The sequence below is a fragment of the Gracilinanus agilis genome, chromosome 4, assembly GCF_016433145.1.
Source record: "Gracilinanus agilis isolate LMUSP501 chromosome 4, AgileGrace, whole genome shotgun sequence".
Taxonomy (NCBI): domain Eukaryota; kingdom Metazoa; phylum Chordata; class Mammalia; order Didelphimorphia; family Didelphidae; genus Gracilinanus; species Gracilinanus agilis.
Window position 1 is genome coordinate 75,010,714 of NC_058133.1, and position 69,330 is coordinate 75,080,043.

At 40.5% G+C, this 69,330-nt stretch overlaps 2 protein-coding genes across 2 annotated transcripts; one reads left to right on the forward strand and one right to left on the reverse strand.

Annotated features, from left to right (window-relative positions):
- Positions 1–10,919: 10,919 nt before the first annotated feature.
- FAM163A (family with sequence similarity 163 member A) lies at positions 10,920–18,706 on the forward strand. The gene is made up of 2 exons (XM_044672427.1): positions 10,920–11,012; positions 18,308–18,706. The coding sequence occupies exons 1-2, from the start codon at positions 10,920–10,922 to the stop codon at positions 18,704–18,706; spliced, it is 492 nt and encodes a 163-aa protein (XP_044528362.1).
- A 4,035-nt stretch (positions 18,707–22,741) lies between these two features.
- On the reverse strand, positions 22,742–60,546 carry LOC123247063 (ADAMTS-like protein 2). Its single transcript, XM_044675857.1, has 18 exons — positions 60,433–60,546; positions 51,882–52,024; positions 46,443–46,518; positions 44,832–44,934; positions 43,413–43,558; positions 40,618–40,741; positions 39,223–39,303; positions 38,582–38,757; positions 35,926–36,352; positions 34,641–35,079; positions 33,304–33,410; positions 32,787–32,916; positions 31,901–32,114; positions 31,271–31,426; positions 30,653–30,823; positions 24,844–25,020; positions 22,962–23,106; positions 22,742–22,860 (listed from the first exon to the last, which is right to left on the reverse strand). Exons 1-18 carry the CDS (start codon positions 60,544–60,546, stop codon positions 22,742–22,744), a joined length of 3,048 nt encoding a protein of 1,015 aa, XP_044531792.1.
- Positions 60,547–69,330: the final 8,784 nt, after the last annotated feature.

The window sequence follows — 69,330 nt, forward strand, 5'->3', positions numbered from 1 at the left end:
CTGGGTTCAAATCTGGATTCAGACACTTCCTAGCTGGGTGACACTGGACAAGTCACTTAACACCCATTGCCAAGCCCTTATCACTCTTCTGTCTTAGAACAGATACTCAGTATTGATTACAAGACAGAAGGTAAGGGTTTAAGAAAAAAGAATGGAATGATAGGGGGAAGGCAGAGAATTATGGAAAATTGGGAAAGGTGACTAAAAAAAGATGGAATTTTAGCTGGGACTTCATGGGGAAGTCAAGAGGCAGAGATGAGGAAGGACAGGATTTTAAGCATAGGGAACAGCCAGAGAAAAATGCCTGGAGCCAAGAGAGAAAGCATACTTTGCTTATGGAAAGTAAGGAGGCCGGGGTCACTGGGTTGCAGAGTACATTGTTGGGGGATGAAAGAGAAAAAAAGTAAAAATGCTGGAAAGGAGGGGCCGGTTATGAAGAATTTTGAAAGAAAAATGGAGAATTTCATATTTGATCCTGGAGGTGAAAGGGAACCACTGAGGTTTATTAAGTAGAGGAATGTGTCTCAGTTTCTCTATCTGTAAAGTGGGAATAATAATTCCTGAAGTACAGTGGCAGCTAGTGGCTCAGTGTAGAGAGAGTCAGGGCTGGAGATGCAAGGTCCTAGGTTCAAATTTGGCCTCAGATACATCCTAGCTATGTGACCCTGGGCAAGTCACTTAACCTCCATTGCCTAGCCCTTACCATTCTTCTACCTTGGAAGGCAAGGTTTTTTTTTAAAACTAATTTTATTTTTAAAATATTTTTCCATGGTTACATGATTCATATTCTCTCCCACCTCTCTTCCCTCCCCACTCCCAGAGGTTACAAGTAATTTCACTGGGTTATGCATATATTATCACTCAAATCCCATTTCCATATTATTCATTTTTGTAATAGAGTAATATTTTAAAACCAAAGCCCTAAATCATATAGCCACATAAATGAGATAAATCATATGTTTTCTTCTGAATTTCTTCTCCCACAGTTCTTTCTCTAGATATTGATAGCATTCCTTCTCACAAGTCCCTCAGAATTGTCCTAGATCATCACACTGCTTTTAGTAGCAAAGATTAATACATTTGATCGTCCCACAATGTTTCAGTTACTGTGTACAACATTCTCCTGGCTCCGCTCATTCACTCTGCATCAGTTCATGGAGATCCTTCCAGTTCTTATAGAAATCCAGCAATTCACCCTTCCTTAAAGCACAATAATATTTCATCATCATCATATACCACAACTTGTTCGGCCATTCCCCCAATCAAGGGACATCCCCTCATTTTCCAATTTTTAAGGCAAAGTTTTAAAAATAATTCCTTAAGTACGTATCATCTTGCAGGTTCATGCTTGAGGTTCTTGTGAAGTAATATGTGAAAAGTGCTTTAAGAATGATCAGAATTTGACTCAAGAGTCTGAATCCAGTAATCTTTCCACTGCACTGTAGTATGTAGGAACAGGACCAGAACACTGTTTCAGACTTCTGTCTGCTTCGACATTCCATGATTTATGCCTTAGTGTCAATAAACTTCTCAACTTCCATCGTGGGCTCATAAAGTTAAAGCTGAAAATGAAAGGGACCTTAGAAGTCACTGGATGTTACTCATTTTACAATTGAAGCCCATATATTAGAGGAAAGGGACTAGTGTTAGGGGGATCTGGAAAAACTTCTTCTAGAAGGTGGGATTTTAGCTTGGACTTGAAGGAAGCCTGAGAAGCTAGGAGTTGAAGATCAGGGAAGAGAGACAGTCCCGGGCTTCCATGATAACTCTGAAGTCAAAGGACCCAAGTTAAAAATCTCATCTCCAATGTGATCTGTGTAACTTTGGAGATGTCACTCAGCTTTCCCTGGGCCTCAGTTTCCTTAGCTGTAAAATGAGGAAGTTGGATTATATGCCTTTGGACCACATAGGCTCTAGAGCTATGTACCTATGAGACATTTTTGCAGCATTGATACAGCCTATATCCTCAAGCTCCTATGCAGGGCAGGAGAAGAAAGGAGATCAAAGAAGATGTCTCTGACGTCCTCCTAGTAATCTTGTGTTCCTCTTGTAGCCCAGTTGATCTATCAGTCAGGCAGTAGACCAGTCAGGGCAGAATGCTTGGTGATGCTTTGGCAAATCTGTAATTGTATCATGGGAGTATTCCCCCCACCACCACCACCATTGATGTTCATCATAACCCTGCCAGGCCTTCCCAACCTGAACAATTCTTCTCTGTCTTTCCATGAGTCCTCAAGAGTCCCATCCAACACAATAGATGCTTTCTTTTTTTTTTTAATAAACCAGAAATACCAACTTAGCAATGGGTCATCTGTCCATCTGTTATCTCTCATAGACATAACATAAACAACTTCCTTCCTTTTACAATCCTATAGTTCTTTAACAATTTCTTTGTGACCTCCTCATTCACAAATCATCCGGGATGTGCTACAGACTACTTGGGCTCATCATACATCTTTCTACTGCTGCATACATTGCTTATGAATTTGAATCTTCTGCAATGTTGGTGTTCCATAATTCATAGCCACAAGACATCTTTGGAAGAATACTCATGTTAAAGACATAGGTTTATGCAGTAGGGAGTAGGTAAGGGAGTCATCAAAAAAACTAAAACAATGAAAATATTGAAAATGTAATGTCTCAGATGTGACGGAACTTAATCTCTGCCTCCTATTCCATTCTGGGCTCAACTCATTATCCCTTAGCAATAGATGACAGCCAATAAAACTGTTGCTTTCCAGCTTGATTGATAGTTTGACTAGGCAGCGGCATCGACAAGAAAGAGGAAGAGAGGGGCAGCTGGGTAGCTCAGTGGATTGAGAGCCAGGCCTAGAGACAGGAGGTCTTAGGTTCAAATCTGGCCTCAGACACTTCCCAGCTGTGTGACCCTGGGCAAGTCACTTGACCCCCATTGCCTACCCTTACCACTCTTCCACCTATAAGTCAATACACAGAAGTTAAGGGTTTAAAATTAAAAAAAAAAAAAAAAGAAAGAGGAAGAGGGACTGGTGTTCTATGTTTTTATATTTCTATTTCCTATTAATATACTGTTAGTACAAAATCCTAGATGGTATAGTGGAGAGACTTCTGGATCTGCTGGAAAGAAAGGTTGGAAGCTGTTTTATAGAGACTGGAATGCCAAGCTTAAGCAGCTTATATTTTGTCTTAGACATACTAGGGAACCATTGAAAATTGTGAGGCATAGAAGTGATACACTCAGACCTATGCATCAGGAAGACTCTTTTTATATCTAATCAAAGGCTAAATTGGAGAGGGGAAATTATGGAGTAAAGCAGGCTAAGACAGTCATCTCTGGGACAAGTGGTGGGGTTTGGGCAATATAACTGGAGAAAAGCCAAGAGTCCGAGATACTGTAGAGGTATAATTCAGAGAAAGGCACAAGTCAAAAATGGTAAGATTTCAAACCAGGGTGATTGGGAGAAAGGTGGTGCTATCGACAGAAATGGGGAAATTTTAGGAGAGGAAGGACTAATTTTAGAAGAAGGCACTGAACTCTGTTAGGGACATGCTGAATTTGAAACGCTAGTGGATATCTACAGGGATATGTCTAACTGATAACAGGAACTATAAAATTGGAGTTTGGAAAAATAATTAAAGCCAGATATAAGATGTGTGAGTCATCTGTTCATAGGTGATAATTGAAGCTATGAATGAGATTGTCAAGGGAAAGAGTATAAAGAGAGAAGAAAAAAGGGCAGTGGAGCTCTGGAAAACACTCACATATAGGGAATGAGAAATAGATAATGAACCAAAGAAAAATGAATTCAAACACTAAAAAGAGAAGCATAGAAAGATGACTCTGCCCAGGGGACGCCCTTGCTGCCAGAGCTAAGAATGTTTTTATTGTCGCTCACTATTTAATGGGGGAATTCAACAAAGAGAAGGATTAATATTAGAGACATTTTAAGGAAGCTTACATGAGACTAAAAAATGACTGGATATCGTGGTCTTAACAAAAGACTGCATATGGATTTTCAAGTCTGGGTGACTGGAATGGTGATGTTCCACTCACAAAAATAATCTACTCCAGAGGGAAATGTTTGTTTGTTGGTTGGTTTGGTTTTTTGGGGGAGGGGATGAATTATATTCTAAATATGTTTATTCTATATATTTAGAATGTGCATAGCTGTTTGTGTATTGTCACTCCCATTAGAGTAGTGGTTCCTTGAGGGCAAGAATCATGGTTTTTTGCCTTTCTATCCCCAGCATTTAGCTGATTGCCTTGTGCATAGTGAGTACTTAATAAATGTTTATTGATGGACTGAGTTTAGGATGACGAGTCAAGTAGAAATGTCTAATTGAGAGTTGGAAATGTAGGACTAGACCTTCAGTGTCCAAAAAGCAATTCATAGGGGTCAGAATCATTTTCCACAAGAGGCTAAAGATATAGGTATGCATGGTGGGAGAGGAAAGTTGGTGAGGTAATATTTGCATAGGGGTGATGGTTGAAGCTGTGAGTGTAGACATGATCCTCCCAGCAGCAAAGAAAAAGACAGAGAAGGTGAAGCAGTAACAATTCATGATTATGTTGCATTTCCCTCACAATAACCCTCATAATAGCCCTATGAGACAATAATGCTTATTGATTGATTGATCTCTCAATTTCCATTGTCACCAAACTGGTCGGAGCCTTTGTCATCTCATACCTGGATATCTGGGATAGCCTCCTAATTGGACTCCCTACTCTCCTCTCCTCCTGTATCCAATCCAACCTGGGATTGCCACTCTTTAATGAAAAGGGTCCTGGATTTGGAATCAGGAAGACTGCTGAGTTCAATCCAAATCCTTTCCCCTGTACCATGGATATTTGCAAAGGTTTAGCAAATATTTTCTTCATAACAACCCTATAAGGTATACGATGTATGTATTATGAAAATCTGTTTTACAAATGAAGAAACTGAGGTTCAGAAAGATAAAGTGATGATACACACAGTCCTGCCAGAATAACAGTATCACAGGGAATGATGGTAGATCACTTGGAGTCACAGTAGGAAATCTGCCCAAGCCCAGCCTAATGAATATAATATTAATATAAATTTATGATTAAGTATTTATTAAGTATTTACTGTGCTAAGTGATAGGATCACCAACATTTTTTTAAAACCCTTATCTTTTGTCTTGGAATCAAGACCCATTCCAATGCAGAAGAGCAGTAAGGGTTAAGCACTGGGGCTAAGCAACTTGCCCATCCTCACACAGGAAGTGTCTCAGCTTAAATTTGAACCCAGGACCTTTCACCTCCAAACCTGGTTTTCTATCCACTGAGCCACCTCGTTATCCCCACAATTTTCTTTTTTTAAAAAGAGATAGTCTCTGCCCACAAGGGGCTTACATTTAAATAGGGGGAGAGAGCACATATTGGGGAATAGTGACCAGGGAAGGGAATTTGGTCTTAGGAGAAGTGGGAAATTGGGTGTAGGAAGGTAAAATGACTTAGGGTGAAAGTACTCCAGAGATGAATGGATTAACTTCCCCAGGGCCTGGGAGCCCTAAGGTGTACCGAAGGTAATACAACAGTAAGAGGATTGAAATGCAGAGGATCAAAGCGCTGCCCATCTCATCCTCCCTTCCCCAGCCCCCACTCCTTAGTAAAGCATCTTCTACTTGGAATGTGCTTTGTTGGCAAGCCTGAAAATGTTGATATTGAGTTATAACCTAAAACTGCCTTCTAAGCAACTTCTAGCACTTGTGGTTCACCCTCTTCACCAGTCTGGCTTAGATTCAACTAATAACAGAACAGTATATAACTCCATAGGACTCTTAACCTCCTCTGAGTTATCCCACTCCCTGGCCCCAGAAACTGCTGACTGGATTGGAATGGCCCCACATGCAGAGACTTTCCCCCCCTCTCAAGCCATGGTAGCAGAGAGCTCCCTCCTCAAGGCATGATTTTCTGCATTCTTCATACTCATTGTTTTTTTACAAAGCAATAACATTTCATTATTCAGATACCAAAATTTGTTCAACCAAATGAATAGCATAGACAAGGAAAACTGGAAGACTTCAGAACATGAAGGTATCAGCGTGCTAGGGTAGGAAGCTGAAACTTCAGGTTGTATTCGGGACTAGTACTAAGCCTAAATTATAGGCAACATTGGAAAAGGCAGAAAGAAATGAAAAGATATTCTGAAGCTAAGGCAGACTTCTAAGGAATAGAAGAAGGAATGTTCACTTGGCATATTCAAGGGACAGGGAGAATAGTTTGGTTGAGATCCTGTACTGATATGAGAGGAATAAAAATATTTGCACTAATTTTCTTACAGTTTGTTTCTGTTTCTGATTTTTCTTGTGAAGAAAGCTCTTCATAAACTGAAAAGTACTATATAAAAACAAAAACCAAAAAAATAAACAAAAAAATTTGTTCAACCATTCTCTAATCGATTGGCCCCTACATCGATTGTTTCCAGTTATTTGCTACCAGAGAAAGTACTACTATGTATATTTTGTTGTACGTGGGACCCATCTTTCCGATTGGAACTTCCATAGGATATGTGTCTAGCACTGAACCATCTAGGTTTACATCACAGATACCTTAATCACTTTTATTTAAGCATAGGAAGCATTTAACCTTATTAAATTTTATTTCTTCTATATTATCATATAGAATAACTATATATCCTATATAACACATATTATATATTATTATAAATATTAAATTTATTGAATGTTGCTTCCCTATGAGTAATGGTTAGGGAAAGGAAGTTGGGATATGAGTTTGGGGACCCGAACCTCCTAGCGTTAACTATGAAGGATTTCTAACAAGTTACAGGGGGCATCGGATCCTACAGATGGCAGCAGCAAGTGAACTTGGCTGGGGAGTTCATACACATCTCAGATGTGGGATATAAGGCATGCTGATAACAAGTGTGATGACCAATAAGCACAAGCACATCCCTTACCTGGGAAGTCTAGACAGAGTATGGAAACAGGATGATGAGTTGGGAGAGTAGACCTGGAGTCAAGACCTGGGAAGCCAGCCGAGATCATGCCATGCCAGCAAAGGCATGCAAAAGCCAATAAGTACAATCTGAGTTAGCTAAGACAAAAAAAAAAAAAATAAAAAACAACCTTAGGAAAAGAAGATAGCCAAAAGAGCAAAAAGTAGAGACATAGTGCTCATCCGTGTGGGTGCTAGAGTCACCGATCCCAGAAGCCTTAGAGAGCCGTGAAGCTGACACGTCCATTGAAGACTCTTTGAAAGGGATAAAATAGATAAACATTCCTACACATACACATGTATAGATTATACATAATATAGATTATATACGTGTGTGTTTGTACATGCATAATCACATATGTTCATATATGTGTGTATAATGTATATATTGGTATATTGAACACATCTAGATGGCTCAGTGGATAGAGTCCTGCTTTTAGAGTCAGGAGAAAGACCTGAAGTCACATCCTACCTCAGGCAAACTCTTAACTATGTGATTCTGACCAAGACCCTTAAGAGATATTAAGTGGAAAGTGGGTACAAGAAGAAGAGAGCCCACTCGGAAGTATCGTTAGGATGAAATGTTTTTAAAGTGTTTTACAAGCCTTAAAGTATTACACAAAGGCTAGTAATTATTCTGATTACCCCCCTCAAACCTCTCAGAACCTTCTCTCCGTTCCTTACACATAACACTCCTTTCCTGTGACTTTGTTGACCATGTCTCATGCCTGCAGAGTCCTCCATCCTCACCTTTGCCTCATCCCTCTTTTCTTTTAGAAAGAACAAAAGCACTGCTTTCTATAGGAAGCATTTCTTGATTCCTACCCTCTACAACGCCTCCAAACGCTAGTGCCCTCTCTCTCCCCACACTACCTTGTACAAAGTGTCTCAGTAGTCTTAGTGTATTTTTAAGCTTATTCAGGCTTAAGTTTTATCAAAGCCTGTAAGCTTATTAGGACTTTAATAAGCTTAAAAGTACACTAAGACTTTTAGGACACCCGGTACTGAACTATTTTGCCTTTATTGTCTTTATTTTTATTCTTCATATACTCATGGCGCATCCCACTCAGCTCCCTTGTTATAGTCTCTCCTTGAGAGCAGAGATTGTTTCATGCTTTCTATTTGCATTGCTTCCACCTGATACATAATATTAGGTACTTGCTCACTTATATAGATTTGTTTGCACATTGTTTCCCCCTTAGATTTTGGGAGGAAGGTTGTCTTTTTTTTTCTATTTCCTTTTTTTTTTTAATTACATCTAGAAACAATTGTTGGAAATTGTTTTCTGACATTTTGCAATCCAAATTCTCTCTCCCTCTCCAAAATGGTAAATAATCTGATATAGGTTATACCAATGCTGTCATATACTACATATTTCCATAGTCCCCATATCATGAAAGAACCCCCATTAGACTGTAATCTCTTTGAGGGCAAGGACTGTCTTTTGCCTCTTTCTGTATCCCCAACACTTAGCACAGTGCCTGGCACACAGTAAGCACTTAATAAATGTTTATTGATTGACCTCATACTTTGGATTTGCATCCCTAGCATCTAATACACACTATTAAGTAATTACTCACTTTTTATATGTTTTTGTTTACATATTGTCTCTCCCATTAGACTGTAAGCTCTTTGAGGGCAAGGACTGCCTTTTGCCTCTTTCTGTATCCCCAACACTTAGCATAGTGCCTGGCACACAGTAGGAATTTAATAAATGTTTACTGGTTTATGCTTACTAAGCGTCGATTGATTGATTCACCTGAGAATTCTCCAGCTTCATAAGGGAATGCAATCCATCTTCTGCATAGCACTGCACCACCTTCAGCCCAGGGGGAACACAGTTCTTGTTGATTCTTGTTTCCAAACTTGCTACTTCCTGAAGCATTAGGTCTGTGACACTCAGGGTTAAAAGTCTCCTTGATCACCTGTAGGGAGTTCTTCTTTTGGGGAAGAATTAGGTGAGTTTACATCTAGAATAAGACATAGTATGACCAGAATAGTTTGAGGCAGAACCACCAGAGGAAGGAAAGAATACTGGATTTGAGTCAGAAATTTTGGGTTTTAACTTACTTAGGTAACTAAGGAAAGTTTTGCTCATCTGAAAAATGGGCAGGTGGGAGGTGGGGAGTGAATGCACTAGGTCAGTGATGGGCAAACTATTCCCTGAGGGCCAGATCCAGGTAGTTTTCCCATAACTGCCTTAAGCAATTCCCTAATTACTATATCTGGATGTGGGGGCGCAGTGATTAGGGAATTGCTTAAAGCATTGATGGGCAAACTAGGCCTGGATCTGGCCCTCGGGGAATAGTTTGCCCATCACTGCACTAGGTAATCTTTAAGCTTTCTTCTGTATTTAAATCCTGTGATCCTCAGACATAAACACTGGCAACCTGTCCAAAATAGGAGACTAGAAATGGAGCCTCCAAAAGAATTGGAGAGGTGCTTCTCCTCTTCCTTCTCTTCCCCACACCTCACCCTCTCCTGCCCTTAGGTCCTGAAGTCAAGGCTGACCATAAACTCTAGTACCAATCAGTTCTGTCTTGGTCTTTGAACATGGTAGATTTTCCATTCTTTAGAGGCAACAAAATGGCACAGTGCTTGAAGTCAGGAACACTCAAGTTCAAATCCAGCTTCAGACACTTATTAGTTTATATCCAATTAGATGGTATAATAGATAGAGTGCTAAACATGGAATTAAGAAGACCTGAATTCAAATCCAGATTAAGAAATTTACTAGCTGTGTAATCCTGGATGAGACATATAATTTCTGTCTAGCTTCAGTTTCTGCATCTGTAAAAAGGGGATAATAATAATAATAATGCCTATCTCCCAAGGTTGTTGTGAGAATCAAATGAGATAATATTTAAAAGTCCTGCATGTGGTAGGCACTTTAAGATGCTCATGCCATTCCCCAATTGAAGGACATCCCCTCATTTTCCAATTTTTTGCCACCACAAAGAGCACAACTATAAATATTTTTGTACAAGTCTTTTTCCTTATTATGTCTTTGGGGTATAACCCCAGCAGTGGTGTGGCTGGCTGAACAAATTGTGGTATCTGTTGGTGATGGAATACTATTATGCTAAAAGGAATAATGAACAGGAGGAATTCCATGTGAACTGGAATGACCTCCAGGAATTGATGCAGAATGAAAGGAGCAGAACCAGGAAAACATTGTACACAGAGACTGATACACTGTGGCACAATAGAATGTAGTGGACTTCTGTACTAGCAGCAATGCAATGACCCAGGACAATTCTGAGGGTCTTATGAGAAAGAACACTATCCACATTCAGAGGAAGAACCATAGGAGTAGAAACACAGAAGAAAAACAACTGCTTGAACACATGGGTCAAGGGGAACATGACTGGGGATGTAGACTCTAAGTGATCACCCTAGTGCAATTATCAATAATATGGAAATAAGTCTTGATCAATGATACATGTAAAACCCAGCAGAATTGTGTGTCAGCTACAGGGGGGTAAGGGGTGGAGGGGAAGAACATGAATCATGTAACCATGGAAAAATATTCTTAATTAATTAATTGAAATTTTTAAATTGAAAAAAAAAATAAGATGCTTATGCCATTCCCTTACTAGCTATGTAACCTTAAACAAGATACTTACCATCTATTTGCCTTGATTTCTTCAACTGTAAAATGAGGGTGATAGAGTACTTCACTGGGTTAATGTGAAGATAAAAGGAGATATTTGTGAAGCATCTGACACATAGTAGGTGCTCAATAAATGCTTATTTTACTATCTTCTTATCTGTGCCTTCTCTCCTGTGAGATCTCCCTGTAGCCCCACCTTGGCTTCTCTCCTATGCCCAGTAGAGCAGGGGCGCTAAACATCCATCCCAAAGACTTTCACAATAATGACTGCCTCCCATTTCCCCATGACTCAACCTTTCGATGGCCTTTGTGCTTGTGCTTTGCAGAGTTTGATGGAGAATCGTGCGGATGACAGCGGGAACAGTTGTCATCACTGGTGGAATTCTAGCAACTGTGATCTTGCTCTGCATCATTGCTGTCCTATGCTACTGTAGGCTCCAGGTCAGTAACTACCTGGGCCCCCATACTAGCTTTGTTCCTGCACAGCAAACCACTTTCCATGACCTTGGAAGCTGAGCTAAAAATCTTCTACTGGGTACCATTAGCTCTATTACCTTGAGATGTGGTTGGGGTGTTTTAGAAGCTGGAAGGTCATGGTTCTCAAACTCCTTTTTGCTCATGACATAGTATTTGTCTTTGCAAAAGGAATTATAGTACACTGAGCCTGGCACACTACACTCAAACACCACCTTTTTATGAAACACAGGATTACAGATTTAGAACCAGGAGGAATCTTAGAAGTTGTCAAGCCCATTTGCTTCATTTGATAGGTGAGATAACAGACCCAGAGAAATTAATTGACTTGCCCAGGGTCACATAGCAATAGGAGGAATTTAAACCCAGGTCTTCCTGAACCCAAGCCCAGTCTATCCACTATACCACACTGCCTCTCAACCACTGATGTCAGGACACAGATAATAAAATAATAATAATAGCAGCTTGCAAATTTTATATAGGATTTCCTATGTTCTAGGCACCTAGCTAAACATTTTACAAATATTTGATCCTCACAATGACCCTGGGAGGGAGGTTATTATTATGCTCATTTTACATTTGAGAAAACTGAGGCTAAATGACTTTGCCTGAGGTCACAAAGCTTTTAAATGTCTGAGGCATTTAATGTCTATCCAGGACACCACCTAGTTAGAGATGAGTGGTATCTTCTCCAATGGCAAGGGGAATCTTAGGTGCTCAGCAAAGAGAATGAGATTAACTTATGGTCTTTGCATTTCAAGAGTGGTGGGAAAAGCATCATTCCAACTACCTTGACCTTTGGATACTCTTTGAAAGATGCATCGGGAGATTCCTAGCAACATCCTTCTCTTCCAATATGAATTATCGGTCATTCCCGTCCACTTGCATGGGAAAGAGGGCTGGACTTCTGATCACACAACATGGGATCTGGTCCTAGCTCGGCTGCACTGACAGCTATGTAAATGTAGACAATCATTTCACTACTGAGCTGAAGACTCCTCTGTGGGCAACATGGGAATAATAATTCTTTATCTCCTTCATGGGTTCTCTTGAGGAATGTGCTTTGTAAGCTGAAAAGCACCATAAAAATGTGAACTATTTTAATGTTTTAAATGGAAGGAGTGGAGCTAGGAAGCTAACATACTGATCTTTCTACACTGGGGAATATGAGTCACCACAGAGAATGAGAGGCAGTGTGGTATGGTGGATCAGGCCCTACACATGAGGTCAGGAAGATCAAGGTTCAAAGCCACGCTCAGATAACTGTAAGTCCTTAAAGAAATCATTTAACTTCTCTGTACCTCAGCTTTAAAATCATCAAAATGAGGAAGGCTTGTAGCAAATTAACTATATTGACAAAAATGGAAAATGACAAATCCTAGAGGGGTAATGGGAAAATAAATACATTAATGGTTATTAATGGTAGAGCTATGAATACCATTCGCCTTCATTGCTGAAAACAATTTGAAACTATGCCAAAAAGCTATGAAATGGGGTCTATTCTGACCTAGTAATACTGCTACTAAGTCTGTACCCTAAAAAAAATTTTTAAATGATGAAATATGCTATCTGCTTCTAGATAGAGATGATGGACTCATGGTAAAGATTGAGACAATGCAGGAGTTGTTTTGCTTGACTATTCAGGTGTGTAAGAGATATTTTCTTTTTCATGCTTCCTCAATGGAGTGAAGAGGAAGAGGGAATGGTATATAGATCTCTGGAAAAAAATAAATTTAATTAAACACACACACACGCACACACACACAAGAAGAGACACATTATTGCACAACTGGTAATAGTATGACTAGATCCAGTCATTCTGGAAAGCAACATTGAACTATTCCCCCCCCCCAAAGCTCCTATACAGAAATATGCCATTAAGCATATATCTAGAAGGGACTGAAGATGGAAAGAAATAACCTTTGTATACACAAATATTTATGGCAACTCTTGTAGGAAAAATGAGGTGGCTTCTAAGCTGCTCTGTATCTATGAAACTATGAATCTGGTTTCTTACTATAAGCTCCTTAGAATGAAAAAACAGTAAGGGAGAGGCAATAAATATGAAACAAGGAAGTCTAGGGCAGTCTCTCTGGCTAAAATGTGATTTTGTTCCTTGAAAGAATTATTACCTTTACCACTTAGAGAAACGATCTCATTCCTCACTCATTTTCTTTTTTCCTCTTCCAACTTTATTTTTTATTATTTATTTTTAATATTCTTTTCTTTTTAGATTATAAATTCCAGATTCTCACCCTGCCTCATCCAATGAGAAGGCAAACAATATGATATCAATTGTATATGTGAAATCATGCAAAACATATTTCCAGATTAGCCATATCTAAAAAAAGGGGGAGAAAAGGTAGCAATAAAATTATATTTAAATTTGTACTCACTGTTTATCAGTTCTCTCTCTGGAAGTGGATAGCATTTTTTCATCATGAGTCCTTTGGAACTGTTTTGTATCGTTGTATTAATTAAAATAGCTAAGTCTTTCACAGTTGATCATTGTTACAACATTGCCATTACTGTGCACAATGATCTCTGGTTTCTTCTTACTTCACTTTGCATCAATTCATATAAGTCTTACCATGTTTGTTTGTTTTTCAAGCCAACCCCGCTCATCCTTTCTGATAGCCCATTTTTTAAAAATCCAAGCTTTTCCTTCCTCCCCTCCAAACATGCATACTTTCAACCATTAAACTTTAAGAGGGAAAAAAGAAGATAAAAAATACTCTGACTTTGACTTACAATTATATGGGAAGAATCTGACTCTTTTGGACATCAAATACTTTTTACCATCTTGTTAATCAGGGAGAAGCAAACTGTACATTTATGGATCACTAGGTATAGAAAAACTCTATCGTGAATACCTTCAGAGACCTGACAATGCTACATGATCACTGAAGCCCCCAATTTTTCTTTTCCTTGACTGGGTTGGTTTTGAGTAGAGACTATCACACCACTGTTCTTGGTGATTCTGAACTGTTGACTAGTTAATGTGTTTCCTAAAGCATTAGGTCTAGCCACTTGGACCAAGCATCCTCTGTTTGGCCAAGGAATTTGCTCATGGAAAAAAAAGGAAGAAGGTTAGGGGTCCTACCTTATAGCCTCTGCAAAAATGGCTGTGTATATATCAAGGATAGCAATGTCAGTGAAGGTTTTCATGTCACTGTTTCTGAGAATGCAACATTGATCAACAAATGCAACTGTTCTAAAATCCCAATTTGGTTTGAATCATCCCAACACCCTTTCTCTCCCGACACACATACATACACACCAAATATTTTTTTTTGTTTTCCTTTCACTTTCTCCAAAATAAGGTCACAGAATCTTAGTTGGAAAAGGGTTGGGGTGGTCATCTAGTCCAACTCCTACCTGAAACATGACACTAAGCTTTCCCACCACCAACCCAAAAGAAGAAATCTGTGGCAGTTTCTCACATTTGGTATTTTTAGTGCTCTGTAAACTGACATATTTTATCTGAGTGCCTATTCCAGGCAAAGCACTGTGTTGGTGGTATAGAAAAGATTTCAAATGGATTCAGAAGGATATATTGACTGACTCCAGTAAATTGTAAAGCTGGTAAGAAATGAGGGACTTCTGGGTCCTGGGCAGATTACATGAAGGTACGTTCATCCTTATTGCCACACACCTTAATCCTTGACTGCTGCTTCCCTGGTATCTACAACTGGATCCCAACATGATGGTCATCTGGCTCTGGGGCAGTAATTGAATTGTTTGCTTTATAACCTAGTAGATCTCACATTTCCAGAAGAAATTATTTAATGCTGTAATCTCTTGCATCATGGCCTGCCCATAGTCATATAAGAGCACTTATAAGAATCTATTTCTCAATCTACTCTAAAAGGAAAATCTTTCTATACACATATTGAAGCAATAAGGGTCTTACATATATGGTAACTGTTTAATGAATCTTCATTGATCTGAACTGAAAATTGAATTCTTCCATCATTCATACTTTCCCCCTTAAATCTACAGTAAAATTTAAGTCTTCATAGGTACAAATGTACCAGGTATCACCCACCAGTCCATTAAGTATTGTACTTAATTTCTTTAGAGTAGACCATTACAATATGACATAACTTCTCCAGTCATTCTCCAACTGATGAGCATTCCCTCCTCGTCCAGTTCTTTGCTATTACAAAAAGAACTGCTATAAATATTTTTATACATAGAGATCCTTTTCCTTTTTCTTTGATCTTTTTGGAATATAGACCTGGTAGGAGAATTGTTGGATCAAAGGGTATGCAGTTTTATAGCAATTTGGGCATAGTTCCAGATTGTTTTCCAGAATGGTTGGACCAGTTCAATGCTCTACCAACATAATGTGCCTATTTTCCCTCATCCCTTCTAGCATTTGTCATTTCTGATAGGTGTGAGGTAATTCCTCAGTTGTTTTAATTTGCATTTCTCTAATTAATTGTGAGAGCATTTTTTCATATGCTATAGATAGCTTTGATTTAATTTCTTCTCAAAACTTCCTGTTAATGTTCCTTGGTCATTTATCAATTGAAGAATGGCTATTTTTAAGATTTTTTACTCATTTTCCTATATATTTGAGAAACAAAACCTTTATCAGAGACACTTCTTATACATTTTTTACTGTTACTTAATTGTCTGTGGTACCTTTTAGCAAAATGTAGTTTCCCCAAGGGCAGCTGGGTAGCTCAGTGGATTGAGAGTCAGGCCTAGAGATAGGAGGTCCTAGGTTCAAATCTGGCCTTAGATACTTCCCAACTGTGTGACCCTGGGCAAGTCACTTGACCCCCCCCCCATTGCCCACCCTTACCACTCTTCCACCAAGGAGCCAATACACAGAAGTTAAGGGTTTAAAAAAAAGTAGTTTCCCCAATTATTTCTTTCATTAGGTTTATTTTTGCTTTTGCTTTTGCTTTGTCTGAGAAAGTGATGGGCAACCTTTTGAGCTTGGTGTGTCAAAATTTGCCAAAAAATCGAGCATAACTCAGGTGGTGTGTCACTTCAAGAAAAAAAAACCATAATTTTGTGATATTTATAGTTTAAATAGCAAAAATGTATAATTGTAATATATAACTATTTAATAAACCTAAATAAGTAAGTTAATATAGGTAGAATTGTCATCTATAGTGCACAGAATGTCTACACTACACTACAGAAAATGTTTCATCCTCAGCATGCAGTCCCATACTTCTCTGTATGCAGCCCCATGCGGCTGTGTCATCGAAAATGGCTACACGTGTCAGTATTGACATGTGTCATAGGTTTGCCATCTTCGGTCTGAGATCTTGACTGCCACCCCTCTGTGCTTCACTTAGCTGAGGCATAAGCAACTGATCTAGCCCTTCATTTCAACTCTGTGTGTGTCTCTCTGTCCCAAGTATGTCTCTTATAGACAATATATTGTTGGGTACTGATTTCTAGTCCATTTTGCTATCTGCTTCCATTTTATGACTTGGCTCATCCCATTCATATTCACAGTTATGATCACTAACTGTGCATTTCCCTCCATCCCATGTTCTTCTATTTATCCTTCTCTCTTTTTATCCTGTCCCTCCTCAGAAGTCTGTGTTGCTTCCAACCACCGCCTTCCCTCATCCATCCTCCCTCCAACCACCGCCTTCCCTCATCCATCCTCCCTCTTACCATCTCCATCCCATTCTTTTATTCCCTTCCCCACTTATCTCCCTATTGGGTAAGAGAGATTTCTATACCCAGCTGAGAGTGTGTGTGAGTGTGTATGTGTGTGTGTGTTCTTCCTTCCTTGAACCACAGTGAGAATGAAGTTCAAACATTGCTCACTCCTTCATTTTCTCCTCCACTCTGAAAGCTCCTTCTTGCACATCTCCTTAATGGGAGAAAATTTGTCCCATTCTACTTCTCCTTTCCCCTTCTCCGACTGCCTCCTTCTTTCTCACTCCGCCATTCTTTTTTTGAAGATCATCCCAACCTAATCAACTCACACAATACCCTCTGTCTATGCAGACACACACACACAAACACCCTTAGAGAATATGAGCTCCTTGAAGACAGGGTCTGAGCTGTAACATATAGCTAATGAGTAACTTCAAAGAACAGTCATAAAAGATAAAGTTAAGGGGAAAAAACATGGGCTAGTCATATGGTAAAGGGGAGAGTAAGGCTATGAGTGGAGGCTATGAGCCTGAGGAAGGTGGCCAGAGAGTAGTGAGGACACTGAGGTTCCCTCACACCCCCACTCCCCCATATTTCTCAAGTGGACATCCATTTGTCCTCATGAGGTCAGGAGAAACAGAAGAAGGTGTTTAGCACTTTGGGTGGATCCCCTTTGAACATATGGAAGGATATAGACTAGAGACATAGACTGGACAGACATTCCTCCCATTGTCAGGAATATTGAGATTGATTAGTTCACGACTCTATTTGAGTATGTAAGTACCCCTAGGAATTTAGATGCTGAAATATATTTGTTCAATCTTTCATATCAGTGAGGCAAAGACAGTCATTTGAAAAAAGGCTAAGGATGAAGTGATGGAATCAGAACGAGGACAACATAGCCTTGGAAGAGGAAGAGGGGCACCCTCCTCTGTGCTGTTAGGAATTCTCAGAGAATCCTTTCTCACTCATTACTCCTTGCTGACTCTATGGTGTCTTCACTGCACGTGCATGGGTGTCAGTGCTAGACCATCACTAAGCCACAAAAAGGCAATTTGTTGTCAGCGTTCCTCCAGCCTTTCTCTCTCAGTGTCTTTTTCCTTTTTCCTCATCTCCACCAAATATCCAGCATCCTCACACTGCCCTTGGCTGCCTTCTCTAAACAATGTCCAATTCTCCCAGTTTTTCTGATTTCTTTTTTTGCTTCCACTCCTGATCAAAACTAACCTGACCCATATCCTACACTCCTTCAGAACTCTTCTCCATACTAGGGGAAAGCTAACCAGCTAGCTAGATCTGAAAAACTAATGCCTGCTAAAACTTTGATGATGATAATAGCTTGAAGTATTGCCTTTCTCAAATGATATTTTTGCATTTTCAAGAGGGGTCTTAAGGTTTCAAAGCGAGAGTGACCAATGGTAGACTTTATGGTCACATAACGGATTTTGGAAAAGATATATTGGAATTTGAGTACCCTTTGAACCACTCAAGTCACTTCCCATAAGTATGTTCTACCTGCACATGGAGCTAATATTGTAGTGGGTGAGAAATGTGATTCGTGTCCGTTGAGTGGACAAACATAACTTCATGCTCACTAACCTGAACTATCCTTTCTCCCTCCCGGTCAGTACTACTGCTGTAAGAAAGATGACTCTGATGACGACGAGGAAGAGGAAGAAGGACACGATCACTCTGCTCCAACAAGATTTTCCACCTGCAATTCCTGCAACTCCCAAGTCCTGGATGGACAGGGTGACCTGGCACCCCTCCCCAGTGAGCCCTCCGACCAGCATCGAGGTGCTCAGAGCCACTGCCCCAGTTGTGCCCCCTACAGCTCCCCCTTTTATATTCGGACAGCTGACATGGTCCCCAATGGTGGGGAGAGGCTCACCTATACTCCCACTTGCTACAAGGAGTTGGGGCCCCCACCCCTCAATATGTCATCGCTCCAGAGTTTCCCGGTGACCCGACCAGGCCTTGGACGTGAGGCCTTTACCAATCCAAGGGCTATTAGTACAGAAGTATAACCCTACCCACCCACTCCCCCTGCTGCCCCATTTGGAGCAAAGCAAGGCAGTGAGAAGCCCCTGCCCCTGTGGATGGTATATTTTCATAGGTTTTCTTGATACAGAATATAGGATTCTCTGGGATGTGTCAATGGGTAAGGTGAGAACCAATGTGATGCTGACACTGAGGCAACTGACCACTGAAAGGACATTGCAGCAGGAGGAGAGAGGGGGACAGGGAGACCCCTTCACCTGATGGGAAAAGTTTGCAACTCACCACAACTTTAATTACCATGCCACTTTTATCAACCGGTGGGCCTTCTTCACCAGGGCTGTGTGCAAAACAAATACACCCATGGTTATCCCAGCTCTCACTAAGACTTTGCAGAATCCAGAGTAAGGGTATATCCAGGTAAGCTGCACTAAAACCCCGGAGTCCTCAACAAGTCCTTGTTAGAAGACCAGAGCACACTCAGAAGATAGGGGCTAAGAAATTCTGGGGGCTTGGATCTGGCAGGGGAAAGAGGGGAAGATACTTTGTGGGAGAAACAAAGGTAAAATTCAATTTATAGTCTGATCATTTTGTAATCCTGGTATAGTAATCATTGTCAAGACTGAGTACTTCTAACACTTAGAGTTGAATAGGAAGCCCTGTGACTAGTTCCTTTATAGCAGACACATAGATGTCACACACAAATAAACTACCCCGTCACCCTTCCATGGGCTACAGGTGGCATTGACCTCATCGTGGGGGAGAAACTTACAGAGGGGATTGGATCATGCCAAACCATTTTTTTAATAAAAAAAAACCTGTGTTGATTTGGAGACCTAGTGATAGCAGAGCTTTATTTAAAAGCTGAATCATGTCCTAGAACATGAAGGATTTTTTTTTTTTTTGGTCACTGCACACAGAAGCCTTATAGCCTTGCTAACCTGGAGAATCAACATACCTTCCAACCTTGTTTTTTATGGTTGTGTCTTTTTTTGTGTGTCTCTGTGCCTCCGTCTCCCTATCTGCCAATTCACTGGGTCTGTGACTACCCATCAGGATGTGTGTCTGCTTGCCTTTTTCTGCCAATGTCTCTATATCTTTGTCTCCTTGTTTGCCAATGATCTCTGCTTGCCTCTGTCGAGGTCTCTGTCTGACTCTGTGTGTGACTGTCTGTATTAGTGTGTGTCTCTCTATCCTACACCCCTCTCATCTCTCTCTGTCTCTTTCTTTCTTCCATTCAGTTCTGTTCAGAACTTTAAAAGTTTAGCTTAAAAAATGAAACTTTGGCTGACTTTTCCTGCAGTGTCCATTTCTAAGAATGGATGAAGACTCGTGGCCCCCATATATGCACACCAGTCACTGAAAGGTCAAACAGAGTCTACCACATCTCCTTCAAGAGGTCATGATATGCCCAGAGATTTTCTTCAGTCTTAAATGTGCAACTTTCACGTTAGCATTTGAGTTGAGTAATTAAGGTAGATCAACCCACTGTGATAGCACAAGCAGAGGAATAAGCCATCGGTTATGCAATGCCGTCAACTTCTCACTGAGCTTTTGCCCACACGTGCCAGCAAGGAAGGTACTAGCAAAAGGCACCGTCCCACAGCAGCTCGTTCCAAGTAAGACCAGCACCGCATGTTGTGAAACAATCTAAGAACATGAATTCATTGAGCAAGTAGACTTCACTGCCTACTGCAATTCTAATCCTTTTTTCGACATCCCCATTTGTTACTTACTCAAGGTTCTTGCCTTGCCACTGGGCTTGTGTTTTGGGAACAGATGCCCCAGAGAAGTTTTGCCAATACCTTCAGGTTAAGGATGCCTGAAACTCCTATTATGTATTTAATTCAGTTCAATTCAACTCACACTTTTAAGGAATGTCCATTTCTTATGCTTCCAGCTGCATTATCTGTGGGCTTGAGTAGCTCTCTTCCCACCCAACCCATGCTCTATCACACCTGGAGGGCAGTGCTGTCAACTGAGTAATAAGAAGCATGGCAGAGGGTACCTGCCGTCTTCCTGCCATTGGATGCAAAAACTGAAGAGAAGGGCCTAGAAAGGAGGGAATCCCTTCTCTGTGGGAGACATTTATTTTGTCATTTTAAAAGGATATGGTTCTCCGCCCTGAAATTCCTCCTTGGCACCCAATATTTTCAGATGGACATTTCTTGTAAATTGTGTAGATTGACCCAATCAACTGACCCCTGGGGTTTGGAGGCAGAGATAGTAATATAAATCCAGTAAGATTCTTAAATCCTAAATGAAATGGAAATGGCCTAACTTTTCTGAGAATTATAAATATTAATGATATCGTAACTTGAAACATCTTTCTTTGGGAATCTCTACATTCAGTCTGGTCTTGTGAAGTGGGTGACTATCAGGCTTCATACAGCCCTTTATACCATCAGGATTCCTTGACCTCAGCAGCTGGGCCAAGGTGGGCTTAACAGCCTCTGACCAACTGGTACCAGTGCCTTGCTTATTCTGTAGTTCTGCCCTTCTGTCCCCCCATGCCATGGAGCCCTACTTTATTTCCTTCTTACCTTTGTGTGAAAAAACTCCCCATGTACCTAGAGTGACACTATATAAACCTATGATATTGCTTCCTGCATCTTTCCACCTTCAAAATTTACCTGGGCCCTTTTCTTGGTCATAAACCATTAAGTGCTCATTTGTTCCTCCTTTTAATCTAGGTGCCCCTAATCTAGGTTTAGGGAATCTAGGAGATTCTTAGGTCTCTTACATATATGTACACGCCCGCCCTCCCTGTCAGCAAACCTATGGTGCCCATGCTGGAGGGGGATGCTCCCCTCCCCCTTTCCACCAGACCTGAGGATATTTCTCACATCACCCGCCCTTCTGCCCATCTGCCCAATGGGAGTGCTTCCTCCCTCCCCTGTCTGGGGTAAAGGGGCAGCTCCCATCCAGTGTGAGGAGGCACTTTGGGCATTTGGTCTCTAAAAGGTTCACCATCACCATCCTAGAGCATCTCACCTTTGTCTTCACTCAGTTTGTTGGGAACTAAAAGTCCAAGATAATCATGACCAGGTGGGTTAGTTGTAGTAATAGAAAAAGAATTCCACTTAATGTCTAAGCAGTTTTGAGGATTTTTTACACTTTTCAAGTCACATCCTGAATGAGTAGAGGAGACTTGGGGACCACATGGGGCTTCAGTCCTATTCTCCTCCCTCACCTTGTTCCAGATGTCTCATCTCCATCAGTGACTTGGATGTGAATCCAGGTTGGACATCAGAAATAAAAGAAGAATTTGAAATACTAGCTAAGCTGGCCTGTGTCCTTAAGGGTTGATGGGAAGGCTGCTTTTCACTTGGGTTGAATTAGGATCTCCCTTCAGGCACTCAAGAGTCCTTCCACCAGTACCAAACCTCCCACTCTAATACATCAACTCAATGATCTGTACCCATCTGTTTCTTCCACCCCATTAACACACTCACAACCAAATGAAATCCATTGTTTAATTATGAAATGGGACCTTTAAAATGTGTAACTGAGCTTGTAACCAGAGGGTACAAAAGCTGTGGAATGGGGGCTAAGAGGAAAGAGGCAGATCTTTCCACTTGCCACTTAATATGTTTCTACCTCTGTGGTTCCAGGTCATAGTCACCACTCAAATTAGTGCCCAGGGAAATGGAACAATACAGTTTCCTTATTTCCAAGGTGTTGATGGAAAGGGAAGAGAACAAGGTCCTTGGAAAGGCTCTAGGAATAGATTAACAGAGACAGGTAGCCTATCAAGGAAGATGGCAGGAAAGGAAATGGATGCCTCCTCTAAGACCTTCCTAGTTAAGAAACTAGAGAGGAAGCAGGGTCTGTGAGGCAATACAGTATAGTAGTTAGGGTACCAGGCTCGAAGTCAAGGAAAGCTGGGTTCAAATGTCCTGGGCAAGTCATATGCCTCAGTTTCCTCATCTGTAAAATGAGGGGGTTGACATCAAAGGTTTCTTCCAGCTTTAAATCTATGCTCTATAATCCTGGAAAATGTGTCCTTCCTTTCACACCCACCACCTGGCAAGAAATGGTTTACTGCTTAGCCCTCTGGTAAATCAGGGAGCTTTACCACGGCAGGCTCCACAACAGGCTTTTCGATAGTACCAATGTGTGCACAGCTTCACCTTTAGCACCAGGGCACAGTTGGCTGTGGCTTTGTCCTCACAATCTTCACCTAGACAACAGAAATCAGGTCAGGATGACATTGTTCACCAGCCCCATCCCTACCACCTGCCTCATGCCCCAAGGCAGCAACCAGTCTCCCCATGCCCTTACCTGGCACCTCCGTAGGACATGGCTGTACCTGGCATGTCTGCTTGGCCTCAGGTTTGGATGTGGGATCACATCCCTGGCCCAACTCCTCTCCTTGGTAACATTTGACCTCTCGTAGCCTCAGTCCCACACCACAAGTCTTACTGCACTGTCCACAGCCCAAGAAGGACAGGGGAGGAAAGGGAAGAAACAATCGTTAAAGGAACAAAATCCTAATTAAGAGTTACATCAAAGGATCATATATTTAGAACTGGACTGGAGGCCTTTCAGAGTCTAATCCTCTCATTTTACAGATGAGAAAATTGAGGCATAAAGAGGTTAAGTGACTTGCTCAGGGTCACACAGCCAGTAAGTATCCAAGGTTGGATGGAACTCAAGTCTTCCTGACTACAAGTATTGTGTTCTATCTATTGTGTCACCTAGCTACCAATCAATCAAGTCACATTTATATGTGCCTATTATATGTCAGATACTGTGTCTGGTACCAGAAATGCAAATATAAAAGTAAGAGAATAACTTTTCATTTTAGCGCCTCAACTATTACAATTCTTTGTCCATTAGCTGAATATACAAAATCTCTCAATCCTGCATAGGGCACTAGTACTTTGGAAGAAACCATAATTTAGACAGAGCATGGTATAGTGGATACAACTGGATTGGAGTCAGGAAAATCTACATTCAAGTCCTGCCTCAGATCAGACACTCAGTAGCTTATGACACTTTGGGCAATTCCTTAAACTTTCTAGGTCTAATGTTTCCTCAGCTGTAAAAGAAGGGAGTTTGACATGACAACCTCTTAAATCTCTGGGTCCAGCTCTAAATCTATTTTCCTATGATTTCATTCCCTCTTCTTTTTCCATCAACTTAACACACCAAATCCATCTGCCCAAAGAGCCACTGAGACTCTGGGGGAATTATGATCAAGTGAACTCTGCCATTGTTCCTGGAGGGGGTAGGTCAACATGCTCCAATGTGATCCTCTCTCCAAGATCCTTGTAATTTTCCAGATCAAAATACCCTTCTCTAACTGCCATTGCCTCATCCATGTGCTACTTCCTCCTGCCTCAGAGACAAGAACTGTCTTGGTATTTACATTCTCAGCACCTAGCATAGTGCTTGGCACAAAGTAAATGCTTGATAAATGCCTTTTCATTTATTTATTTATTTGTCCTTGAGCATCATTGAATCTAAGATTCACCATCCTTTCAGGCTCCTGAACTCGTCCTAACATCCATCTTATTTCTCCCCCTTTCCAGAGAGAATAACTCCAAAACAAATCCCATCAGAAGAGAAATCTTGCCACATCCCCAAACCTACATAAGGTCAGCTTGTTCTCTCCATCATGTTCTGAAAAGGTGTTTGTTTGCACCACTCAGAACTCAGAGGTCCCTAATCCTCCCCTTGGGACTGGGAAAGAAGGGAAATTGGCCCAGCTTGGGTTCTATTCAGAAAAATAGTAGCAATAAGAAATGAGCTTCTAACTTACTCTATCCAGCAGCCAAACTCAGCACCACAGACCACAGAGCATGGTGGCAAATGCTCTTAAGATCATGGAATCACAGACTTAGAGCTGGAAGGGGCCTGATGGTCACCTGGTCCAACCCTTCATTTTACAGATGAAAAACTGAGGCCCAGAAAGGCAAAGTAATTTGCAGGTAACACTCCGATCATAAAGTGAGTGGTGGTTCTGAGATTTGAATCTGGGACCTTTGACTCTAGACCTAACAAAATTTCAACTATACCACACTGATGGAGAAGATATAAATAATGAAGACCCCATTCCTTTGCCAATTCCCCCTCCACTGTCCATGGGAGAGCTTTTCTTTCCACCCTTAGTTCCCCATCCTCTTGCTGTTGCTAATGATGTCTTCCTCCAGCTCCTTACCTGAGACCAGGCTGTGGTGAACCAGATGGAACAGGGTCTCTTGAAACAAGGTGCCTGTACCTCAGGTTTCTGGGAAATATCACAGTGCCCTTCAGGGTACTCACGGAATACTCCATTCTCCAGTCCTGCACATAGCACCCTCCGGACCTTTACCCCTCGGCCACAGCTGGCATTGCACTAAGGTCAGAGCGGGGAGAGAAGTACTCTGTGAGCAGTAAAACCTGGGGCCACGACAGTTACTCAGCTAGTTTGTCTCAGTGTCTGGTTCCTCTTCTCCTTGCAGAACAATGTCTCCACCAACAATTGGCAGACTTGCAGCCAGGAGAAACATGGCCCTAGGCTGGGGTGGTTTTGCTATCAGTTTTCCCCAATCCCTACCGTACAAGACTCTCCTTGACCTCTCTCATGTCACCTTGCCCTCTTGTGCTTCTCTCCAATCACTCACTCATTCATGATCACTTATTCATTCAATGAGCTTTTTTTCCCCCCAAGCCCTTACCTTCTGCCTTACTATCAATTCCAAGACAGAAGAGTGACAAGGGTTAGGCAATTGGAGTTAAGTGACTTGCCCAAGGTCACATAGCTAGAAGTTTCTGAGGCCAGATTTTAATCCTCAACAAGTTTTTTTTTTTTATTAAAGCTGCAGTAGTCAAAGAATGAGAGGCATCCTGGTCTAGAAGATAGATAGTCGACCTTGGAACCAGGAAGACCTGGCTGGATTCACATCCTGCCTTTTATGCAAACTTTCTATGTGACCACTAGCAAGTCCCTTGCCCTCTTAGTACCATGGGCAACTCTGTAAGTAACTTTAAATATGACCACAGGAAGAAACCTTAAAAGGCACCCACAGCCCAACTCAGTCTCATCTTAGAGATAAGAAAACTGTCTCGGAGTGATGAAGGGACTTATATAAGAGCATCCAAAATTCCTAGACGATGCGTTGACAAGATGAAGAAGCCAAATGCAGAGGGAGGTGGCCAGAAGAGCAGAGTTTAGAAACCAGTGAGTGGAGGAGGAAAGGTAATCATTCTTGGAGCAGAGTAAAATGATCCCACTGAAATGATCTTCATGGGGTAAGCCTGCTAGCCACCTCTTCTGGGAAATCCAAGGGAGAGAAGGGGTGAAAACTATCCAGGCAAAGAAATGACACTCTTGCCCCCTAGTGGGAATTTCTTGAAATTGTTCAGTCCTTGACGAAGCGAAGCACTCCTGCCTGCTCCACCACTTTTCCCTCAAAGCCTCCAAACAGGGTAAAGAGGGGAGGCACAATTGGACACATGGCCTGCCCAAGGTCTCTACTGCCAGCACCTCCAGGAGAATCCAATTTACAGATGAGTTGCTGATTTTCATTATAGGAAGGATTTTCCATACCGGAAAATCCTCAAAGCAGTAAAATCATAGGTTGAGACCAAAAAAACACTTTTTAATATGCTCTGTGCTTTACTACGTGCTTGGCACACAAAGATTAAATAAAAGCATCCGTGCTCTAGAGTTTACATCCTAATGATAAGAAGTAACATCTTTACTTATTTCTGTCTCAGTTGGCAAACTGATCTTCTGAAAACACAGGTTTGATCCTATCACCACCCCCTCCTCTCAACAGACAAACGGACACACACACACACACACACACACACACACACACACACACACACACACACATTAAAAAAACTCCAGTGGGTCCCTATTACTTCCAAGCCCAAATATAAAATTCTCTGGTTGGCTTTTAAAGCCTTTCACCACTCAGGTTCTTCCTACCTTTCTAGTCTTGTCACACTTTTATTTTCCTCCACTTACCCTGTAATCCAGGGATACCCAGATTCTTTGCCCGTCCTGCAGCACAACACTCCTCTCCCAACTCTTGGTCATTTTCAATGACTGCCCCTCAGGCCTAATCCCTCTCTCTCCTCACCTAGACCTCCTGGCTTTTCCAACTTCCTTTAAGTTTTAGCTTTCTCCGGTGTTTTCCAGTCCTCCTTCACCTTTATATCTTTCCTCTGAGATTATCTCCAATTCATCCCGTATATATGCTATTTGAACATAGTTGTCTGTTGTCTCCTTTATTAGACTGTGAGTTCCCTGAGGGCAGGGATTGAGGAGGTTTGGGGCTGGGGGTGGCTTATGTCCTTTGTTGCATACCCAGCACTTGCAGATACTTAATAAATGCTTGGTGGCTATTTGATTGGACTTGTCTCAATGCCGAGAAATCTTTCTCTTCATTCCTTTCTCCTCATCCACTCAAAAGGTTTCATGTCCAAAAAAAAAATTTTTTTTAATCTAGAAAGTATCTGAGGTCAGCTTTGAATCCAGGACCTCCTATCTCCAAGCCAGACTCTCTATCCACTGAACTACATAGCTGCCCCTCAGGTTTCATGGTTTAAGCAATAATATTTTTTTAATTAGGATAAAAATAATGGACTTTGCTACTAGTAGCAATGCAACAAGTCAGGGCACTCCTGAAGGACTTATGTAAAAGAATGCTGTCCACATTGAAAGAAAGAACTATGCCTGGCCACATTCAGAGGAAGAACTGTGGGAGGAGAAACACAGAAGAAAAACAACTGCTTGAACACACAGGTTGATGGGGATAATATTGGGGATGTAGACACTAAATGATAACTCTAGTCCAAGTATCAATAATATGGAATTAGGTCTTGATCAATGATACATGTAAAATCCAGTAAAATTGTGCATTGGTTAAGGGGGGGTAGGGGGGTTGGGGGAGAGGGAAAGAACATGAAATATGTAATTATGGGAAAATATTCAAAATAAAAAAATTTTTAATAAAAAAAATAAAAATAAAAATGATAAATGGGCAAGGAACACAAATAGGCAATTTCCAGATAAAGAAATCAAAACTATCAATAAGCACATGGAAAAGTGTTCTAAATCTCTTATAATTAGAGAAATGCAAATCAAAACAACTCTGAGGTACCACTTTACACCTAGCAGATTGGCTAACATGATAGCAAAGGAAAGTAATAAATATTGGAGGGGATGTGGCAAAATTGGGACATTAATATATTGCTGGTGGAGTTGTGAATTGATCCAACCATTCTGGATGGCAATTTGGAACTATGCCCAAAGGACTTTAAAAGATTGTCTGCCTTTTGATCCAGCCATAGAACTGCTGGGTTTATACCCCCAAAGAGATCATAAGGAAAAAGACATGTACAAAAATATTTATAGCCACGATCTTTTGGTGGCAAAAAATTGGAAAATGAAGGGATGCCCTTCAAATGGGGAATGGCTGAACAAATTGTGGTTTCTGCTGGTGATGGAATACTATTGAACTGGAAGAATTCCATGTGAACCGGAAAGATCTCCAGGAAGTGTTGCAGAGTGAAAGGAGCAGAAGGAGGAGAACATTGTACACAGAGACTGATATACTGTGGTAAAACGGAATGTAATGGACCTCTGTACTAGCAACAATGCAATGATCCAGAGCAAGGCTGAGGGATTTATGAGGACAAACACTACCCACATCCAGAGGAAGAACTGTGGAAATAGAAACACAGAAGAAAAACAACTGCTTGATCACATGGGTCGCTGGGAACATGATTGAGGATATAGACTCTAAACAATCTCCCTAGTGCAAATATCAATAATATGGAAAGAGGTCTTGATCAATGACACATGTAAAACCCAATGGAACTGCTCATTGGCTACAGGAGGGGGGTGGGAGGAGGGGAGGGAAAGAATGTAAATCATGTAACCATGGAAAAATATTCTAAATTAATTAATTAAACGAAAATTTTCAAATAAAAAAGAAAGAAAGAAAGAACTATGGGAGTAGAAATGCAAAAGCAAAACATATAACATCACTTATCACATGTATATATGGGTATGTGATTTGAGATTTAGGCCTTAAAAAATTTATCTATAGCAAAAATGGATAATATGTACATAGGTATCAAGTGACAACATTTGTACAACTCAGTGTCATTGTTTGTCAGCTCTGGGAGAGGAGAGGGAAATTAAATTTAAATTAAATTAATTAAAAAATAAAAAATAAATAAAATAAATAATAATTCATTTTAATTTTATTTTTAAATTTAAATTTTAAAAAATTAAATTTATTTTAAAAGTAAATTAAATTTAAATTAAATTAAATTAAAATTTAAAAATCATGTAAATGTGGAAAAGTGTTTTTAAATAAATTTTATGAAAATTAGGATAAAAACAAAAAAGAAAGTAAGGGAGAATAGATTTGGAGAAACTATATACTGAGAGATGGACCTTAGAATACTTTGTCTCTCTGGTTCTTGATCTGAAGAAAGGAAATTACTGAAGATGTCTAGACCTAGATTTTTCCTTTCTTTCTGTTTAACTCCATGCAATGTCTCACATGTAGAATCATAGATACATAGCTAAGGGCCTTAACGGACATTTATACCAAATTCTTAGAGCTTAAATGACTTGCCTAAGGTTACGAAGATTGTTTATAGTAGAACTAGCAACTGAATCCATGATAATGCTTAGTACTAAGTCAATATTCCACATTAGATCAGAAATGCTACCTTACCGAAAGACTGGTCACCTGCATTACTGGCTTCTGGGTAAAGGGCCCTTGTTTAGAACACAAAGACTAGAAGGATCTTCAAAGTTCATCTAATCCACTGCCCTGCACCGTGCCCAACTAGCCTTGCCAACTTTCCCAGATTCACTAGGACTCTTCTTAAATATGTCATTAGAGAATAAAAAGGTATAGTTCAAAGAGATCTTAGAAATCACCCAGCCCAACTCAGTCTCATCTTAGAGATAAGAAACTATGGCAGAGGGAAGATGAAATGATTTACTGAAAAACACCCAAAATTCAGAGTTGGCAGGAGATGAAAAGGTCAAGGGCAGAGAAAGGTGGCCAGAAAAAGGAAATTTTAGAAACCAATGAGTCGAGGAATACAGGTAACCTTTCTTAGAGTTGAATAATAATGATCAAATTGGAATGAACTTTAGACAGGAAGCCCACTTCTCACATCTTCTGGGAAGTCTGAGGGGGAGATGCGGAGAAAAACATCCAGACAAAGAAATGATACTCTTGCCCCCTAGAGAGAATTTCCTGAAATTGTCACCATCAGTCCTTGCCAAAGCACCTCTGCTGGCATTGCCACTTTCCCCCAACTCCTCCAAATAGGGTAAAGAGGACAAGCACAACTGGACACTTGCCTGGTCAAGTCACATCTCTACCACCAACATTTCCAGAAGAATATAAATCCCCAGCTTCAAGACTTGTCAATATGGCCATCTATCCCATGACTCCAGGCTCATCCTAGCTGAGTGACAGTATAAAGTCATCCCTATTGCCCTAGGTCATCCTGATTCTTCCATAGTAGAGTCCTCAAGGTCACTTCTAAGAGGTAGCCAGTCCGTGTTTTGACAAGCTTCTTTATCTTGAAGTTCCTGGCTCCCCACTCCCCACCATGTCTCTAGAGCCACCATCTTGTCTTCTAAAATCAAGCAACTTTTGATCACATGGGTTGATGGGGATATGATTGGGGATGCAGACTCTAAATGATCACCCTAGTGCAAATATCAATAATATAGAAATAAGTCTTGATCAACAACACATAAAACCCAGTGGAATTGCGCGTTGGCTATGGGAGAGGGATGGGAAGGAGGGGAGGGAAAAAACACAAATCATGTAACCATGGAAAAATTATCTTAATTAATCAACTAAAGAAAATGTAAAAGCAAAACAAAAAAATAAATAAAAATAAAAATAAAATCAAGTAGCCTCCCACAAAAAGTGATACTTTCTAATAAATGTAAAATAAAAAAAAAAAAGTGATACTTTCTTATTAAGACTCACCTGTTCCCACCCTTGTTCCACCCAATGGGCAGGGCAGTTCCAGCCTCCACAAGGGTAAACAGCCAGTGGTTTTGTGGTGGGATCACACTGAGAACCTGAGATCACCTTCCCCTCCAGGTTTCGACATGAGATGATTCGGCTCATCCGTCCCTCACCACAGGCACCTGAGCACTTGGAGAAACAGGGGATCATTGGGTGGGTCACTTGGGAGCTTTGGGGAGGCAACAAAGTGTCCTGATCACACTTAAGATTGCTTTTTTCTCTCTCTCTTAAATAGTTCTCAATGATGGTACTTGACTAGCAAAAGGTATTTCTCCTTACAAATTGCCTTCATTTGTCTAATGGTTCTCCAAACCATTCATTGCCCACTGAGGAACATTTGAGAGGACTTTCATGATGCCCCACTTCCTCACGGAAAATCTTTATTTCCTTTAAACGTCAGGTAATGGGATATTGAGCTCATTGAATGAAAACTGCTGGTAAGGTAAATAGATTTTTCCCTCTTTCTCAGTCATCATCAACTGAGACTTTCCTTCCTTCCACCATCTGTACATATTTATTCGTAAAGAATCCTGAAAGGCTGATAGAGCAGAAAAATCAGTGGTAGGCTGGACTCACCGGTCCCCAGTCAGAAGCAGTCCACTGCCGATCACAGGGTGGCCCCAGGCACTCCTTCTCACTAGCTGGCTTCGTGGCCTCATTACACAGTGACAACCCCACTGAGCAGCGCACCTCTCTCCTCATGGTCCCTTGACCACCACATGGAGCTGAGCACTGGCCCCATAGAGGAAGAGGCAAGATATCACAACATGTTATCAGTTTTATTCTAATCAGAGATTCAGCATCATTTGATTTTAACTACCACCCCCCCCCAGGTACAACCCAAGCAGACCAAGGATGTGAATAAATTCTAAAGCTGGGTATGCTTTTCACTTTCTTAAAACAGTTAAGGAAGCAGATGTGGGTTTCACCCCTTATCCAGTTTTGAATTTGTCAGAGCCTTTCCTGCTCACCACACATATACAAGAAGAGTGTCCCTCTTTTTAAAGAGTTTAAAGAGTTCATCTTCCATATGAAAATACCCTCTGTGCCCTCTAAGTAAATTATTTCAGTGGTCACAATCAAGAAGAAATAAATTCAGGGTCCCTAGGAAATTCAGAAATCTGTAAAAGTTCTCATCAATAACGCTCCCCTGTATCCCTCCAGACCACCCATTCCAAGGATGTCAAGCCAAAGGTACACCCATACCTCAGACCATTCAGAGAGTTCCCACTGGGGACCACAAGCCTTGTTCCTGCAGGCTTTCTTTTCCACTGGCCGTGCCAACCCAGCTGCCACACATAACTCATCATAGACTGAGCTGTCAAAGCCAGGGGCCAGCATCCTCCAGCATCGGACCGTGCGGGCCTGGTGCCCCTCACCGCAAGTCCTCGAACACTCACTCCATCGATTTGTCTCCCACCTCCACATGGAGAAAAACAGACAACCCACAGACACAGAAGGGATTGAGCCATGGTTCTTGGGAGAGACACGGGGCCATCAGAACCTGAGGCCCAGAGAGGCAGTAAAAAGAGCGACAGAAATGTTCCAGTAGAAAAGAGTTCTGAGTTTAAAGTCAGAGAGTTTTAGGTTCGAATCCCAGTCTCTGTGTAAGTTTGGAGGTCACAACTCTTCTGAGTCTAAGGTAATTATTCATCTGTAAAATGAGGGAGGTTGGACTAAATTACCTTTAGGGTACCTTCTAAATCTCTGATTCTAGGGAGAGGTCTTAAAAGATTATCAAATTGGCCATGGAACGGTCATCTCTTACACGATATAGTGCTTATCCTCCATCTCCAAACTCTATGGAAGATGCTGTTTTAGCCAACTTGCCAACTTGCCGACTACTCTGGCAAATTTCTCCCTCTGACTCCTTTATTCGGTCACTTGACAGCTCCACACCCTGAATACTGACCTTTTCCTGAAGCTTTAGCACTCGTAGGGTGCACTTTTCTACTCTATAGTTTGGTCCTGGCATATGAGTTCCTAGCCTGATTGCAGCTGGTCTATCAAGGGCATATGCTACTCTTGGTTAGGAAGTCATGGGACATTTAAGAGTCATTATAATGGCAGTCAGCAAGAGTTGGTAACTCACCTGGGCTGGCAATCCCTCCCTGTGCAGAGCTCATAGGCAGGCTCTGGTCGGGTCACCGCATCACAGTAAGCCTCTTCCACTTCTACTCCATCATAACGTACACACATGGCATAGGAGGCGCTGATACCTGCTGGACAATCGAGATGGCTCTTAGCCAGGCAATGCCTGTTAAACCCCACTGCAAAGCCAAAGCTCTAAATTCTTCCCATACAGAGTCAGAACCAGAGTTTGATCTCTTGCCGTTCAGAAGAGCTGCAAAAGAGGCTCCAGAAGCCAACAGCTCCTAAGTGGTCATCACCAGGCTGAAGAATCCGTTACAGATGGCCCTTGAAGAAGAATGCCCACCTCTTCATGCTGAAAAACCAGCCAGTAAGGAGCCAGGCAGACTTCTCCCTTCACACACTAGGAAAGGTCTCTCTAGAAGGGTGTCTTCCCCTAACCCCGACTCCATTGTCCCGGGGAGCTCTCCCTCACTCCCTGCTCAGAACTCATCACTAGATTGTTCTGTTGGACCTACCTGAAGTACAGGTGGAGCTGCAGGGGGCCTGGGCAGAGACCTTCCAGCGATACATATCAGCCCGGCTGATGTCGTCATGCCCCAGAGGACTCACGTTAAAATCATTGCTGAGGAGAGAGGCCAAGGTGAGGCACCAGGAGAGGAGGAGCTTAAGACCACTGTAAGGCTAGGAATGGAACCAAACATAACTACTTCAGAAATCCCTGCGTCCTGGTGGTCCCTCTCTTAGGTCGCTTGTAAGCCACCTGGCTTGCTTGTTCCACTGTCTCCCTTCCCGATCCAGCAAAAGCTAGTATTTCCACATAAATGATCAGCTTTTCTCTTATCTTTATTTCTTTCCCTCTTTCTTAATTAAGAAAAGGAATTTTTGCCTTTCATAGAGCACTAGAGTCTGCGTGTACCTTGACTAAAGGAAGAGTGAAGCCCCGGAGAAACTTTTGATGGATTAGTGAGCAATCCAGCCCTGCCTTGTCATTCCCATCTCACTAAAAGAGCTCAGTCTCAATTCAGGGACCCCCTGGTCAAATATTCAGAGATGCTTTCTCTAATATGATTATCTGGTGTACTAATTCCCATTTTGCCACTCTTTGTTAAGTGACAGTTAGGTGGCACAATGGATGATGCTGGTCTTGGAAGGAGGAAGACTTGTCTTTGAATCCTTACTGAGACACGTCATGTACTGTGTGACCCTGATCGAGTCACTTCATCTTTCTCAGCCTCAGTTTCCTTATCTGTATAGCATTATAAATAGCCCTTGCCCCCCAGGTTTGTTGTGAGTCTCAGAGAAAATACAAAAAGAATTCTGCAAACCTTAAAAATAGCTATTATATTACTCTGTTATAGCATATTCTTTCATGCTATATTATAACATAATATTGTTATATTGTATTACAATATATATTACATTATGCTGTGTTGTGTTGTGTTATGTTCTGTTATGCTATGCTGTGCTATTATGTTTGTTATATAACGGGATGTTAGAATATATAAAAGGAGGCAGCTGGGTAGCTTAGTGGATTGAGAGCCAGGCCTAGAGATGGGAGGTCCTAGGTTCAAATCTGGCTTCAGACACTTCCCAGCTGTGTGACCCTGGGCAAGTCACTTGACCCCCATTGACTACCCTTACCACTCTTTTGCTTTGGAGCCAATACAGAGTATTGACTCCAAGATGGAAGGTGAGGGTTTAAAAAAAAATGATATATAAAAGCTAGCTATTTGAAGTGGCAAAGTAAGGCTGATTCCCAAATAAAGAGGGGAGTATTTTCTAGTACCCCATCCCAAGAAATGCTTGGCCTCTGGTATTTCAGCACACAATAGATTCAAACAATGCCCCTCACCTCTCCATGCCAGGAGACTGGAGGGGCTGTGCCTGAAGTTCAAGGCCCAAGCCCACCTGGACACTCAAATCAGATGTAGGGCTCTGTTCAGCAGCTACTATGGTAGGGCTTGTAGAAACCATCTCCTCCTTTTGTTTGCTTCCTGCCTCAGCCTTTAGCAAGTCTTCTAGAAAGGTCTTAGAGGTGGGTATTCGGGGTAATCCTTCCTGCCAGCCTCTGGTTGACTGGATTTCTGGCTCTAGGGTCGAGTTCCTCCTAACCACTGGAGTGGTAAGTTGCTGCAGTTTTCGACAGAAGGAAGACCTCCAGGAATCCCGGTGACAAAGCTTCCGAAAGGCGTGCCATTGGGTCATCCCAGCCTGCCCCCTCTCCAGGATACCCCGACCAATCATAGAGTATGGAATGGCAGTGCTGGTGGAAACCTGGCTCCATTGGAAGGCTAGAAGGCAAAAATAAGACAGAGCATAAACATCAGAAGAAGGACCCTCCACTTCCCAAACAGGAGACACTCAGACCTCCAGGGATCAGGAGTTACATGGCATATCATATTCCAACATAACCCTATAACAAGATGGCATATTAAGAGGAAGAAAGCATCATAACCACTCATCCCTGGGCAAAGCAATCCTACCCTTGCTCTCACTGGCACTTTGGGAGCCAATTGGAAGTAATTGTGTTGGTCTATAATTTAATCAAGGCAACGTGGCATGGTGGATAGAGTATCAGGTTTGGAATCAGAAAGACTCAGAGCCAAATCCCACCTCTGATCCAGATTCATTATGTGACTTTGGGCAGGTCCCTTACCCTCTACATCATGCTCATTCCTGTCTCTCTGCCTTTTTTCTCCCCATGTACATAACCCTTACTCATGCTTTTACTTACCCAAACCTTTGGAGGATGGGGCATTGGAATGAACACTGGTCTTCTCTCCAAATACTCTTTCAATTATACTACATTAACTCTCCCTTTTTAAATCCTTACCTTCTATCTTAGAATCACTAAGGAAGAAGAAAAGCAGGTATGCAATGGAGGTCAAGTGTCTTGCCCAGGATCACTGAGCTAAAAAGTGTCTAAGCCCAGATTTGAACCCAGGACCTCTTGTCTTCAGTTCTGGTTCTCTATCCAGTGAGCCACTAAGTTATCCCTATATTAACTCTTTAGTAGCTCCAGAACAAGATAATCTAAAGAGCAAAAACCTAAATATAAACATTAATACATAAAAGGATCTCAATAAGAGCCCTCATACTTCTTTCCACCCCACCAGAGGTCCAAGAAATTCACATACTGAAGTCTAATTCTCCACCAACGACTGTCATCTCTGTTTCTCCTTCCTTGATGGTAGGATATGCTTGTTCCACCTGAAAACGAAGCTTCTCCTCCTCTTCTGCCATAGACTGGCCCCAATTTCCAGCCTGATCAGCACCATTCCTGTGGGCAAAGCTTCTGTGGCGCTTCCTGGTGTCTCCTCCCAGTGAGATATGGCCATCTACCTCCTTTGGGGAATTGGCAGAGACCCAAGTGGTATTGAAGCCAGCAGATGGTCCAGGCTCAGGTGAATCCAAATCCTGGCTCTGGTGGCCATAGGAATTTGAGCCACGGACAGAGAGGGGAGGCTCTGGAGCTGGAGTGGCTGTGTGGAGAGCTAGCACCTGATCCCGAGGCACCGTAAAGTCATAAGATATGTGAGATACCTTCCCATTGAAATTATAATACTGAAAGGAAAAGTAAAAAAAGCAAATTTTTAATAAAGCTAGTTATGGCCCAAGAGAAATTATATGCCACCTCATCCTTCTCACTTGAGATGTGAAAATATGTTGTATTTATATATGGGTTTGTGGTTTCATCAGTGCAGAGAATTCTTGGTGTGAAAGTTCTCAGCTTAGTAATTTAACTGCAATTAACAGTCTGAGAATTGCAAGGGGGGCACTGATAAGGGAGCAACTTGTCCAAGATTTCAGGGTTTGTATCAGAAACAGAACCATGATCTCCTTGACTCTAAGATTAGACCACTATTTGAGCTGAAGAGGCTCATTTCCAATAGCCTGGACACCAGGAAATATTAGGTTGGTTTGGTTTCTTTTTTAAAACCATTCCTTCAGGGGCAGCTGGGTAGCTCAGTGGATTTAGAGTCAGGTCCAGAGACAGGAGGTCCGAGGTTCAAATCCGGCCTCAGACACTTCCCAGCTGTGTGACCCTGGGCAAGTCACTTGACCCCCATTGCCCACCCTTACCACTCTTCCACCAAGGAGCCAATACACAGAAGTTAAGGGTTTAAAAAAAAAAACATTCTTTCGGGGGGGAAGCTGGGTAGCTCAGTAGATTGAGAGCCAGGCCTAGAGATGGAAGGTCCTGGGTTCAAATCTGGCCTCACACACTTCCCAGCTGTGTGACCCTGGGCAAGTCACTTGACCCCTCATTGCCTGCCCTTACCCCTCTTCTTCCTTGGAACCAATACACAGTATTGACTCCAAAATGGAAAGTAAGGGTTTAAAAAAATTTTTTTTAACCATTCCTTCCATCTTATAATCAATCTAAGGAAGAAGAGTGGTAAGAGCTACATAATGATGATTAAGTGACTTGTCCAGGGTCACATAACTAAGAAGTGTCATATTAAGTTGTGTGACTCTGGGTAAGGTATTTAAATTCTCAGTCTCAGATTCCTCACTTATTAAGTGGGAATAATGACAACACTATCATGAGATAGCTGCAAGGAAAGTGCTTTGTGATCCTTAATGCAGTAGGAAAAAAAATGAACTCTTATAGGTGAAATCATCGATTTAGAATCAGAAATGACCAGAGTCAACATCAATTCCAAATCCATCATTTTTAAAAGGGTGAGGAGGAGAGAGAAAAAGCATTTATTAAGTACTGCATACATGCCAAAACTATGCTAAAATCTTTATAAATATTATCCTCACAATAGCTCGATAAGGTAAGGGCTATTATTATTTCTACTTTATAATTGCAGAAACTGAGAAAGAGGTTTAAGTAAATTGCCCAGAGTTAAGTGTCAGTTAATTGTCTGAGGCTAGATTTGAACTTGGGTCTTCCTGACTCCAGATCTAATGCTCAATCCCCTGTACCACCCAGATCCCTCTAGGTAAAGAGCTCTAACACTTCATCTTACTAAACCATTCCCCAGATTTCTTCTCAGGCTATAGAGCCAACTGAAGACAGCTGTTATAGGGAAATTAGAAAGTAAGTAAAGGGAATAAAGATTTCAGAACTTTGAGTGAGGGACTGGCCGAGAGTCAGTTATTCCCTGGACTTTCACCTGGATGGTGGTATCTGATCTTTCTCTTAATATCCTGTCTTTGTGAATCACCAACCATCAAGATTTCACTGGCTGGAAAGAGATTGAGTTTTAGGTCTGACACACTGGTGGACAATTGTGTCAAGAGCCTTCCTCCCTCTCCATTTTGGATGTATTTGCCATTACCTGCTGGATTCCTGGAGTACCCTTTTGAGGACAGCAGATGTGAGATCTCTAATCTACTCAGTTGGACCTGTTTCACCTTCCAGATTTCCTGTACCCTAATATCATCACAGGGAAATTGGATAGGATTTGAGTTAGGCAGCTGGGTGATTTTAGTGAGATCGGTTTAAAGAATCTGTTGGACCCTCATGGGAGGGAATCCAGACCTGTTTCTAAATTAATCCCAATCCCTTTGCTACCTATCCCTGTTAATTAAATAAACCTTGTTGTTGTTATCTAACAGCCTCTCCCTGGAAATCCTTTCCTAGGTCAGGTTATTGGCCCAAGTATATCTAAGAACCTAGAGATTTCAGTTATCAATCACCTAGCTATATGCCACCATTAACAACCAATTAATAACCTGTCCATATTTATTTAAGAACCTACCAATATTTATTTTTTCACAGCCCACCACTCACTGTACCCTTCTCCTCTTTCCACCCCTGTCAACGTTTCCCTTACATACCATGGCATTCAAGGACTGGTTGGTGGGACCCTGGGCAATAATATACTCCAGCCCTTCAGAGTGCAGGTTAGGTGGACGCCTGTACTTAAACACAGTTCCAGCCACTCGGAAGTTCTGAGGAGGGTCCACAACAGAGTTCCCATTGAAGAAGAAGTGCCCAGCTTCATCTGCCAGTGCTACAAAAAAAAAAAAAAGGAAGGGCACAAGAATGGAGAAAGCAAGCAAACAAACACATAGGCAGCCAGGTAGGGCAGAGGGTCTCTCAATGGGGTCTTAAGGGGATGCTCAGAGATGCCTGACCAAATGCGAAACAAGTGGCTCCAAACTTAAGCTCCTATTCCAAGTCCACTTAGCCCCCCACAGCAATGTCAGCAGGATTTTTGTGCTTGAATATTTGTGCTAAGGAACCTGCAGAGGAGGAGGGGCTAACGAGGGTCATAGAATCACAGGATTTGAGTCAGAAAAAAGACCTCCTACTCCAACCCTCATTTTACAAATGGGTAGCAAAGGCCCAAGGATTTGAATTAAGAGGAAGGCTACCATCCAACCAGAGCAGGACTGAAGTGGATAGAAGGTGTCACACCATGGGGGCTCGGTAGTCTAAGGAAAGGCAGGTATGTCTATGACACCCGCTCCTTTACCAAGGATGTTTTCCGTCTTCCTGCGCTCGATGATAAGGATATCCGTGGCACCAACAGGGATATTGGTGACAAAAACATAACCTGGAAAGATGAGAAATTACTTGTTGGGAAAAGAAGAGTCCCACATTCAGCTTAAGAGTGCTGAGCTGATGTGAGGGAAGGAGCCAAGGGCTCAAAGAAAGGCTGTTTAAAAGGATCAACCTCAGACAGAAGGACACCAGATAGAGAGGAAAAGGAAAACCTTGAAAGGCATTGGCTGGGTGGGGTGGGTGAGGTTGGAGGGGAGGGAAAGAACATGAATCACGTAACCATGGAAAAAATATTCTAAATTAATTAATTAAATAAAAATTTTCAATTAAAAAAAAAGGCATTGGGTACATCAATGGGAAGAACCTTGGATTTAGTCAAAGGAACAAAATTCAGGTCCTTCCTCCATCATTTTCAATCTGTATGACCTTGGGTAAGTCATGAAACCTCTGTGGGCTTCAAATGAAGGCTATAAAATGAGAGAGTTGGACTAGATGACCTCTATCAAAGTAGTAGAACTAATAGTAGTGATGTTAGTACCATTACTAGGAGTAATAGTAATAATGATGGTAGTAGTGGTAATAGTAATAATAGTGGTGATAGTAATAGTAGCACTGAAAATAGTAGTAGGGATAGTAGTAACAATAGTAGTGGTAGTACTAATAGTAGGGATAGTATTAGTACTACTAGTAGTAGTACTTAGTAGCTGCTAGCATTCATGTAGCATTTTAAGATTTGCAAAGTATTTTACAAATATTATCTCATTTGATCTTCACAACAACCCTGGGAGCTTCATTATACACACTTTACAGATGAGGCAGAGGGAAGTTAAGTAACTTACCCAGGGTGACATGGCTAAGCATTGTATAAGGCTGGATTTGAACTCATTTCCTAACTCTAAGACCACAGTTCTATCCAGTAGGTCATTTAGCTGCCTGGGACATGTCAGCCCTGGACATCATCAGAAAGGTCCTCTAGTCCAACCCTGTTTTATTACAGACGAGGAATCTGAGACCAAGAAAAGTGAAGGGACTTTCCAAAAGTAACATAGCTGGTTAGTGGCAGAGACAGGACTCCCATCTCCAAGGACTTTACTCTTTCCTCTCTACCACAGTGCCCCTCTTCAGTGATCTGGGTGGGTCGGAATCACCTATAAGGGAATTGACCATCTACGCGTAAGACCTAAGAGAAGAATGGGAATAGGGGAAGACAACCACAACTGATCTCACCTCTTCTGTAATAGTTCCAGACCCAGGGGGTAAAGACAGGATTTATGAGGTCTACTCCCTTTCCAGGCTGATATGCTACCTCCTCCTATCCTCCCCACAGCCCCTTAAGGAACTCTGGCATGTCATCAGTGGAGTGTACCTAACTGTGAGATCCCTTTTCGGAAGCTCCCTGAAATTCGGTGACATGTGCTGCCATTCCCGCCACAAACCCGGCACCTGTCCATCATCTGGAAGGAGTGGAGGCTACCGTCACACCCAACTGGCTGCAAAAGAAGAAAGATAGGATGCCTAGGATTCATCTAATCTTGACATAGGATCTCTCTACCAAGCATTCTTTTTTTTTTTTAAACCTCTACCTTCTATCTTAGAAGCAACATCATGTATTGGTTCCAAGGCAGAAGAGGGGTAAAGGCTAGGCAATTAGGGTCAAGTGACTTGCCCAGGATCACACAGATAGGAAGTATCTGAGGTCAAATCTGAATCCAGGACCTCAAATCACTCGACCTGGTTCTCAAGGCTCTGAACCACCTAAATGCCCCTCACGAAATTCTTAATAAAGCTTCTTTTTTCCACAATATCTTTTCTCTAAGATATAGTATTATAAGACTTCTTCTCCCTTCCAGTAGATTATTCCCAGAATGACTGTTTCCCTCCAGTGATACTCACTCCAGAGGAGGAAGCATATCATTGTAGAGAGAATGATGGAAACGGAGCCAGGAAGATCTGGATTCAAATCTCACCTCTGACACTTGCAACTGTCTAGTTTCTCCTCAGTCTCTTTTAAGGGTTCATTATCTAGATCACATGATATGAGTGTGGGTATTCCTCAAGGCTCTATCCTAAGCCCCCTACTCTTCTCTTTCTGATTTCTTTTTATGACCTCCTCCACTCCTAGGGATTTAATTATCATATCTATGTCAGTTATCCCCATTTCTATATATCCAATCCCAGTCTCTCCCCTGAGCATCAGTCCCATGTTACCAAATTGTCTATTGGACATTTCAAACTACATGTCCCAGAGACATCTCAAACTCAATATATCCAAAATAGAGCTCATTATCTTTTCCTCAAATGCAACACTCTTGCAAACTTACCTATTTCTTTTGAAGATAATGCCGTCTTTCCAGTCTTTCCAGGTTTATAATTTCAATATTATCCTCCACTCCTCATTCTCCTTTATCTCATGTAGCCAGTCAGTTGCCAAATCTTACCACTTCTACATCCACTACATCTCTTGCATCTGTGCCCAGCTCACTACCCAGCACCTTAATTCAAGCCTTCATCTTATCTATCTTGGACTGTTGCACTGGCTTCTGAATTGGCCTCCCTGCTTCAAGCCTCTCACCATTTCTTGTATCCTACACACTGTGGTGGAAAGTAATTTTTCTTCGGTACATATCTGACCTAGTTAATAAACTTGGGTGGCTTCCTATTGCCCCTAGAAATGAAAAATAAATGCCTCTCCTTACTTCCTTAAAGCCCTTCACAACCTCATCCTCAACTGACTTCCTAGCCTCATTGTATATTGCTCCCACATTCTTGTGACCCAGTCAAACTGGTCTTTTCTCTATTCCTCATACATGACATGCCCATCTCCCTTTTCTTTGCCATTACACTGGCTAGAACCCTCTTCTTCCCCACCAGAGTCTCAAAGAAGCCCTCTCTTCCTTCAATATCACTCAGGCACCATCTTCTACTTGAAGATTTACCTGATCCTCTCAACCACTAGTTCCCTCCTCAACCTACATTATATATAACTTGCTATATTGTATTTATTAATACTTATTCTGAACATGCTAATCTATGCCCCCATTGTTTCCAGAATGTAAATTCCTGCTAAGTAAGGATTATTTCATTCATTGTATATGCATCCCCAGTGCCCAGTGCGGTACCTGGCACATAATAGATTTTGAAGAAATGCTTGTTGATTGATTTTGTAACCCTGAACAAGTCACAGTCTCTCTGAGCCTCAGTTTCTTCATCTGAAAAATGAGGAAATTGAGCAACACAGTCTTTTAGGATCTTTCTAGCTCCTCCACTCTGACCACTGACCTTCCTGACTTACTTTAAGTCCCAACCCAAATCACACCTTCTATAGGAAACCTTCCCTAACCCCTCTTATTTCTGGTGTTTTCCCTCATTTATTTCCTCTATATCTTATATGGAACTTGCTTTGTATATACTGGTTTGCTTGTTGTCCTCCTCATTGGATTGTAAGCTCCTTGAGGGAATGAGCTTCCTTTTGCTTCTGTTTTTAATCCCCAATGCTTAGCACATAGTGTCTGGCACATAGTAGGTACTTAATAAATGTTTATTGATTTGATTGTTGACCAAAAAATAGTAATAAGCAGTGTTTTCCAATGACCTAATGCCTGTACTCTATGGATAGAAATGATCACTGATGTGATGTCAGGAATAGTCAGCAGTCTACATGAGGGAGAGGAAGGATATGAGTTTCCCCTCCTGGTTATGTTTTCTCCTTATGTGGGTCCCCTTTTCCACCCTAGTTTTACTCTGGTCAGTAAGAGTTCGGCCTTCAAGGATGGTTATTAGATTCTCTAATCCCCTTTCTGAGAGTGGCCACAATTCCTAATCTGCTCTCCTACCTAAATTCCAGAGACATAAAAGACAATTTGGCCCCTCTCACCTGCCTGGACCTCAGTTTCCTCACCTGTAAAAGGAGAGATTTGAATCAGATAGCCTCTGAGGTCCTTTCCACTTGTAGTGGAATATGATGCTATTAGATAATGTTATTAGAGATGAGATAATGATGCTATTAGAAAAATATGATGCTATTAAGAACGCAAGACAAGAGACTGAAAATGCTCACTTTTGTAGCAAGTGGCTGCCAAGAGCAAATGAGTTAGTGATTACTCAGACACTGTGTAAGTTTTCAAACTGGAAACCCAGCGCCCTCCTCCTAGCAGACCGCACCTCACACTGGCCATTGATGCAGACACCTTGATACATCCGGTCCTTGCAGGAGGTCCCATCTTGTGCTTGGACCATCAGCTGCCTCTCCCCACCCTTGGTGGTACACTGGAGGTCACAGGGTCTGTTGGAGATGCTAATGTAATCATCTAGAATTGGGCAACAGCAGGAAAGAAGAAAAGGCAGACTTTTTAGGAAAGGCAGCATAGGGCAATGGAAAGAATGCTGGATTTGGAATCTGAAGTCCTGGGTTCAAATTCTGACCCTGTTAGGTAATACCTATGTGACCATGGACAATTTATTTAACCACCCTGAGCCCCAATTCCTCATCTAAAAATTTAAAGAGTTGTATTAGTTTCTTATAAAACCTGGTTCCAGTGTGACCCTGGGAATGTCATTCTAAAACTCTAAGCCTCAGTTCTCCCTTCTACAAAATGAGGATAACAAAGAATATTTCAATTACTGACCTAACAAGACTAAGAGGAAATAGCCCTCCTTTCCCTCTTGCAAACAAGTAAGGAGGCTCTGTGTGAGAGACTTGATAAACAGAGACCTTCTACCTTCATAACCTTCCTCTCTTCTCCATCTCCATTCCTATCCCCAGATGATTATCACTTCCCCCCCTCCAACTTCTTCTTCCAACTTCTTCTCCTTCTCCTTCTTCTTCAAAATCTTTACCTTCTGTCTTAGTATCAATTCTAAGACAGAAGAGCAGCAACCCTTAGACAATGGGGGTCAAGTGACTTGCCCAGAGTCATACAGCTAGAAAGTGTCTAAGGGCAGATTTGAACCCAGGACCTCTAATCTCCAGACCTGGTTCTCAATCCACTGAGCCACTTAAGTTGTCCCTACATATACTCTTTTTTTTTCTTTTCTTAATTTAAACCCTTACCTTCTGTCTTGGAGTCAATACTGTGTATTGGCTCCAAGGCAGAAGAGTGGTAAGGGCTAGGCAATGGGGGGGTCAAGTGACTTGCCCAGGGTCACACAGCTGGGAAGTGTCTGAGGCCAGATTTGAACCTAGGACCTTCCATCTCTAGGCCTGGCTCTCAATCCACTGAGCTACCCAGCTGCCCCCCCTACATACACTCTTGACTCCATATTCTTCGGTCTTTCCTAGCAGATTGCTTCTACTATGAGCAATCTACACTCTAATCTTCAACCTTTCCCTTTCCTGAAGAGGAAAAGAAGTCACAAGTTTCCTTCCTGTTGTCCCCTCTCTGAATTTCCTCTCTCTACAAAGAAAGGGAACTTTATTCAGGGTTTCTCCCCAGTGAAGTTTCCTTCAAATAACTACATTCTAACCAACCCACCAGCTTATTCACCATCTTGTGCACCCAATGTGTCAAGGCTAGACTCTGAGTTCTATGGCCCAGAAGTCAACCGTTTTTAGATAAGAGATATCTAAAGTTATGGGGTTACCTGAGTAAAGAGGGATCCAGTGGTAGTAGTGTTTGCCAAAGGCTTTGCCATTGAAAATGGCACACTGCTGTTGTTTAAAGCTGTCTGAGTTGGCTGGACAAGGCTATAAAAGAATGAAGATAAGAATAACTGTGATAGCTAATAATAGCATTCAAATTATACTTTAAAGTTCACAAAGCTCTTTATATATGTTATAAATATATTTATGATAAATATATATACATGTTTATAAATATATAATATATAATAAATATAGTGTGTAATAATTATATAATATAAATATATATAATTTATAAATATGATTTATAAATGTATATATATAATATATATACATATTGAGCCTCACAGCAACCCTGTGAGGCAGTTGCTATTGTTAACCCATTTTACCAAGGAGGAAACTGAGGCTCACAGAGGTTAAGTGACTTGCCCAGGGTCACAAAGCCAGTAAGTATCTGAGGCAAAATCTGAACACTCAGGTCTTCCTGACTCCAAGCCCAATACTCTATGTATTACATCACCTAAACCTCACCAGAGAGAGAAGACAGCTAGCTATAGGAGAGATCAGACACATTCCAGTCCTCTGAGCAGACAGGAAGGAATGCCCTCCTAAGTGGGGTATTTTCCCCCAGGGAGTACAGGAGATAAAAAGGAAAGGCTCTTTTCTGATTTTCAAAGAATGACATGGGAAAGGTAACATAACATCATAGGTCAAACAACTGGGTTTGGCCGCAGAAAGACCTGAATTCAAATTCTACCTGATACTAACTAGCTAGGCGACCTTGGACAAGTCACTTAACCTCAGTCTCAGTTTCCTCGTCTGTAGAAAGAGGATGTTGGACTCAATGGTCTCTTAATTTCCCTTCTAGCTATAAACCTATGATGCTGTGAAATCCATAAGCCATGTGGGGAGGAATAGGAAGGAGGGTGTGATTTGACTGATAATATCAGTTAGGTGGACCAGACATCATCCCTAGCCTAATAAACAATGGGCAAGTTTCATCTCCTTTTATGGAAGGAAAGGAGATGAGTATTTATTTAGTGCCTATTGTATACACTATACGCTGTGTTTGGTGCTTTACAAATGTTCTCATTTGATCCTCATCACAACCTTGGAAGGTGGGTGCTATTATTATCCCTATTTTACAACTAAGGAAACTGAGGCAAATAGAAGCTAAGAGAATTACCCAAGGGGCAACTAGGTGGCTCAGTTGATTAAATGACAGGGAGAAACAGACAGACAGAGTGTAGCAGAGACAGAGACAGAGAGACAGAGACAGACAGAAACTGAGAGACAGAGACAGAGAGAAATAGATAAGACAAGAGACAGAGACAGACAGAGAGATAGACAGACAGACCAACAGAGAGAAACAGACAGACAGACAGAGACAGACAGACAGAGAAACTGGCCAGGGTTACATAGCTAATAATTGTCTGTGTCTTCCTGCATCCAAATCCATGGTTCTATCTACTGTATCATCTCACTGTCAGGTACCATTCCTGATAGTTATCAGTACTTTTACCCACCTACAGCCTAGCTCCTACTCAGATGCTGATCTCAGCAAGGTCTCAGAGTGGATTATAGAAAGGCTAAATCTCGATATCAGTTCTTACCTGTTGGTGGCAAAGGTGATAGTCCTTGGACTGACCTGTGCACATGATGTTGCTTGTCCCCGGAGACATGAGTAGCCTGAAAGACACAAAAGAATCAGAGAAAAATAGAAGAAAGGGAAGGAAACTCCTATTTCACGTGGGTAGAAGGTGTCAAGAAAACAAGTGAGGACCCCCCTGCAGGACAGAACCAATCAGTGTCTCTCCAGTCTTCTGTGGCTTAGTCATTGATCAGCTCAAAGTCAAAGGGGAGTATGGGGGTGGGATGGGGTGGGGTGGGGGAGTGATTGTATATTTATGTTTGTGTTGTGAGACAGAAGTCCAATGAGTTTACAAGTTTTCATTTCAGTAAGCATTTATTAAGCACTGTGCTAGGTGCTGGGGATACAAAGACAAAAAAGGGAATAGCCCCTGCCTTTGAGGAGCTTACATTCTACTGAAGGAACACAATGTGTACACAGACGAATCAGTGCAAAGTAACTTCAAGAGGGAGAGTGTAAAAACAACTAGGGAATGCAATGAAGCAGGGAAAGTCCCATAAACTGAGACTTAAAAGAAACTAAGGGTTCTTTAAAAAAAAAAAAAAAACAACCCTTACCTTACAGGAATTATATGAACACAACTACAAAACACTTTCCACACAATTAAAACTAGATCTAAATAATTGGAAAAACATTAATTGCTCATGGATAGGATGAGCTACTATAATAAAAATGACAATCCTACTTTTCAGTCTTATTTCATATGATTTCCCTTCTCGTTATACTTTCCATCAAAACTAGTGTTATGGAATAAGTAGGCAATTTTGGTAGTGAGGAGGGATAAGGTGATAGGTGATAGGTGATGGGAGGAGGAATGAAGGGGAAAGCTGAGTGTGGGGATGAATGGGTTGTATATAGGAAGGTAAGGGAATGGATGGGAGTATAGGAGGGGCTGCTCAAACAGTTTAATCATAGAGGCTTGAGACAGAGGGTATTGGGAGGAAATAAGCTGGATCTTCAGGCAGGGAAAGTATCTCTATGATACAAGAGGAATTGGACCAGTCAGAAATGATTAGATCTGGCTGGAGGGTTTTCTCTTGTTAATTTCTAAAATCCCTTGAGGGAGGAGCCAAGAGGCTCCTCCCTGCCAGTGAAATTGATGTCTGCAGGAAGTCTCGGCTGGGTACTTCCTGCCCAAGATGGATTCCTAGGTTTCCCTCAAGAAATAAAGTAACTTCCTCCCTCTTCCGCTTCTGCCTTAATATTAAATACAATGATTCACCAGAGGCTTTTGTGTAGGTAACAAAGGGGATTTATTAATGTTAGAGGTAAGCCAAGGCAAAGAGGATTTCAGGGTTTGTAGCTGCTGCTAGGGAGAAAGCTGGTATTGGGGGAAGGGTCAGAGGAGATACATGTCAAACCGAGAGAGGCCGGCTCTCCCAGTCAGGAAGGTTTCACTGCCCTGACGTAAAGTATTTATCAGATCACTAAATAAGGGGTGGCTTGATTTAGGATGTCCTACTTGCCTACAGAAACTAAACCGATGTCCAACCACCAAAACCACCCTTCCTCCCAGGGCCCAAAGGGAAATTCAGGGGAAATAGCAGGGATGTAATGGAAAGATCAGGGAGAGGTCCAGAGAAATCAGACTAGGTCCAAATGCCCCAAAACACAAAAGCACAGGTCAAGAAATTCAAAGCCAAAAGGCAAAAGCCCCTCAGTTGGAGCTTCAGGACTATTTATAGTCTCAGGCTCCAACTGCTTTTCTGTGAACATTCTAAACTTCTAACTGCCAGAGCTGTTACAGTTGAATTTGCAAAAGCAAAAAGCTCCTGCTGCAACTCTGCATTACACTAGTCTATTTACTTTTCCTTAAACTTTGTATTCCATCTACTGCCTTTATAACTTCATAACTACCCAAACTAATTTCTTTATTTAGTGTCATACCTATCAAACTACCAAAAAAACTTTTTTACTGAATTAGAAAAAAATATAAAAAACCTTTATCTTCCATCTTAGAATCAATACTGTATATTGGTTCCAAGTCAGAAGAGCAGTAAGGGCTAGGTAATGAGGGTTAAGTGACTTATCCAGGGTCACACAGCTAGAATCTGGGGCCAAATTCTAACCCAAGACCTTTCACCTCTAGCTCTGGCTCTTAATCCACTGAGCCATCTAAGTGTCTCTGAAACTAAAAATTCTAAAAACACAGAATTGAGGAGGGAATGATTTGCAGGGATAGAGGCAGCTTGTTATGAAGTTATAAAGGCAGTAGATGAAATATGAAGTTTAAGGAAAAATTAATAGACTAGTTTGGCTGGAAAGTAGAACATGAAGGGAAATCATATGAAATAAGACTGAAAAGTAGTCTAGAGACAGACTGTGAAGAGTTTTAAAGGAGTCTATATTTTATTCTAGAGGCAATAGGGAGCCACTGAAACTTACTGAGCAAAAAATGACATTGTCAGATCTATGCTTCAATAATATCAATTTGATGGCTACACAGAGGACAGATGAGAGAGGGAAAAATTTGGGGACAGAAAGAACAAAAAGAAAGGAACAATTATAATAGTCCAGCAAAGTGAAGATTTGAATGATGGTCAGGTGAGAAGAGAGAAAGGGATGGATTTGAGACTGGGCAATAAGGCCTTTACAAACCTTATCTCATTTGTTCCTCACCACAACCTTGGAAGCAAATGCTATTATTATCCCTATTTTACAGTTGAGGAAACAGAGGCAGATGGAGGTTAAAAGATTCCTTTATTAAAAACCTATTGAGCAGCTGGGTAGCTCAGTGGATTGAAAGCCATGCCTAGAGCCTGGAGGTCCTAGGTTCAAATCCGGCCTCAGACATTTCCCAGCTGTGTGACCCTGGGCAAGTCACTTGACCCCCATTGCCTACCCTTACCACTCTTCCACCTATAAGTCAATACACAGAAATAAAGGGTCCAAAAAAAAAAACAAAACCTATTAACCAGGGCAAGTAGATAGAGAACCAGAGCAGGAATCAGAAAGAGTTGTTCAAATTTGACTTCAGACACTTACTAGCTGTGTGCCCCTGAGCAAGTCATTCACCTTATTTGCCTCTGTCTTCTCATCTTTAAAATGAGCTGGAAAAGGAAATGGCAAACTACTCCAATATCTTTGCAAAGAAAATCCCAAAAGGTATCACAAAGAGTAGGACACAACTGAAAAACAAATGCTCAACACTAAAGATACTATAGCAAAAGTGATTTCTGTTTCTGTCCTCAAAAAACTTACATTTAATCTCCTACCTATCTAGGTAAACAACACCTACCTATCTAGGTATGCATGCATAATAGATAACACGCAGTTTAGGAAAGAGGGCACTAATGGCTAGGAAACATCATGAAGGACCAGCTGTAAGATGGTGGCCTTGTAACTAAATCTTGGAAGAGAATAGGGTTTTTAGAGACATCAATAAAGAGGGAGTGTGTTCTGGGTATTGGAAACAAAAGTCATTGAGATAGGAAATAGAGTACTCTGGATGAGGAGCAGTAATGTGGACACTTTGAGAGATGATATGAAGGTAGAATTGATGCCTGATTATTACAAAAAGATTCACTAGAAGATTTTTCAAATTATCCGGCTCCTCTGATATATTAAACATTTTGTTGAATATTAATTCCTTGATAGAGAAAGATAGAAAGAGGTTTCCCTGGAATGACATTTAAAGACAATTGTTCAGTAACTATTGACAGTAAGGGCAACAAGCAATAAAAATGTAAAACATTTCTTTTATCATCTAAAGCTTGGTTGGTGAAGAAGCAGCACAGTGCAGAGTCGGCACTTGGGGAGCTGGACTATCAGAAAATCATTTTCTCTTATGGGTCTCTGTTACCTCAACCATAAAATACAGTTGATGATTGTATTCCTTATGAAACAGAATTGTGAGAAAAGCACTTTGTGATGGATATTGTTATCATTATTATTAGGTATTGGGGAGGACACAAATGATGAACAAGAAACTACTACAACTTCAAAGCATTTTCAGTCCAGCTGGAAAGATGAAAGTAATCTAGGAAAAAACTTAAAAAATAATTCAAGGTAGCAACAAAAACCTCACAAGATCAATAAAACATTTGTTGCCCAGAAGTGTTAAAGAGTTCAGAGGAGAGCACTCTTTGTGGTGGCAAAAAGTTGGAAAATGAGGGTATGCCCTTCAACTAAGGAATGGCTGAACAAATTGTGATATCTGCTGGTAATGGAATACTATCGTGCTCAAAGGAATAATGAACTGGAGGAATTCCATGTGAACTGGAAAAACCTCTAGGAATTGAGGCAGAGCAAAAGGAGCAGAACTAGGAGAACATTGTACACAGAGACTGATACACTGTGGTAAAATCGAATGTAATGTACTTCTATACTAGCAGCAATGCAATGATACAGGACAATTCTGAGGGACTTATGAGAAAGAACACTATCCACGTCCGGAGAAAGAACTGTGGGAGTAGAAACACAGAAGAAAAACAACTGCCTGATCACATGGTTTGATGGGTATATCATCAGGAATGTAGACTCTAAACGATCACTATAGTGCAAATATTAATAATATAGAAATAGATCTTGATCATTGACACATGTAAAACCCAGTGGAATTGCTTGTTGACTACAGGAGGGGGTGAGAAGAGGGGAGGGAAAGAACATGAATCACGTAACCATGGACAGATATTCAAAATTAAATAAATAAATGAATGAATGACTGAATGAACGAACGAACAAATAAATAAATAAATGAGTGAGCAAACAGCCAGACAAATAAATGAATGAATGAATGAGCTTTAAAAAAAAAGAGTTCAGAGGAGGAAGATTCAGGCTGGGATGGTCAGGAAAGACTTAACCAAGGATACGGGAGGTGGACTAAGTCTTGAAGTGATCTGCAAGCAGAGATATCTTAGACAATATCCTTATCTGGTCAAAAGCCACACAAAATAGTTATTGTGAAGATCAAAGGGGGCACTTTGCAGTAAAGTGATCTAAAAATGCTAACTATATAAAATGAGGCTTCAGGCTCAGGCCCCCAGGAATAAGAATAACCTCAAAACTAGGGACTCAAAAATAGGAATGACAACTTACAGGTTTAACATCACAAAACAAAAGAACCAATCAGGTGGGAGCTCTCATCAAAGCCAAGATCAGTTCATTTTAAGCAACTTCCTAAAAGAAATGCTAGCAAAGAAGTTCTTTTTAACTAGAAGTTCTTTTTCTTCTTCTGAGGTGGTCCCTCTATAGACCAGAACCCTCTTTTCAGAAAGTGACTTGTCTCCTTCTCCCTTCTTAGAACTCCCTTGGTCCTAAACACAGACACTCACTCTTTCTCTCTCTCTCTCTCTCTCTCTCTCTCTCTCTCTCTCTCTTTCTCTCTGACACACACACACACACACACACACACACACACACACACACACACACACACACACACACAGCTCTAAAGACTTACCTCTGTTGAAGACAGTGTCTCTCCCTAGACATTACTCCTCCTCCACAGGTACGTGAACAAGTGGACCAGGAGCTCCATTCCCCCCACCATTTCAGGATGTCTTCATTCCAGGCAATGGTGCCTTCAGACACCTCACTACTATCCTGACCAAAACAAAACATAGTTAGCTGGACAACTTCATATAGGAAGAAGCTTTCTCTCAGGAAAGAATCTAGTCCCTTTAGAGACTAAGCTGCCATAATGACAGAAGAGGAAAGGATTTACCAAATCTGGTAAATTTACCAAATTACTTAGGAGGAACCAGAAAGTATTTTACCCCGTCCTTCTGGGTTACTGTTATCTAGTTGTTAACTTCTGCCACCCAGATCCCAGAGTATCACAGGCACAGCCATTTTCCCAGTAAGTACTTCCAGATATTCCTCTAGATGTCCCTTGTTCAATATGTGTCCAATTCAACAAAAACATGTTTAAAGCTCTTATTATGTAGAATATGAAAGGCAATGTGGCATGGTGGATAAAGAAGAGCCAACCTTGAAAGGAGAAAACCTGAATTCGAGTCCTGCCTCTGACACTCTTGAGAGCAGGAATTATCTTTCTTTTTTACTTATATTTGGATTCCTAGTGCTTAGCATAGTGCCTGGAGCAAAGTAAGTAAGCATTTAATAAAGGCTTGTTGACTTGCTAACTAGAAAAACCATGTTTTTTCTAGACATGATACAGGGGTAGTAATCAACAAATGTGATCTTGATTTTTCTTCTTTTTTTAAATTCTCTTTCAGCAAAAAATAATTTATTTTCTTTCCCTCTCATCTCTCTTCCTACTGAAAAATAAAAACAAAACTCTTGTAACAAATACATATAATTAACTAAAACAAACTCCCATATTGGCCATGTCCAAAGATACATATTGAGTTCATTATCTCTCTGTCAGAAAGTAACAATCTTTATCACCGATCCTCTAGAATCATTGTTGGCCATTGAGCTGATTTAGAGGTCTCACGTCTTTCAAAGTCTTTGTAAAATGTTATAGTTATTGCATAAATTGTTTTCCTGGTTCTGCTCATTTAATTCTATATTAATTAGTTCATTAAAGTCTTTCTAGGTTTCTCTAAGACTAACTCTTTCATCATTTCTTTTTTTTTTTTAAACTCTTACCTTCCATTCTCGAATCAATTCTAAGTCAGAAGAATGGTAAGGGTAGGCAATGGGAGTTAAGTGACTTGCCCAAGGTCACATAGCTAAGGAAATGTTTGAGGCCAGATTTTAACCCAGGACCTTCCATCTCTAGGCCTGGCTCTCTATCCACTGAGTCACTTGACTACCTCCATCTTTCATCATTTCTTAAGTTAAAACAGTATTCCATTAGGGATGAGGAAAGGAGGGGGTATTAAGCCTCTACTATTTGTCAGGAATTGTGCTAAGCGCTTTACAAAAATTATCTCATTTACATTCATATAGCATCATTTATTCAGTTTAGTTTCCAAAAAGGACAAAGGCAAAGTCTTTAAACAATTTACCAATGAACTTGAATTTTACAACACATTACTAAAAGAACTCTTAGTTAACATCTAGAAAAGGAAACTATGATCACTAAGAAGCCAGCATGGCTTCATCAGAAACAGGTCATGCCATATTTTCTTCCTTGTTTTTCCTTGGAGCATGACTAAAGCAGAAATTTATTTTAGATGCCTATACATATTTGTAATGACCTTTATTTTTCTTGTTTTTCTCAACATGTAAGGGAAGCAGAGGAAAAGAGGGAATTAAGAACTGAAAGCAAATAAAATTGAATTTAACAAAAAAGAAAACAAAGAAGAAAAGAAAGAATGAAATACATCATACCAGATGAAGCTCACTTCTTTTTCTGTCATGTTTCCTCAAGTGATAATTCAAGGGAATATCAGCAAAGAATCCGACAAAGTCTCTCATGTTTTCTTTACGAGAAAGTTGGAGTGATGTTGGCTAGACACTGATTGACATTGTTCCCTTAGTAAGCACCAATGGATTTCATAATGTGCTCAAAAACCTCATTGATTTTTTTGTTGTTGTTATCTTCTTGAGGGCAGACATTATCTTGGCATTTTATTTTGTTGCCTTTTTAAATGGAGAATCTAGCTCAGTACTTGCAAACAACAAGCACTTAATACATGCTTGCTAAGCTGTATATGATGATTGTTGAAAGTAACTGAGGAGATTTTGACTTATGAAGAGAAGATTTAGAAGGCATTATATATATATATATATATTCAAGTATTTGAAGGGCTATCATATAGTAGGTGGATAGACTAGATCTCCCTAGGTTCTGAGTCCAAAACTGGTTGGAAGTTGCAGAAAAGAAAATTTAGATTCAACATAAAGTAAAACTTTCTAATAATTAGTGCTGTTCAAATAAATGTACCATGAGTTACCTCAAGAACTAACCCCACTCCTCCAAGGGGAAGCTGGGTGATTCAGTGGATAGAGTCAAGCCTGGAAACAGGAGGTCCTGGATTCAAATCTGGACTCAAAGACACTCTTTTGCTGTGTAACTCTGGGCAAGTCACATAAACCCTTACCACTCATTTGCCTTGGAACCAATATTTAGTATTAATTGTAAGGCTAATTGTAAGGTAAGGGTTTTAGGAAAGTAAAAAGAACTAATCTCCAACCCCAACCCAGGCTGGACATTTTCAAATGGAAATGGAATAACCATTTGTTGCATATTTTATAGAATTTGGTGTGGATGGGACCAAGTAATATCTGTTTCCTTCTGAAACTGAGATTCTGTTGTCTTTTTATCTTCATGAAAGCAAGGAGGTGGGAGAGGGTAGGATGAGATAGGAAAACAAGTAGTAGTCTTGTTAGGCTGGAATGTGGACTAAATAAAAGGAAATTGAGTGAAATAGGCCTGGAAAGGTAGACTGAGATCAGATCAGATCTAAAAGGTCATATTAAGAAATTTTCCTTTTATCAGTGGTGAACCATTGAAGCCAGGCAAGAACATGTTTAGACTCATGAATTAGAAAATTTCCCAACTTTCCAAAGGATAAATTTGAGAAGGAGTAATATAGAGGGGAAATGCTGATTGGTCCAGGGCTGCTGGTCTGTAAAACTTTAATGATTGTTTATCATGAGAGCAGGGCATCCCCTCATTTTCCAATTTTTTGCCACCACAAAGAGTGCCCTCTTCCGAACTCTTAACACTTCTGGGTAACAAATGTTTTATTGACCGTGTAACGTTTTTGTTGCTACCTTGAATTATTTTTTAGTTTATTTTCCAGTCTATTCAACTTCAAAGGCTGAAACCTTGAATATAAAAGGGCAGCAGGGCAGCTATTGGTATCACTAATGTTTCCCCGCAAACCCACAGGTTCATGCCGAACTTAGTGAACCAAGGAATCACAGGCTGAAATTAATACTCTGTTTCTAAAATTAAGATAGCAATTAAATGGTATATAAATCTCTTGACCTATAAGGAAAGCAAAGATTTGGGAGGGGAAGTAGAGATCATGGCCATCAGGAGAGGGACTTACTGATTGATTAAGCATCTACTATGTGCCAGGCATTGTGATAAGCACTTTGTAAAAATTATCTCATTTACATTCAGATATTAGAATTTATTAGAATTTATTAGCTTAGTTTCCAGAAAGAGACAAAGGCAAAGTCTTCAGTTCACCAATGAATCTGGTTTCAATTTCTGGAAAAATTTTACAACATTATATGAAAAGGATGCTTACTTAACAACCAGAATAGGAAGCTGTGATCATGAAGAAGTTGACATGGCTTCAATCAGAAGCAAGTCAGGCTAGACTCTTATCACTCTTACAAAGTATCACAAACTGGAAGAGTGTGTGTGTGTGTGTGTGTGTGTGTGTGTGAGAGAGAGAGAGAGAGAGAGAGAGAGAGAGAGAGAGAGAGACAGAGACAGAGACAGAGACAGAGACAGAGACAGACAGAGAGAGAGAGAGAGATGGGGCTTGGGTACCAGAAGTCTGCTTTACACTCCACCCCAGGTAGAGAGGCTTGGGAATGAGTAGATCAAGATGGCAGAGCAAACCAGAGGTGATCCAAAGCCACCATGAGAATCCTCTCCAAACAATATTTAAATAGTGCCACAAAATAAATACAAGAAAGAACCAACAAGGAGACAGAGTGAAACAACTTTCAAGAAAAGAAAAACCCAAAAGGTAGTCAGAGGACATCTGGGGCATTGGGGTGAGAGGGGAGCAGAGTCAGCAAGAGGCTGTAGCAAGGAGAGAACGAGTAGATCCCCTCAATAGTTCTTTGCAGACAAGGGCTGTTTCATTCATTTTTTTTGTCTTTGTAGCTCTAATGTCCAACATAACATCTTCCACAGGATAGATACTTAATAAATGTTTGCTGACAACTGCATATCTGCCAGAAGAGTTTTATTTTTCCTTTTTTTTTTCCTAGTGGAAAGAAAAGAAGATAGATTATTTGTTGAATTGAATTTATTTGAATTGAACTGAACTGAATCAAGTATTTTTCCTTTCTAATTGCATTAACATGGGACCACAGGAAAAACTGATCCATATAAAGAATAGAGAATGATGGAAAGGAATTCTCCTCTTCCAGACAAATCTTAATGATTGGGATTGGGAGCTTGAGGTTAAGGGGACTGGGACACCTTGCAGTGAACCAGGGTGTGTACCACTTCAATAGTTACTTAGGGAGGGGCAGCTTTATTATTAATAATAAATTAGTGGATAGAGCAGCAGACCTAGAGTAGTGGGAACCTGAGTTTAAATTTGACCTCAGACACTTCCTAGCTGTGTGACCCTAGGCAAGTCAAGTTACTTAACCCCATTTGCCTAGCCCTTTCCTTTCTGTCTTACAGTAAAAGTAAAGGTATTTTGGTTTTTTAAATCAGTTTTGTAGGGATAACTAAGGATCAATGTAAAATATTACAATATGTTTAAGAAATAATAAACTGCGCAATTACAGGATGGGGGTAGTGTGACTTGATAAGAATTCCTGGTCGAGGCAGCTGGGTGGCTCAGTGGATTGAGAGCCAGGCCTAGAGACGGGAAGTCCTAGGTTCAAATTTGGCCTCAGACACTTCCTAGCACTGTGACCCTGGGCAAGTCACTTAACCCCCATTGCCTAGCCCTTACTCTTCTTCTGCCTTAGAACCAATATACAGTAATAATTCTAAGACAGAAGGTAAGGGTAAAAAAAAAAAAAAAAGAATTCCTAGTAACAAAGATCTAGTGCATTAAAACACTGAAAATTTAGTTAATGAACAGTACAAATTAACAAACAAAAAAGTGAATATGATCTTTGACTACATTATGAAAAAAACATAGTACCAGACTTAGAGAGGGGATAGTTCTATACTGCTATGATCATACCACATCTGGAATATTGTGCTCAGGTCTGGATACCACATTTCAGAAAGGACTCTGATAAACTTGTACATGTATAGAAATACACAAACAGGATAATAAGAAGACTCAAAATAAAATATAATCCCCTTAATAAATAAATAAAATGGGCTAGATTCTGGGCTTAAAAAGGGGAAATAAATAAATGAAATTAATAAATAAAAATATAGTCTCCTTAATAAATAAGTAAAATTGGCTAGATTGAGTTTTAAAAAAGGAAAATAAATAAATTAAATAATGAATTTAAAATATCATATAATCTCCTTAATAAAGAAGTGAAATTGGCTAGATTGTGAGCTTAAAAAAGGAAAATAAATAAATAATTGAAATATCATAGATTCCTTAATAAAGAAGTAAAATGGGTTTGATTCTGGATATGAAAAGAGAAAATAAATAAATGTATAATAAATTAAAATATCAGTCTCCTTAATAAAGAAGTAAAATTGGCTAGATTGTGAGTTTAAAAAGGGAAAATAAATAAATGAAATATTAAATTAAAATATCATATAGCCTCCTTAAGTAAAATGGACTAGATAAAAAGGGGAGGGGGAACTAGGCTATCCCACTTCAAAAGTTACTTAGCTTTTCTGTGCATAAATTCTCCGACTTCTATAATGCATTCCTTGGTTACACAATACATACAGTCAACTCTAGAAATATGCACCACTGGATAGTGACCAAGGGTGTGGAGAATTTGAAACAGAAGAGAGTGGATTGTGTTCTACCTGTAATAGAGCTGGTGAATGTAAAATTGGCCCACAGCCATGCTAGGCAAGGAGAAGAAGATAGCTCTAGGAACAGATGGAGAGTGGAGGGACTGCCACAGATAATCCAGGGATAATAAAATATTGACCATATTATAACTGATGGGTTCATTTAAAGCCCAAGTGGATATATGATTGGGGATTTTGGCTTTAAATGATCACTCTATTGCAAATATTAATATGGAAACAGGCTTTGAACAATGATATATGTATAACCCAGGGGAATTGCTCATAAGCTCAGGGAAAGGGGGAGGAAGAGAGGTGGGAAAAATCATGTATCCTGTAACGATGGAAAAATATTCTTAATTAATTAATTAACCCCAAGTGGACATGACAAATTGCCATATCAATTCCTACCAATGGAAAGGGCAGGGTCTCCAAAACAGTGGGGCTTAGATCATCCTTTCATAAACAACCTGATTTTGTTCCTTAGGAATCAGTCAAAAGCAAACTGGTCAGAGATTAGATCTCCCTTGGCAGCAAGGGGCAAAAAACCTTGGAACTGGAAGATGATGGATGACCCTTCCACCTTCTTTCCCAGGATAATTCTCTCAGAGTTGGGTGAGAGGGTCTGAGAAGGGAGGTTTATTTGCTTGGGGAGGTGGGGCAGGAGAGTTCCTGTCTGCTGTGCCCTCCTAATCTCCCAGCTCAGGTTCACTTAAAGCATCTCACTGAAAGAAGACTAATTTTGAGGAATCCGCCACTAATAGCAGGGGATTCAACACAAACAGTAATTACACTCACAATTGCATAGTTTCTCTTCCCCAACACCTGGCCTGACTTAGACAAGAGCTAAGCTGTGTCTGCATTAGAAGACCAAATCTGCCCCAGGCCTCTGACCCCAGAAGGGCTCCCAAATATTGATCTTACACAAGACATCTTTTATGAAACAAAGATGAGAAAGAAAGAAAGAAAGAAAGGGAGCAGTCCAACAGAAACCTCCAAATGTCTAAATCTCACTTCAGGTGATGTGAAATCTTCAAGGGCTCAGTTGAAAGGCTGGACCGTCTCCCTTCAACTTTTCAAAGTCTCCTTATCCTGCATCTAAGCCCCTTACCAAGTCGAATCAGAGGGGACTAAGAAAAAACAAAACAGTCAATGAATTTTTCAGATGGGGCACTAAAGAGATGATCCTGGGATAGGAAAACTCAACAAGAATAGAACCCATGAACAAATTATATAATATTAATGGAATGGAATATTATTTGTACTGCAAGACATAACAATTTCAGAGACCTCAAGAGAAGACCAGGGAATTGAAGCAGAGTGAATTAATATTTACAAAAATATAAAGTGTCCAGATTACCTGAACAGGAATTAGAGAATTTAAATAGACAAATCTTGGAAAAAGAAATTGAAAAAGTCATAAGTGAGTTACAAAAGGAGGAAAAAGAAACAACAAACAAACCAGAGACCAGGTGGATTTCTGAGCAAATTCTATCAAACATTTAAAGAACAATTAATTCCAATATTCAATTGGGAGATAGCAGAACAACTTACAGTCTATGAATGTCATGGAATGTTGCTGTGTGTAAAAAAATGATGAAGGGGATCAATTTCAAAGGCATTTGGTAAGACTTGTATGAAATGGTGAAGAATGATGTGAGCAGACTTAGAACAATTTATAAAACAATATGATAAAAACAATCAATTTTGAAAGACTTAAAAAAGCTGATGCACACAATGACCCAGCCATGATTTCAGGACTTGGAAGAAACCTATGCTCCCCACTTCCCGACAGAGAGGAGATAGACTCAAGACACAGAGTGAGCCACATTTTGGGGATGGTAAATGTGTGACTTTGTTTTGTTCCACTCTCTATATTGGTTACCAGAGTTTCGGTTTTTCTTTTCTTCTTTTTTTAAGACAAAGGGGGGGAAGGAAGGTAGGAGAGAAAAATAGCAGCTTGCTAATTTAAAAAAGACAAAATTTAATTTTAAAAGATGAAAAAAGAAGAAGAATCCTTATGGTTTATACAGGAGAAGAAAAAGAAACCAATAGGAATTTCTCAGATCTGATAACTAAAGCACATTCACTAGGTTTTGGAAAGGAGAAAATGAAGAGGTGGGTGGAGGACAATGCAGGGTCAGGAATGAAAATCCGAAAGATGGAGAAGGGAGGGAAGAGACAAAGCTACCTTTGTGGCCAGGCTAGAGCTCAAAGGTAAGGGGGGTGGGGGTGGGGACTAACAGAAAAGGGAATAATGTCCCGTCTTCTCCCAACTCTGGCCCCTCCATACACTGGGGGGCCACGCAAGGTAAGCAGGTGAGGTGGGAAAAAATCAGACGACCTGGGTTCGAGGAAGTTCAAGTGAGAGTTCCCACCACCACCCGTCCACACACACTTGCTGGCGGTGTGATTGTGTGATTCGGCTGGAAGGAACCTTAGGTCGTTTTGCTCTTACCTTAGCTCCGAGGGCTGTGGCGGCGGCCCGAGAAAGCCCAATCCCGGACAGCACCAAGAGGAAGGGAAGGAGGAGACGGCGGTGGAAGCTGGCAAGAGGAAGGCGGGCGGCCATCCTGGACTACAGCTCCCGGAGCTACGAGGCGAGGCGGCAGCCTGGCAGTGGCTTCAATGCAAACCTGCATGGCTGAGTAATTAATGACTTTACAACCTGCTCGGCTCCTGGGAGCCAGGGCGGCCCGCGACCAGCGGTGATTGACAAGCAGCCCTGGGACACCCAGGCCCGCAGCCGAAGAGAAGGGGGAAAGCCTGAGCTGGGGCGACCAGGCACCTGGGGGGAGGGAATAGCGAAAGGAAGCGCGAGCAGAGGGGCTGTGGAACCGCCCAGAGCAATGTGTACAAACGAAACACTTCTGCAGAAATAAAATCGATGAAGTTAGAATTAGAATTCCAGAGAAACCGGGAGGAGTGGGGGTGGGGTGGGGGACCACTTTGTAGCAAGTTTTTCCAGTGAGATACCTAAGGCAATTGAGACCAAAAAATAAGAACAAGAGCCATTTCCCAATGAATGAAATAGACAAAAACATTTTTTTGGACAAGCAGATCTTTAAAAGAAGAAAAGCCAGCCAGCAATACCCATGGGGAAAAAATGCCTCAAAACACTTAACAATAAAAAAAAAATGAAACAAAAAAAATGGGGCTCCACACTCCATACCCATCAGATTGGCAAAAGGGACAAAAACGTAAGATGTTGAAAGTTGTAAGGACTGTAGAAAGCCAGACCTAAAGAAGCATTTATTAAGTGCCTAATGGAGGGAAGAAACTGAGGTAAGATTAGTGATCAGAAAAATTAACGTTCAGGTCTGGTCTCTTTTATGTAGCAGCTGTGTGACCATTAATGAATGACATCCCCCCAGTGCCACAGGTTATTTTCTAATAGTTGCAGAGTTATTTGCTGATCTGCATAAGCATAAGGGATATTTTATACTGGGAGTTCTACAAGCCCTGTGTTAAGTGCTGGGGACACCATCTTTAGAAAATGCCTCCCACACCCCATTCCACCTTTTTATTTTTATTTTTTATTTTTTTGAATTTTAAGGTATAAAATGTTTTTTTCTTTTTACATTTATTTATTTATTTTCCATGGTTAGATGATTCATGATTTTTTCCACCCCTCTTCTCCCCCACCTCCTGTCTCTAAGCCTGTCTCTCAATCACTGAGCTACTGAGCTACCCAGCTGCCCCGCTTAATAGTTCTTAAAGTGTAGGTTAACAGTAAGTAGAATCTCCTGGAGAAAGCAATTGAACCAACAGGGAAAAGTTCCTAAACAGGTGCCAAAAGGAGAGTTGAAATCAAAGAGAAAGAGACCTGTAGAGAAAAGATCAAGGTTGGCATTTTATCAGAGATTAGGCAGTATTCAATAGAGGTGAAATGTAAACTGACTAATGAGCAACAATGAAAAAATTGTTTGTCCCAACAAGGTACATTTTTTCTATTGATAGTAATTAAGACAATAATGTTATAAAAGAAGAGGAGGAGGAGGAGGAGGAGGAGGAGAAGGAGGAGGAGAAGAAGAAGAAGAAGAAGAAGAAGAAGAAGAAGAAGAAGAAGAAGAAGAAGAAGAAGAAGAAGAAGAAGAAGAAGAAGAAGAAGAAGAAGAAGAGACTTGGAATCAGAGGACTTGGGTTCAAATCTGGCCTTCATAAAAATGAAATAGTGGGCATGAGGATAAAGATCTGGGATTATGGTAGATGGACTAGTAGGAAATAATGTGATGGAATGAAAAAAGTTTGGGACTTAGAATCAGGAGACCTGAATTTGAGTCCTATCTCTAATATTTAAATCTTGTCTGATTTCTGAAAAGTTCCTTAACTTCTCTAAATCGCAGTTTTCTCATCCTTAAAAATGAGGTAATAATACTTGTACCACTCAACTCCCAAGTTTTTTGGGACAAAAAATCATTTTCTTATCTTTGCAGATATGGATTATTATCATGCAAGTGAAGAGAAAAAATGCTGAATCTCCCTTCCCACAACTCATTCTTCAGAAAGAACTTGGGGATAATTATTATTAATAAGAGTAACAACAAAAACAAATAATGTTGAATAATGTTAACTTCAAGGCCATAGAACCACTTGTAAACATCTACTTTCAATACTACCTTGCCCACCCCTTTCAATTTGTTCAGTAATTTCATTCATGTCTGACTCTCCATTGATCCCATTTGGGTTTTCTTGGTAGATATACTGAAGTGGTTTGCCATTCCTTCTCCAGCTTATTTTGCAGATGAGGAAACTGAGACAAACAGGATTAGGTGATGCCCAGGATCACAAAACTAGTATCTGAGGCCAGATTTTTTCCGGACTCCAGGCCTAGTACTCTATTCACTATAGCTGCCCTTCTGTTAATTAACCGTCAACTCATAAATAACTCCTGTTTAACCCTGTTGCCACCAGCAAGATGTTAGTTCAAACTTTTTAGATGTTACTTCTTCCAACAATACTCCCATTTTAACAAAAGACTCTTGAAACTTCCCAAAGCTAATGGAGAAATCATTTGGTCACAGTGCCTCCCCTCTAAGTCATATTGCCCCCTACTTAAAAAAACCTTCTGAAAGGCGTTTTGATGTAAGGAGAATAAAGAAAGGCTTAGGCTGTGGGGTGCTCCTCTAGGAGGACAGGTCCAGATGGAGTACTCTAAGGAGAAGAGGGTTTGAGAAAGATCATGAGAGCACTGGATATTTTTGTAGAAGGAGAACATTATGAAACAAACTTTGATTACCTCACATTTGGCTGGGGCAGAATATGGAGTTGGTCTACTGTACCCATTGCTCAATATCCCATCCCTTTAGAACATCATTTTCTTTGTTCACTGCTCCTTCCCTCAATACAAATTCTCTTTCCTTCAGCCCCTGCCTTCCTGGGTGACTCTTAGAACCACTCCTAACTTTTCCTCTCCCAAACCTCCCAGGTACAATCATTTGTCAGGTTTTACCAATTCTATCTCCATCTTGTCTCTCACATTAATCCCCTGCATGCTATGCACAGTGCAATAGCCTTCTAAATGAATTCTTTGCTTCCACATTTTCTTTCATCCATTCTCCAAAATCATCTTCCTAAACTGCAAGTCTGTCTTTACAAACTGGAATGTCCTTCTTCTGTGGAAGACTCATTGGTGACTCCCTATGTTTACCTATTTGTCTATAGGGCAAAATTCAGATTTAGGCCTAATATTTAAAGACTTCCATCATCTATGCCAAACCTATTTTTCCAGACTGTTTTTCCCCCATAATGCTTCCCTTCACACTCTCTTTGTTTCAAACAAACTGAACTATTTTCTGAAGTCTTTACTTGACCTCTAGTTCTGTGCCTTTGCGTGCTGCCCTTGTGCCCACCTCAAGGAATATAGTCTTGTTTAATAATGCATAGATATTTCCTAGTTCAAAGAAGCTTTGAAAATAAAATGGCTCAATTCTCTAAATTTACAGATAAAGAAACTGAGGCATAAAGAGGTTAGTGACATGCCTAAAAGAAAGCAGAGCCAGGATTAGAACCCAGGTATTCAGCCTTGAGCTTTTTATACCACATATTGCTACTCTTGTAAGTCTATAAGTTATGCAAATAGATATCTATCTAGAAAATTTCAAACCATAAAATTTTTGTGGTTATCTTTGGGTATAATTATTATATTCCTATTAATCAAGACCCTATATCAAAGGATCTTCTAGTAAATCTAAACCCCTTCTTTAAATGAAGATTTTTATACCTCTGGACAAGAATGGAGTTTTGAGGCTAGCATTTTTGGGGTGGGATCCTGCTGCAAACTTTGGGGTGCTTTTCCCACAACAATACCTTTTGATTTAATAATTCCATTCTTTAGATACACCTTGATAGTATCATTCTCACTCTCCCCACCTTCCAAAAGGCTCTTAGTTCAAGGATTTTCATAGCAAAGGAGAAATGGAAGAATGGAGTAAAGACTAACTACAATTATTGAAGGAAAAATGAATTAGGATGAATAGACAAAGAACCCAAAATTGGGACTTGGAGGAACTATGTTTTAATTACATATGTAGTTATGTTAACAGATTTTTTTATATGACTAATTACTAAGCCAATTGATATTTGATGTTGTTTCTAATAAATTATTCAGGTTTTTTTTTAAGAAAAAATATCTTCAATCTCAACTCAGATTACCCCTCAACATAGCTCCTCTTTGCTATACAACTTCCTCATTCTTAGAATTCCCACTTCCAAACCTTTGTTTATGCTACTCCTTTTACTTAGTTGTCCTACCCTCCCCCATCTATTGCCTTCTTTTAAAAACTAACCCCAAACTCATCTCTTCCCCAAACCTATTAAAGTGTGCCACTTAATTTTGTCTCTGCATCTCCACCTCTTCTTTTATGCCTGAGTTCTTATGCATGTATACTGTTCTGCCTTGTCTTTCCTTACTTATAGGCTACTTTATACCCAGCAAATAATAGATTACAATGGACATTTTTTGAATGTAATAGACTTTTCTCCTAGTAGCAATGCAAGAACGCTCTCCACATCCAAAGAACAGTGGGAGTAGAAATGCAGAATTAAAACATAGGATCTATCTCACAGTTTGATAGGGATATGATTGAGGTTTTGGTCTTAAAAGAACACTCTACTGCAAATATGAATAATATGGAAATAGGCTTCGAACAATGATGATACATGTATAACCCAGAGGAATGGGCTGTCAGCTTCCTGAGGTGGGGAGGAAAGAGTGGGGAATGGGGGTGGGAATCATGAATCATGTAACCATGGTAAAATATTCTAAAGAAAAAAAAAATAAAGGACATCTTGTCTTTTTCAGTCAGATAATAATTTTCTAATATAAACTATTGGGATAAATGAGGCTTTGACCAGAACTTATTAGTTCTTTTTCTTCTATCAATTTCTGTTGTTGCAGAATTTGTCATCATGGGATTTGCCATTTTTTGCTGTTTCCAATATATAATTTTTCTTCCAAATTTATATATTTTTCAAGGCCCAAAAGTTTTTTTGCCTTTGTACCCCCTAGAGCTCCTAGCACAGTGTTTTATACATAGTGGATACTCAGATGTAGGAAGGAAAGAAGGAAGGAAGGAAAGAAGGAAGGAAGGAAGGAAGGAAGGAAGGAAGGAAGGAAGGAAGAAAGGAAGGAAGGAAGGAAGAAAGGAAGGAGAAGAAAAAGGAAAGGAGGGAGGGAGAGAGGAAGAAGGGGCAGGAAGAAAGGAGAAAGGGAAGAAGAAGGAATTTATGAACAATATTTTAAAATATTTTTATTAATTGGGATAGATGAGTTAATAATACTCTATTAATTTTGCATATGGGATAACTGAACCTAAATGCCCATGAATTCAACAGAACCAAGATGAGAAAGTAGTTCCTGAATATATGGCACTATGAGAAAAGCTCTTGATTTGGAATTAGAATCAAATAAAAAGCATATATTAAGCACTCAATAGTGTGAGGCACTCTGAGGCAAGGAGGATACAAAGAAAAAAATTAAGCCAAAACTGGCCTCAAAGAGTTTATTCTGGGAGACAACATTTTTAATTAGAAAACTCAGTTGTGGTGTCACCAAGACCAACTCTTTCCTCTACAACTTGTGAAATATTTACACTGTAGTGTCATTGTGTGTGTGTGTGGGGGGGGCAGCTTGACTCTACCTAGAAACTCCTAGGAGTAGGGTGAGGAGTGGCAAGAGAGGTGGTGATGATTTTAATATGGCCATTGAATTGGTTCTTTTATAATTATCATGATCAATTCAATTGTCCTTTTATGACTTGACTCCAGATACATATTAAGGATTTAGAAGGTGAAAAATGGAATCAGGTGTTCAGCCCTCCAGTTGGGGGATTCAGTTGAGGTTGGATCTGAATGCCAGATGTGGCATAATTTGTATAGAAATTTGATCAGCATTTCTCTCCAATTCTGGCCTCAGGATAGAAAGAAGAGGAATCTCTGAGAGAGGGAGGAGCTGAAAGTCACTGATCAAAGAAGTTTGTTGAAATTAAGGATGGACTGGAATGCAGTCAAAGATGACCAGATGAAAAAAGGATGTACCAGCCCTTATCAAAGATGAACTAGAAAGCCTAAGGGGGTTGTCAGAGAGACACAAAGAGGGGAGGAAGGAATTGGGAAGAGAGAGCAAGGGGGATATTGATGTTGTTTAGTCATGGCCAACTGTTCATGACCCTGTAGATCATATTATTTATGGCAAAGATACTGGAATAGTTTGCCACTCCCTTCTCTAGCAAATTAAGGCAAACAGAGGTTAAGCTACTTGCCCAGAGTCACACAGCTAATAAGGATCTTAGGCTGGATTTTAATTCAGATCTTTCTGATCCTGGACCCAGGATTCTATCCACTGAGAACTTAGTGGCTTGGGACTTGAAAAGAAAGGGAAAAATTAAAAGGAGAAAGTAGAAAGAATACAAAGATATCAAGAGCATCTTAGAGTTGGAAGGTTCCTAAATCTATATTTAATTATACCATTTAAAATATATTCTCCTTTCTCCCAGGTTCACCTTGCATAAGGAAATAAAAGGTTCATTGACCACACTCTTAGATTCTTGGACTAAGGGTCATCCTCAAGGAAATTCCCAAAACTGGTGCTCAGCCCAAGAAATTTCCCTTCTTTTGCTGGACTGTGAGATCACACTACCTAAACAATTAAATATCTTCTTCTACTTTAGAGTTCAAGAGTAATGTCCTGGAACTTTCTGAAGCCAGGATAATAGTCAACTATTGCCATGGACTTTTACTACATCACCATTTCTGCTCATGGTGGCTCAAGAGAAATTCTCTCCTCAACCCCAGCCCTCATCCCCAAGAACAAAGTCTACTCTGCTGTGCTCCAGTTTGGATGTCCAAAGGAAAGAGGAAAACCTTTGATTAATTCACTTTTATATACTACAGTTGGATACTCTTCTCAAGTATCCACTCAATAAGAAGTGGGGTGGGGTGGGGGGGACAGTCTCTGAAACCCAATCTCTATAATGCCACTGAATATGCTCACTTTATTTTTTTAATTTTTTTTTAAACCCTTACCTTCCATCTTGGAATCAATACTGTGTATTGGCTCCAAGGCAGGAGAGTGGTAAGGGCTAGGCAATGGGGGTCAAGTGACTTGCCCAGGGTCACACAGTTGGGAAGTGTCTGAGGTCAGATTTGAACCCAGGATCTCCTGTCTCTAGGCCTGACTCTCAATCCACTGAGTTACCCAGCTGCCCCCAATGTGCTCACTTTATATGAAGAAGCACCCCTTAATTGCCTCCAAAGGGACCCTCCCTGTTATCAGGTTGACAGTTTGATCAGTGACTCCTTTGACTAACCTTTTTGCACTGTTTATATTTTGAAAGTAAGTATTATTTAAACTCCGTGAGTTTGGGAATTATTTTTCTTTTAATCTTGTAGTTCCAAGAACATAGCTCAGCACCTCACATATCGTAAGTACTTAATAAATCGTCCTTGGATTTGATTGGTCTGGATTTGCCAAAGTAGCCATAGCAAGAAGGAAGAAACACAACAGAAAACCAGAAATTTGTTATGTATTTCTAATTCTACAAGGAAAGCAGAGAAACAAACTCTAGAATCAAAACACCCAATTAATAGCCATGTCTAAAACTCTTGACACCATCATCTCTGGGTTAAAGATAGCCCTGCAGGAAATTCTATGAGTGATAGAATTTGACTTCAACCCTCCTAATTATGGCTCATAAAGACAGTTTAGCTCCAGTGTCAGAACCAATCAAACCAAGCCATTGATGTACCGAGACTTTACTTTCCTTAATAGCCACAGCTTCATCCAGTCAGGTTTACTTCATTTGCTGGCATTGATTGAAAGTGAAACAACTAGTATTTTTGTGGCACCTACTTACTATGTGCCAGGCACTGTGCTAAGTGCTTTACAAGTATCTCATTTGATCCTCACAATAACCCTGGGCGGTAGGTACTATTATTATCCCCATTTTATGGAGGAGGAAAAGGAAGCAAACTGATTTGCCCAAGGTCACATAGCTAATAAATATCTAAAGTCAGATCTGAACTGAGGTCTGGCTGACTGTAGGTCCAGTGCTCTATCCATTGTGCCACCTAGCTTTCTCTGATGAAGAATAAGCAGGATCAAGAAAATGGTATTCATAAAGAATACACCAACCAAAAGAAAAATAAAAACCTAAAATGGAACACTATGTAATTAATAAGGAACAAGTTTGTACCTCTCCTCACTGCAAAGGCAGAACATATTGCAAATGGTTTTGGGTTTTGTCGAGTATTTCTGAACTCTTTTTTTCTTTTTGAAAAATTTTTGTTATCATAGATGGCTCACTGATAGGGTGGAAGAAGGATATATATGCATATAAATATGAATATATATTTCAAAATGAAGGTAATATAAAAATAAGACTTTTTAAAAAAATTGAACAAATATAGGCTATTTGAGGGCAGGAAAAGTTTTATTTAGAGGCTTTATTTGGAGCACATCGATTTGACATAGTAAGTGTACATAATACCTTAATAAATAATAAATAGTAAATGCTTTATTTGATAAAAAAAAAAAAACCCTGACCCTCTGTCTTACAATCAATACTGTGCATTGATTCTAAGGCAGAAGAGTGGTAAGAGCTAGGCAGTGGGTGTTAAGTGACTTGCCCTGGGTCATACGGCTAGGAAGTGTCTAAAGCCACATTTGAACTCAAGACCTCCCATCTCTGGGTCTGGCTTTCAATGCACTGAGCCACCCAGCTGCCCTGATTTGATATGAAATAAAGCAGTTTACATATCACTCATTTTCTCCTTAGCTATTTTTCAACTGGGCAGCTAGAGTACTGGACTTGTAAGATTTGTCTTCCTGAATTCAAATGTGACCTCAGACATTTAC

Bases quoted from the DNA above. Each gene is read 5' to 3' on its own strand.
- LOC123247063 (XM_044675857.1), bottom strand. From the start codon at position 60,546: ATGGCCGCCCGCCTTCCTCTTGCCAGCTTCCACCGCCGTCTCCTCCTT. The intron at 31,427-31,900 runs GTATGGGTGTAC...CTATGGGGCCAG, and splicing joins AACTCTCTGAATGGTCTGAG to TGCTCAGCTCCATGTGGTGG. The intron at 30,824-31,270 runs GTGAGTCCAGCC...TGTTTCTCCAAG, and splicing joins CTGCTTCTGACTGGGGACCG to TGCTCAGGTGCCTGTGGTGA.
- FAM163A (XM_044672427.1), top strand. From the start codon at position 10,920: ATGACAGCGGGAACAGTTGTCATCACTGGTGGAATTCTAGCAACTGTG. The intron at 11,013-18,307 runs GTCAGTAACTAC...CCTCCCGGTCAG, and splicing joins TATGCTACTGTAGGCTCCAG to TACTACTGCTGTAAGAAAGA.